The sequence below is a fragment of the Camelina sativa genome, chromosome 11 (assembly GCF_030686135.1).
Source record: "Camelina sativa cultivar CO46 ecotype springtype chromosome 11, ASM3068613v1".
Taxonomy (NCBI): domain Eukaryota; kingdom Viridiplantae; phylum Streptophyta; class Magnoliopsida; order Brassicales; family Brassicaceae; genus Camelina; species Camelina sativa.
Window position 1 is genome coordinate 41,300,699 of NC_141890.1, and position 68,544 is coordinate 41,369,242.

The 68,544-nt window shown below is 36.2% G+C and overlaps 11 protein-coding genes and 1 long non-coding RNA gene across 50 annotated transcripts in view; 3 read left to right on the forward strand and 9 right to left on the reverse strand.

The window, feature by feature from the left end:
- Positions 1 to 4,058: 4,058 nt before the first annotated feature.
- Positions 4,059 to 7,238, reverse strand: SWI1 (SWITCH1). Its single transcript, XM_019232376.2, has 7 exons — positions 7,099 to 7,238; positions 6,899 to 6,999; positions 6,073 to 6,782; positions 5,594 to 5,977; positions 5,381 to 5,498; positions 5,211 to 5,294; positions 4,059 to 4,946 (listed from the first exon to the last, which is right to left on the reverse strand). The coding sequence occupies exons 1-7, from the start codon at positions 7,172 to 7,174 to the stop codon at positions 4,464 to 4,466; spliced, it is 1,956 nt and encodes a 651-aa protein (XP_019087921.1). The 5' UTR covers positions 7,175 to 7,238; the 3' UTR covers positions 4,059 to 4,463.
- A 2,870-nt stretch (positions 7,239 to 10,108) lies between these two features.
- On the forward strand, positions 10,109 to 15,152 carry LOC104725641 (Tetratricopeptide repeat (TPR)-like superfamily protein). Of its 3 annotated transcripts, XM_010444313.3 has the most exons (12): positions 10,109 to 10,497; positions 11,281 to 11,805; positions 11,887 to 12,003; positions 12,098 to 12,596; positions 12,876 to 12,914; positions 13,014 to 13,135; positions 13,333 to 13,479; positions 13,624 to 13,713; positions 13,799 to 13,923; positions 14,183 to 14,388; positions 14,481 to 14,605; positions 14,703 to 15,152. In XM_010444313.3, exons 2-12 carry the CDS (start codon positions 11,293 to 11,295, stop codon positions 14,895 to 14,897), a joined length of 2,178 nt encoding a protein of 725 aa, XP_010442615.1. In that variant the 5' UTR covers positions 10,109 to 10,497; positions 11,281 to 11,292; the 3' UTR covers positions 14,898 to 15,152. The 3 variants fall into 3 exon arrangements, with proteins under 3 accessions (XP_010442615.1, XP_087332298.1, XP_087332299.1); XM_087476172.1 differs by having other exon boundaries at positions 10,203 to 10,497; positions 11,281 to 12,003; XM_087476173.1 differs by lacking the exon at positions 10,109 to 10,497 and having other exon boundaries at positions 11,248 to 11,805.
- Positions 15,153 to 15,598: 446 nt separating this feature from the next.
- MOL1 (Leucine-rich repeat transmembrane protein kinase family protein) lies at positions 15,599 to 18,913 on the reverse strand. Of its 2 annotated transcripts, none has more exons than XM_010444315.3 (2): positions 16,172 to 18,913; positions 15,599 to 16,068 (listed from the first exon to the last, which is right to left on the reverse strand). In XM_010444315.3, the coding sequence occupies exons 1-2, from the start codon at positions 18,645 to 18,647 to the stop codon at positions 15,764 to 15,766; spliced, it is 2,781 nt and encodes a 926-aa protein (XP_010442617.1). In that variant the 5' UTR covers positions 18,648 to 18,913; the 3' UTR covers positions 15,599 to 15,763. The 2 variants fall into 2 exon arrangements, with proteins under 2 accessions (XP_010442617.1, XP_010442616.1); XM_010444314.3 differs by having other exon boundaries at positions 15,599 to 16,071; positions 16,172 to 18,856.
- A 1,314-nt stretch (positions 18,914 to 20,227) lies between these two features.
- On the forward strand, positions 20,228 to 22,001 carry LOC104725643 (F-box protein At5g51370). Its single transcript, XM_010444316.3, has 2 exons — positions 20,228 to 21,415; positions 21,519 to 22,001. The coding sequence occupies exons 1-2, from the start codon at positions 20,325 to 20,327 to the stop codon at positions 21,793 to 21,795; spliced, it is 1,368 nt and encodes a 455-aa protein (XP_010442618.1). The 5' UTR covers positions 20,228 to 20,324; the 3' UTR covers positions 21,796 to 22,001.
- LOC147935247 (putative F-box protein At1g32420) lies at positions 21,993 to 23,348 on the reverse strand. Its single transcript, XM_087471278.1, has one exon. The coding sequence runs from the start codon at positions 23,269 to 23,271 to the stop codon at positions 22,102 to 22,104; it is 1,170 nt and encodes a 389-aa protein (XP_087327404.1). The 5' UTR covers positions 23,272 to 23,348; the 3' UTR covers positions 21,993 to 22,101.
- A 4,035-nt stretch (positions 23,349 to 27,383) lies between these two features.
- On the forward strand, positions 27,384 to 29,762 carry LOC104725645 (F-box protein At5g51380). The gene is made up of 2 exons (XM_010444318.2): positions 27,384 to 28,730; positions 29,345 to 29,762. The coding sequence occupies exons 1-2, from the start codon at positions 27,559 to 27,561 to the stop codon at positions 29,610 to 29,612; spliced, it is 1,440 nt and encodes a 479-aa protein (XP_010442620.1). The 5' UTR covers positions 27,384 to 27,558; the 3' UTR covers positions 29,613 to 29,762.
- LOC104725644 (uncharacterized) lies at positions 29,761 to 30,259 on the reverse strand. The gene has a single exon (XM_010444317.3). It carries the CDS (start codon positions 30,161 to 30,163, stop codon positions 29,828 to 29,830), a length of 336 nt encoding a protein of 111 aa, XP_010442619.1. The 5' UTR covers positions 30,164 to 30,259; the 3' UTR covers positions 29,761 to 29,827.
- Positions 30,260 to 30,453: 194 nt separating this feature from the next.
- On the reverse strand, positions 30,454 to 32,029 carry LOC104725646 (cell number regulator 6). Its single transcript, XM_010444319.3, has 5 exons — positions 31,817 to 32,029; positions 31,631 to 31,738; positions 31,305 to 31,419; positions 30,932 to 31,200; positions 30,454 to 30,833 (listed from the first exon to the last, which is right to left on the reverse strand). The coding sequence occupies exons 1-5, from the start codon at positions 31,817 to 31,819 to the stop codon at positions 30,633 to 30,635; spliced, it is 696 nt and encodes a 231-aa protein (XP_010442621.1). The 5' UTR covers positions 31,820 to 32,029; the 3' UTR covers positions 30,454 to 30,632.
- Positions 32,030 to 35,857: 3,828 nt separating this feature from the next.
- Positions 35,858 to 37,699, reverse strand: LOC147935248 (uncharacterized). Its single transcript, XR_015573000.1, has 5 exons — positions 37,601 to 37,699; positions 37,347 to 37,457; positions 36,341 to 36,460; positions 36,138 to 36,269; positions 35,858 to 36,055 (listed from the first exon to the last, which is right to left on the reverse strand). It is a non-coding gene; the product is annotated as an uncharacterized LOC147935248 (long non-coding RNA).
- Positions 37,700 to 37,919: 220 nt separating this feature from the next.
- Positions 37,920 to 41,410, reverse strand: LOC104725649 (uncharacterized). Of its 36 annotated transcripts, none has more exons than XM_087476209.1 (11): positions 40,735 to 41,410; positions 40,462 to 40,590; positions 40,332 to 40,371; positions 39,988 to 40,063; positions 39,704 to 39,904; positions 39,309 to 39,518; positions 38,784 to 39,211; positions 38,615 to 38,679; positions 38,443 to 38,484; positions 38,235 to 38,285; positions 37,920 to 38,153 (listed from the first exon to the last, which is right to left on the reverse strand). In XM_087476209.1, the coding sequence occupies exons 1-7, from the start codon at positions 40,775 to 40,777 to the stop codon at positions 38,906 to 38,908; spliced, it is 1,005 nt and encodes a 334-aa protein (XP_087332335.1). In that variant the 5' UTR covers positions 40,778 to 41,410; the 3' UTR covers positions 37,920 to 38,153; positions 38,235 to 38,285; positions 38,443 to 38,484; positions 38,615 to 38,679; positions 38,784 to 38,905. The 36 variants fall into 36 exon arrangements, with proteins under 36 accessions (XP_087332335.1, XP_087332333.1, XP_087332326.1 ...); XM_087476207.1 differs by having other exon boundaries at positions 37,920 to 38,156; XM_087476200.1 differs by having other exon boundaries at positions 38,235 to 38,358.
- Positions 41,411 to 43,172: 1,762 nt separating this feature from the next.
- Positions 43,173 to 44,304, reverse strand: LOC104725650 (long-chain-alcohol O-fatty-acyltransferase family protein / wax synthase family protein). The gene has a single exon (XM_019232074.2). The coding sequence runs from the start codon at positions 44,298 to 44,300 to the stop codon at positions 43,173 to 43,175; it is 1,128 nt and encodes a 375-aa protein (XP_019087619.1). The 5' UTR covers positions 44,301 to 44,304.
- A 23,456-nt stretch (positions 44,305 to 67,760) lies between these two features.
- The window catches only part of LOC104725652 (conserved oligomeric Golgi complex subunit 7), a 4,291-nt gene continuing 3,507 nt past the window's right edge, over positions 67,761 to 68,544 (reverse strand). Inside the window, exons 9-10 of the mRNA XM_010444339.3 lie at positions 68,217 to 68,544; positions 67,761 to 68,132 (exon numbers count right to left, since the gene is read on the reverse strand). The exon at positions 68,217 to 68,544 is cut by the window's right edge and continues 8 nt beyond it. Of these exons, the coding sequence (XP_010442641.2) occupies positions 67,854 to 68,132; positions 68,217 to 68,544 (607 nt within the window). The 3' untranslated portion in view covers positions 67,761 to 67,853. The remainder of the gene's footprint in view (positions 68,133 to 68,216) is intronic.

Below are 68,544 nucleotides of genomic sequence, written 5' to 3' on the forward strand. Positions count from 1 at the left end.
ATTCCTCTCTCTGGTGTAATCATGCCTTGGGGTGAACCATTTATCAAAACCGAGTAGCTAACTTACTTCACTGTTGCCATTGTCCATGATATCCATTTATCATTAAAGCCGAATAACCGCATTGCAACCTCTAAGAAATTCCATTCGACTATGTCATAAGCCTTTGAGACATCCGTTTTGATAGCCATGTAATTCTGCAACACACGTTTCCTAGCTTTAAGCGAGTGCATTACCTCATGTGCTATCAAGACATTTTCAGTGACCAGTCGTCCTGGTATAAAAGTTGCTTGTGTGTCTGATACAATGTTATCTAGGTGTTTCTTGAGCCTATTAACCATGCACTTTGAGATTATTTTATATAAAACATTGCAGAGTGCTATAGGCCGATAGTTTGATTATGTTGGTGCATTATTTATCTTTGGTATCATGCAGATGTTTGTGTGATTCAAACCTGGTTTCATAAAAGAAGTCTCAAAGAAGTCCTTCACCTCTGCTACTACATCAGGGCCTATGATGTGCCAGTAGTGTTTGTAGAAACGAGCAGTGAGACCATCCGGTTTCGGTGCTCTATCATCTCCAATGGAAGAAAAGGCTGCTAAAATTTCGTCATTCGAAAACTCTGCTGTGAGTGCTGTGTTTATCTCCTCAGTGATTGTTGATGTGAAATCTCCAAAATCAATAGGTGACACCGGGATTTGACTGGAGGAATATACTTTTGAAAAATATTGTTGAGCATGTTCACCAATCTCCTTATCACCCTTGTGCACGTGTTGAAATTCATCTTGGATGGTCAAAATATGATTTCGAGAATATCTTGTTTTGGTACTTGCATGAAAGTAAGCTGTATTACGATCTCCCAAGGTTAGCCATTGATTTCGACTTTTATTTTTCCAATAGAATTCCCCATCTCTGTATGCAAGTATGAGTTCTCTCTGTAATAATGGAATCTGGCTCCTCTCATTGCGATTTAGGCTTTCCATAGCTTTATTTAAAGCAGTCTGGAAGTGATCAATTCTTCTTGCTGCATTTAAATTTGAGCTGTGTTTCTTCCTGGCCATTGCTTGACGACATCTAGTAATTTGGTCACTGATAGAATGACATAGATTTTTATTTGCAAGAGTTCCAACCTTGTTCCACTACTTGTTCAAAGTCCTCAATATGTGTCAAACATTTATCAAAGCGAAAGGGCTTGTGAGTACCCATTTTTAAAGGCTCGAAGTTGATTAATATTGGTTTATGATCAGAACCGTTAAACTCCAAAAACTCTGCCTCATCTGCAGGAAAGGTTGCAGACCATTGAGAGTTTATCAGAACTCTATCTAGACAACATTTTATTGTATAGTTTCTTCGTTCACCAACTGATGAAAACCGATCCCCTTTGTGTTTTAGATCAGACAAATTGCAAGATGAAAGCATATTCCTGAATCTCCTAAACGTCCAATCTTCCCTTAATGGTCCTCCTATCTTTTCATGATTACCTAAGATTTCATTGAAATCACCAGCAAGAATCCAAGGACCTTGTCTTGTTTCACTTAAACTTTCCAACTGATCCCAAAAGAAATGTCTCCGATTTGAAACCGGATCACCATACACACCAGAAAAATAGAAACTAGTATTATTAAAAACTCAATGTGTACATCGATGATTCTTTCATCGTGATACAAAGAGGATAAAGAAACATCATCTGCCCACATGATTGCTAAACCACCACTCCTTCCTTGAGGGGGTTCAATTATTACCTTATTAAGTTCTAATACAGAAGCAAAATCACACACAACTGAACAACTATTTAGAGTTTCACATAAAAACAACAAATGTGGTCTTAAAATACGACATAGTACTTACGTCGAGATTGTGTCAGCGGCGCACAGATGCCCTGACAGTTCCAGGAGACGACTCTCATGGAGGATATGGGGGTATCGAGCCCCCGCGCCTCTGTCCAAAGCTGTACCAATGCAGGATCCTACAGACTCTACCCTTCCCTTCTTTTTGATCTGTATCAGGACCATCAGATCTTCTGCTTCCTCACGTTGTTGATAGTAGTACTCCATTTCATTGCGAGATCTTTTGGTATTATACTGACTTATGTTTTCTGCAGAGTTGATATCGAATGAATGTTGCGTCTCCTTGCCCTTGTCCCTTGCATATTTGGTAAACAGGTAACAAAGTCTCTCTGCGGTTAATTCACTGTCTTCAAAAACGCTTGGGACTAAAGAATCATCTGATTCTGTGATGATGAATTCACGATTTTTTGTTGGTTTCCCCACACCTGGTATCTCACCATCCGGTTCAATTGTTTGTAGAGTGTTTGTGTCAGAGTCTTGATTGCCAGGGTTGTCATTATCTGGATTCTCGTCGTCATTTGGATCATAGCCATCATCACCATCATGTGCATCTTCATCTGGATTGAGAGGACACTCTTTGGCGTCATGTTGTATAGACCCGCATTGTGAACAGAAATTACGTAGTATCTCGTACTTGAACTTCATAATGGTATTTTCATCCCCACCAAAAAGATAGTTCCTTTGGAACCGTAGTGGCATATCAATGTTCCAATTGACGCAAATCCTTACGAACTCAACCAAATTAGCATTTTCATCAAAATCAACATTAGCCACATTTCCAATTTGACTGCCAATGGAGTTGACCATGGCAGAGTTAAGATACTGAATCGGGATTCCCCGCACTTGTATCCAAAACGGTATGATCTTCATAGCAGCCTCGAGATGTTTGGATACCAGCGGTGTGTAGTGAGCATCCAATCATTGAAAACCCATAGACCACGTCGGAGAACCAAGTTGAGAGCCTCCTCTGTCTTAAAGATGAACATGGCCTTCCCATTCCCCAATATTCTTCCGCGGCAAGCATCAGGTAGACCCCATATACGGGGCATTTGGCCAACCACCGCTCGGAGATTTTGTTTCTTTGGATTGACAACAGACACAATTAAAGAGAATCGGTTGTCATTGATTGCCCTCCCACATAATTCAGACGGTAGTGGCGACTGGGGCATCATTAATCCATAAATCAAGATTTTGGAGAGAATTACGAATGTAGTCACTCATTGTGGAACCAGAGGATAGTGTTTGTGAAAGACAGACAAGGAAGATAGTTTGATGATGGTTATTGGTTGTGAATTTGTGATTATGTCGGATTTATATTGTTTTTGCCATAGCGGTTTCTGGAGACAGTTATCCCCTGTCAAATTCGAGGAAACCAAACTGCCAACAGAAAATTGTCGTAGAAAGCAACCGCCAAAAACTGCCCGAAAACAGGTTAGTTTGATCGGAAAAACACTCTAAAAAGGAGAAAGAAGTAGAAGAACAAGTCGACGGTTACAAAACCGGTAATCGCCTTCAAAATCACCCCTAGAGAGAAAAGTGGCCATTCATTATTCCCAAATCCCAAGTTGTTTCAAAAATCAAACTAACATGTATAAAGGATCGGGACTTATATATTACTAATATAGAATAAAAAGTAAAGGAGATGTATTATTAATTCACCAAGTAAAACGAATGAAGCAAATTTAAACGTTGAGATCAGAGACAGATATGTCCTCCTCTTCGGCGGGGAAATCAAGACGAAGTAGTCCATGGAAAAGAAGGTTATTGAGAGAGAACAAAGCAACGTATTTGTCCCAAAAAAAAAAAAAAAGAGAACAAAGCAACTAGGAAAACAAATGCAGGCCAAACCAAACACAAAACAAAATCGGTGTAGACAACATGTTGGATACAGATATCTTTTGACGGCGAATAGAGAAACGAGTCAGCCAATCCTCCAGCCAGTAGCGAAAATGTTAAGATAGCGTATTCCATGATATATGAGAACGTGACATAGCCCACATAACTATCATCATAATCATGACTAAGCCAGGCCAATATTATTTCGAAAAACACATCACAGCTAATCGAAGAGGCCCGTATTATTTTAGTACCGGATCGGCTAATTACCACAACATTCTATCATCTACTTTCATATTTTATAGTTTGCGCCTGATGTAATCGCTAAGTTTCTCAATATTGTTTTTTTACAGATCAAATGGGACATAATGATACAAGTTTCTCTCAAATTCAGTACGTTTTGCAAATAAAACTGGAATTAACTAAAAGCGCCACATATGAATAATTTAAGTATAATATATAATAGAAATCGTTCTGTAATACAAAATATGATCCCAGCAAGTCTTGAAAATAATATATTCCTATGATAAGCCTCTCTATTCAAATCATCTCTCTCTATATATACTCAATAGTAATCAGAGACATCAAACCCCTAAATTAAAGAGGAAGAATTTCAAAATTTTGCCAAATTATTCCATTAAGAATGATAGTTTATTAGATAATAAGTGAACTTTGTAAATACCTGCTTCCTTGTAAGTTATTGAATCTTTCGTGGAAAGAGACCATACCAATTCACATCATCTTACTTGCATGAGAAGTAAGTAAGACCTGATGCATCAGTTTTCAAATGTCGAAGAGCTTTGTGGGAGCTTCTTCGGGAGTGGCGGTGAAGGGAAAAGGCCACCCGAGAGGACGCTTAGCTGCAAGTGGCTTGACTGGACAAAGAGATGGGTAAAGAGATGGGTAAGTTGGTTGGTGACTTGTCGTTGAAGCAAGCGCAGCATTACTGTTTGACGACACAATATCAGTAGCAGAAGCAAGAGCAGGCAACTTAGGCCATGCGATAATCCCCACAGGCCTACAGACTCTGAAACCAGTGTTGCTTATAAGTGAGAGTGGTGCTCGTTCTTGTTTATCATGCTTCTTGCCTTTTTCTCTGTTTCTAGGCGACTGTGTGATTTGGTTTCCCTTGTTCACCTCCTTTACTTCTCCTTCTAGTACTGTCTCCATTGTTGGCGAATTCTCTAGTAGCAAAGGTGTCTCTGATGAGTCTGGCTTTCTAGGAAAGTTCTCGTCCACTGTTTTCTTAAGCCATCCCATGCCTTCCTGCAATATTTGCATTCATAAAAACACAAATGTTTCATCATTCATTACCAGCAAAGTTGCATCTCATAGAGACAGAGGAAATCTTTGATCACAGACGCTAAATGGACTCAGTGGGTTTCTCCAAGGGAGTTTCCTAGTAAAACTACCTGATACTTACTAAATCATAGCAAATTTATAAGATTTTACATTTTAAGTAATGGTTCTGCTATAACTAGTAAGAGAGTGTTAATTAGTGTTTATAAACTCAATCTGGGATATGTATACCTCCATTTCACGCAAGGTTTCTCCAATTATCACTAGCTGGTCCTCAATTTTGTATTTCTTCTTCAGCAGATCAGCATAGATTTCCTGAGACGAAGTAACAGAGATGTTATAAAAACAGCCAAAAACAGTATCACAAGATACATAAAATTATTACTCTTTCAAGCTCTTACCTTTGCTGGAGTCATCAGATTATCATGGTCCACGTTCTGACTAGTAACACAAGAATTAGGTGTAGTCACGATAACAAACTCATCCTCTTCCTTCTTTGACGCCAGTTTCTCCAAATCCCTTCTCACGACCACGACAAACATGAGTTACACAATTGCTATAAGATAACAAAAGAGATGAACATATAACCAATTCAATGTAGGTCAGTCTTGTACCTTTTCAGGCTACCTAATTCTTCTCTGATCTCACGGATTTCACCGGCGCAGACAGGATCTTGAGTAGGGTTGTCACCAAGTTTCCAACCAGGTGGAGGCGTCCAGTAAGGATCTTGAACTCCTACTTCTTTCCTTATGTGATTCAAATCAGAACTTTCCAACCAATACTCCATTGCTCCATCTGCATTGTGCTTTCTCATAAACCTATCTTGACCTCCAGGAGCCACCTTACCTGCCATGTGCTTAAGCATATGATCTAAAAGACCCGTGTCACCGATCAGCTTCCTTGCTTCTGACCTCAACTCTGGCCTGAGTATGGAGTTGCCAAACACTGCATTTTTCTCCTTCATCACTTTTAACATGTTCCTCTCAGCTAGTTTGTACCTTCAAATTCCAAAATGAACCACAATCAGTCAATAGAACCAAGGCAAATCCAATTCCAGAGATCATCAAAATCGTTAAATCAATATTCACTTTACCTATCAAGAGACCATCTGTCAATGAACTTCTTCTCTGCTCTCCTCTTATAGACCACAATTTGATTGTCCTTCTTCTGATCATAAACCTTAGCCCTCTGAGCGACTCTCTGGTCAGTGCTTGACTCAATCAGCTTTCTCTTACGATTCCCATCAGTTACCTCCTTTGCAATCTGTCTAGCCTCTTCAGTTTCATTCCCATCATCATCATCTTCTTCCTCAGTCTCTTCTTTGCGAACCCCTTCCTCCTTCACTCTAGAACCCTCCTCACCTTCCGTATTCTTCTTAGAATCAATATGACGACTCTTGTACTGCACACGCAATCTCCTCCCCCATTTGATCATCCCTCCCGATTTAAGCTCAGACCAACACTTTCCCTCCGGTGAAGCCGCAGCGCGACAGAGCCTAGTATTGTACGCCGGTTGAGAAATCATCTTGTTCCTGCGAGAAGAAACCCAGAAACTCCACAAATTTCTATTCAGAGAAACTTCATGAGGAGCGATTCTTCTGTAAAGCAAATCTCCAGCTAGCTCAGAAGCCATCACATGGCTCTCGTCGAAGACAGGAATAAGACCTTCACCACCACCACCACCGCCGCCGCTCCTCTTCTTCAACGGTTTATTCCGGTTCATCCTGGTGAAATCGAAATGCGATCGGAGTGAGTACATGCTTGGGTATCGGAGAGACACGTCGCTCGCCGTGATTTTGCTCACCTGCAAGGCAAAAAAAAACGCCAAAATCACTCAAAAAACCCAGACGAACAACAACGAGATCCGTCTCTAATGGTGAAACGAAAAAAAAAAAAAAAGGAGAGAATCCATTAAAATACCATGACGACTCTAATCGATTTGAGATTTTCCGGCGATCTCTGAGGAAGAATCGAAGCATCGATTTCGTAATACGATCCAACTCTTATATGCGCGATTGCAACTATAAGGAACAAAACCAAACAGAAAAAAAAAAAAAGCGAGAAAAATCAACAAAAAAAAAAAAATGAAGAAACGAAAGCTTCAGCAGAACTGTGTTTACCATTCAAAGTCGGTGACGACGGCGAAGAGTTTTTTCCGGCGGTGGCTTCTCTAATCGGATTCCGTTTCACAAACATCGTTCCCTTTAGAAGAAGAAAACAAGTATAAGTTACTCAGAGAGAGAGAGAGAGAGGTTTTCACTTTCTTTCTACTTTTTAATGATGAATCAAAAAGTGGAAATGGTTAAGGACTGAGAAGGTGAAGACTATATATTTGAAAACAAGCCGACTCTGTGAGAGCGAGAGTATAACAAGAAAACACACGCGCTTTTTGGTACGCGCGTGGGAGACACAGAGGAAACAGATAATCAAACGGTGATGATTTTATTTTCCTCTACCGTTCATGAAAGAGTGTGATAGAGAACTCAGCAAAAAGAGAAAAAAAAAAATCACAGAGAAAGAGAGAGAGATCTTTACGCTCATGATTTTTCGTTTTCTCTTCGATGCTCCTCTCCACTCTCGCCGATCTTCGAAAAAAAAAAACTGAATCAGTGCGCATGAACGGATATATAAACTGTAAAACACATAAACCCAGAAAATATCTGAAGTTTTCTTTTTTTTTGTTTCTAACCAGAAGTTTTTTAAAATCTGCAGAGAGAGCTGCTCAGAGAGAGAGGTATGGAGGGAGGAAGGGAGCAAAAAAGTGGAAAAAGCAAAGGTTTTGAAAAAATGTCGCATTTAATGATATCTGCAGGTGTCTTTATACATTAATGAAGTGAGAGAGAGAGAGAGAGTAGTGTGACGTCTTGTGTGAGTGTGTGAGTGTGTGATTACGTGTGTGTGCATTGTCACGTGATGATTAGTTTCCTTTCGCAGCAAGTTGGACAGATTTGCCCTCAAACTGTCTCATAAGTCATAACTGTGTGTTCGTTCTCTTTCGTTCGGCGGTTGTAAGCAATAATCGTCTACAAAGAAAGAACACCTAGTGATACAACAAATTTACGCCACGTGGAATGTTTTCAAACTGTAGAGTTTTTTCTAACGGTGGTAAGATACTGTTACGTGGGGACCGACTACGCACGTGAGGAAATCGACTTATTTTTTGTTAAACAGTTTGATTAATTTACTCCGTTAACGACATTTTGTAGTAATGAAATATGAATTCACATGTTCTTTTATTCACATTTAATTCGTTTTTTTTTTACTTATCATTTAAGCGTTAGTGTCTGTAATGTGCATGTATCGACCAATTATACATTAATTAAGACTGAATGTGTAGCTTTCTTTGTTGAGCTGAATCTGTATTTTTTTTTAATAAGCTAACAATATGTAAATGACAGTAGATTATAATGTATTTAACGCAATAATAACAAGTACTAATAAGATTGATGTTTTTGATTGGTTGGCAGTTTAACAATATCCACTAGCTAAAGAACTCGTCTGAGAGATGTGCATGTACTAATTAGTGATTTCTACTTACAAATCTTAGATAGACAACTATTGTAAAAGTAAAACCATCTTTTGTTATAATTTTTGGTAAACAAAAAAAGAAAAGTAATAATAAGAATAATGATAATTTAGAGCTTTAGTCTCGTCTTTATTTGTTATTATTCACTTTAGAATATAGTCTTTTATGACGTCCGGATAACGTATATAGCATAACACTTGCCTAATATTATTTTAGAACCTGGTTATACGATTAAAGTTCTTGTGTTTGTAAATGACTAATTTCAACAAATGGAGCATATACTATGTATATAGAATATTGTTTTTGATTTATGGACATTTTGTTATCAGACCAGGTTCGACGCCTCCTTTTCAGATCCGGTTTAATCTTGCATCCTGAGTCCTGATCCTTTAATGGTGTGGCTATGGGAAGTTAAGATGTGGATCACAAAGATCAGTCGCCCGGTTTATTTAATGACTAGTCGTTTGTCGTTATGTGGATGTAGAGAAAGAAACATTCAATAATGATAAACCAGCCAAAGGAAACGATGCATAAGTTCCTTTTTTATGTGTTCGAAAAAGATGGATTTACACTCAAAATTCATAATTCCATGCATATCAGCTGAATTGTCAAAACTGTTAACACCAACTAAAAAAAAGTTCAAACATTTACTATATATGTATGTCAGATTAATTATTATATTTAACTAGAAAAATGAGCATTTTCTACTTGTTTGAAATTCTGACTAAAAATAGTTTTAAGAAAAATCAAATTTAATGTAAAAAGATGTTGAAATATATATAACTAAGAATTTCATAGTGACTCCTCCGTTTATCCTAGAATTTCATAAACAGAGGAGTCACTATAATCGATTCTCCCTTCTTCCGTTTTGGATCCTTTGGAAAATCTAGACAAGTCGTAACAAGCTCATTTTTCAAAAGTTGAATCATAGTTGGCAGAGATCGTTTAAGGAAGCTAAGCAAGAAACGGATGAATGGCTAGCAATCATTCCTCAACCCTCAAGGCATGATCATTAGGATCCAAGTTCTACCATCAACTGCAAAAGGAATAGTTCTAACTGGCAAAAACCACTCTATGGATGGGTTAAATGTAATTATGATGGCAGTTTCCTCAATGGTGACAAACAAGTTACAACATGTTGGATAATTCGTGATGATCAAGAACATTTTAGAGAAGCAGGTCAAACAACAAGGTCTAATGTCAAGTCAGCTATTAAAGTTGAATGTCAAAGCTTAATCATTGCTATGCAATAATCAAGGAGGAGTAGATTCACAAATGTAATCTTTGAAGGAAATTGCCAATCTTTGATAACAACAATCAATAGGTCCTGTCTACGTTTTGATATTTACAACTGGTTACAAGATATAAAAGGATGGGCAACAAGATTTGACAATGTCATTTTTTGATGGACCTCAAGGCAATCGAATCACTTAGCGGATAAACTAGCCAAACTTCAGCGAGACAGGAACACATAATTTACTATGTATTTTTCAATTCCTCCCTGTATCTTAGCTGATTACAACTCCGTATCTTCTATTTAATAGTCAATGCAGTTCAAGGGTTAAAAAAATATATATATAACTAAGAAAAACGTAAACAGGCCTAAATGGGCCAAATCCTAAAGCTTGGGAAATTTGGGGTCCGAGTATGAGATGAATCAATAGAAACGGGTCTGGATACCTTAAAAACGGGTCGGATAGTGAGTTTTGGATCGCCGAGAGCAGAAACAGAAAGGTCAGTGCTTTGTCGTCTTCCACCGTCTCCGGACCAAAAGAGCTCAAGTCACGCAGCAACCAAAGTACAGATTTTTCGCCGTGTTTCGATTGCAGAAAGCGCCTTAGGCTTTTGTACTTGGCCAATCTGAAGTCAAACCAAAAAAATGTTGATGCGCCCAAGATTCCGATAGCAAAAGCCGGTCGAACCCGGGATTTCGACGACGAGCCACACTGGTCAACTTCGTACCCAATTCACGACCTAGGTCACCGAGAACGTGGTATGTGTTTTCTAATGCTTTCGATTGGGTTTAAGGGTCGGATCAGTTTGAGTTATGATGCACAATTTTATAGCTCTAGCTGAAAAATTGGGTCTTTTTTGGTACCTATTGTTCGATGAAACCCCTGAAAGGAGTTTTGGGCAATTTATAATGAACAAAGTAGGAAACTGTTTGGGTTTCAATAGGTGTGTATACCTATTGTTCGATGAAAGGAGTTTTGGGCAATTTATAATGAACAAAGTAGGAAACTGTTTGGGTTTCAAGAGTGAGCAATTTGCAGTTTAGCTCTCTTGTGGTTGGGGCTCTGCTAATTTAGTGTTTGGCTTTTCGAAACACCGTTTCAACCCCCACTCAAGCACTGCTAACGACTGCTACTCTCTCTGCAGGTGTATATACATTTTTCTTATTGAATTACAAACAACATCCAACTTTATGAATACTATGAAAATAGCACAGTTGACTTCCTTTTTCTTTGATTTTGTTCTACTCTGCTTCTAAGACTGTGTTAAAGGAGCTTTTTTTTAGGTGTCTGTTGGAATTTTTAATTGATCTGTGGTCTTTGTGGTTTTTTTTATTATCTCAAGTGTGTGTTGTGTTGGTTACTCACTATATACTTTGCCATAATTATTTTGGTACAATCTCACATTGCCAAATTCTTTGTACGTTTCCTAGTGTTCATGATTTCTGATCATTGTTATGTAGTTTTTTCTTTTACAGACCTCTTGGCATGTTTTTTATTTATTGTTTCTTATGAGTTTTATCTTTGATTTCTCTCTCGATCAGTGGCAGAAAGCTATGGAAGGTTCTGCAGTGGCGGAAGGGCTGTGGGGACTAGCGGATCACCACCAGAAGCTTGGTGAGATTGGAAAAACCATAAAGTGCTTGGAAGCCATCTGCCAGAGTCAGATCTCTTTCCTTCCTCTTGTTGAAGTCAAGTCTCGCCTCCGTGTCTCTTCTCTTCTACTCCGTTACTCTCACAATGTCAACCATGCCAAGTCTCATCTCGAGCGCTCTCTTCTTCTCCTTAAGTCTATTCCTTCCTCCTACGATCTCAAATTCCAGACTTATAGCTTGCTCAGCCACTGTTATCACCTCCTTGGTTCGTTCCCTCCTCAACGCAACCTTCTCCTCAAGGCTCTCGAACTCGCATCTTCTGCCCCTCAAGATGTTTCTGCCTGCCTTTGGTCTTGCAATTTCAACTCTCAGCTCGCTAACACGTTCATTAACGAAAGCGATTTCTCTTCTTCTCTCTCTGCTCTCGAGTCTGGTTTTTTCTCTGCTTCGCAAATATGTTTTACTGAGCTCCAGGTAGATTGTCTCTTGTTTATTTTTGCGTTTGAGGTTCAGGTGATCGTTGTTGTTAATTATTTGAGTCTGTACTGCAATCAGATGTTCTTCACAGCTTCCATGCTTCACGTTCATATCATACAATGGACCGATGATTATTCAGTAGAAAAGGCTGTTCAGCGATGCGATGAGATCTGGCAGACCATTTCTTCAGACAAGGTATGTTACTGTATATCCAAAATCTATTCTTTGCTCATTTCACTTCTGCTTGCTTGGTTTGTCCTGCATCAGCTAATTTCCGTTTCATTTGTAGACTGATCGCTGCCCTGGTTTGTTCTTCTACAATGAGATGTTGCATGTTTTCTATCGCCTCAGGCTCTGTGATTATAAGAACGCTCAGCACCATGTCGACCGCTTAGACCAGGCCATGAATGCTCATTCTCATAAAATGCAGGAGATCCAGCAACATCTGGATGAGCTGAGTTCAGTAAATCATAGTCTCTCCCGCTACGATCTTCCTTCCAGAGAAAGGTCGGCTCTCTCTGCAAGACAATCTCAGCTTCAAGAACGTGTAAACGCATTATCTCCATCTTCGACCACTGATAAGTCTCTGGAGTCTGCATACTTTGGCAACACAGATCGTGGATGGACAGAGAGGCTACTTCTTTCACCATCTCCAATTGATGGAGAGTGGCTGCCAAAAAGTGCCATCTATGCTTTGGTCCATCTTATGGTTGTCATATCGGGACGTCCAAAGGGACTCTTTAAAGAGTGTTCAAAACGTATCGAGTCTGGATTGCAGATCATTCAAGGTTGTCCTGTTATCCTTGTCCCTTGAAGTTCCCGTTATCTATTAATTTACTTCCTACCATTGCATTTTATCAGCATCAGATACATTCTTTCTCTTGTTGCACTGAACTCACCAGAAAACTTTGCCTCATAATTGAATCGGTGTAATTAGTGTTCCATTTTCTTAGTTCATGTGGCTTCTGTGAGGAAATTAGCCATCTGCTTCTTAGGATGCAAGTAAGAAGATTAGGGGATTCCATCTCACGGCATGACATGTTGTGTGTTTGCTATGTTTTATGCAGATGAACTGATCAAGCTTGGAATTACTGACGAAGTTAGAGGTTCAATCTACTTCTCTATTTTACCTACACTTAGTTGAAGCAACAATTCTTAATGTTGAAGCTCACATTTTCTTTTTCGTGTTTCCTCTCTCTCGGCAGAAACTGATTTACGGCGCACAGCTATCTGGATGTCTACGATTTTTCTTATTCTACAGATGCAGTTCCTTGAGAATAGAGTGGCTTTGGAACTTACAAGGTCTGATTATGTCGAAGCAGAAGAGGTAGATCATCGGTTTTTTTTTCTATATTTCTTGTTGCCTCCCTTCACCACGCCTCTGTGATGTAATTATTTACCTGAGTTAACCAGCTCTGTATGCATAATCGATCAAGTTCCCCTCACATTAGGCCCTATTAGCGGTCTTCTCTAGCATCATGCTTTCTTGAAGGAAAATTTTACTCTTAAGTATCGTTTGTGCAGGCTTTAGTTGAGATGAAAAATTTGTTTACTCGATTTCCAACGATTTTGCATGCTTCTGAGTGTGTGATTGAGATGCTCAGGGGGCAATATTCTCATTCTGTTGGTTGCTACGATGAAGCTGCTTTCCATTGTATTGAAGCGACCAAGGTAAAATTTATAACCTCATGTATATGATAGATAATCTCATGTATAGTTTTTGGAATGAGGTGTTCTATGTGCCTATTTGATATTAGTCAAACTATTTTCCTTTTTGCTGCCCATGATGATTTCACATATAAACTGTTATTTCAGCTGACAGGAAGTACGTCAATGCAAGCGTCATGTCAAGCTTTTGCAGCTGTTTCTTACCTCACTATTGGGGATGCTGAATCATCATCTAAGGTTTGACATTTTCATGGATGTTTATATACTCTATATTGCCAGTGAGCTTAAGAAGGCTGCTTTAAAACCTCTGATTTGTCTTTAGGCACTTGATTTAATTGGACCACTCAATGGAATGACGAATTCACTATCTGGTGTTCGAGAGGAAGCTAGTATTCTCTTCGCATACGGTCTCCTCCTGATGAAGCAACAAGATCTACAGGAAGCAAGGTATGTGCTCACTTCTCAGTTTGTCAAAGGTGGTTTGCTTTGTGAATACATTTGCGCATTGGTTTTTGTCTTAGCTGTTGAGGCCCCTACCCTTTTTTGTCTCCAATGATAATGATCGTGCAAAACCAAATTAGAGTGGATGATGCGCCTTATCTGTGTTCATAGATAAGAGAAAGAACTATGTCAAGATATGTCACTAAATTCATAGTATGTGAAGATATGATTTAATGCTCCAATGTAATGTATGATATCAATGCAGAAATCGTCTTGCCAAGGGTTTGCAGATCGCACATAATCATATGGGTAACCTGCAGCTCGTTGCACAGTATTTGACACTCCTGGGAAATTTAGCTCTTTCCTTGCATGACACCGTACAAGCCAGAGAGATCCTGCGATCCTCTCTTACACTTGCAAAGAAACTCTATGATCTCCCAACTCAGCTATGGATTCTATCCATCTTCACAGGTTATTATTAGACTCTTTTCGAAAAAAGATTTGTGTTTTTTTTTAAAGTATGACCTAGGCTCTGAGGACAACATCTGATTTGGTGATTACAGCTCTTTATCAGCAGTTGGGTGAGAAAGGGAACGAAATGGAGAACGAAGAATTCCAGAAAAAGAGATGGGATGAGTTGCAGACTAGACTTGCTGAAGCGCGTGGATCCATTCATCACATTGAACTGGTGAAGACCATATGCTCTCTCTTCTGTGTGTTATTGCAATAAGATATATCTCAAGCTAGGATTTATATAACCCAGTCTGCTTGTTTACTGCTTACAGATCGCGAAAGCTAGGATACAATTGCTTCAGGTCGACGATGCACAGGGACAGTCACTAGCAGCTTCTGGGCAATCAATGCAAGCGAATCTGGACATTCCAGAGTCTGTTGGTGTAGAAGGTCCATCACCTGCTCAATCATCTTCAAGGCTGGTTGGTTTAGACACCGGAAAAAGATGGGGAAAACGAAGGGTGTAACTTATAAAGACAGAGAGAGTACCTACGGTTTATATATTAAGTGTGAGTTGTGTAGATGTGTTTATTAAAATGGAACTGTTGTAGTTGTAGGACCTTCTAAGTTAGTCAGTGTTTCTATTCTAGTCTAGTAAGTTTGGTTTAGGGGCCGTTAAATTATAAGATATGGAATGTTAATACGCAGAAAGAGCAAAATGCTTTTTATTAAGTGTGTGTTTTTATCCGACATATATCTGAATGGATAAATCAAATTCAAAAGAATTCCTCAAGTAATAGCTGTTCTATCCCAACAAGTATGGACTATGGAACACAGGTCCAACGTTTATTGTGGCGAAAAAAGGATATCAAACTAGATGGATCACACTCATGCTTGATCTATGCATATGGTGGGTTTAACGTAAGCATAAGACCGCCTTTCAGTAGAAGCTGCAGTGTGCTTAGCAAGCATGTGGGTGTTGTTCTCTGCTTTGCAAACACTCGTGGTGGTGGGGAGTATGGTTAGGAATGACGCAAAGCATATTCACTTCAAAAAGCAGAACTGCTTCGATGTCCACTAGCTAGGCTATACACAAAGCAAGCAAGCTGTGTATTCTAAATCGGTGCTTGCATAAAACCAGTTAAGTCTTATATAATAAAGCTATGAGTTTGCAATCTTCATTTCATTTAGATGGCACACATAACATTAAAACTGCAGAGACCATACCTTTTTGAATGTATTATTAAACAAGAACAACATCATAACACAAAGATCCAGAAAAGAAAGAAAGAAAGAGAACGTTTTGGTACAATACTATATATATGAGGATTCCCTTTTTACTATATCTATAGGGGAAGAGGAACTATGTGCATATTAACATGGTTCTTATTACCTATTTAAACCTATTATCTGCTTCAGACAAGAACTTGAGTACATTTTCCATGCAGGGACGGTCAGACTGATTACTTCTTATGCAGAGAAGTGCGACCTCAACAACTCTTTTAACTTCTCCTTGTTTAAAATCACTAGAACTCACTTCGTTTTCTGTGTATACTTCTCGTAGAAGAACATCCTTTGGCTTGTTCTGTATCATTCCACCGGCATTCATCAGCTTACCATTTGTTAAGATTTCCAAAATAAGTTGTCCAAAGTTGTAAATATCCTTTTGCTGTTCCTCTCTTATTACGTTCATCTGATCTGCTTTAGAGAGTCTAAATGTTAGAAACAACAAAAGAGGATGTGCACATGACCTACATCTATTTATATACACTAGTGCTAAGAGAATTTTGTGTTTCATTACCTGTGTTTGCAGTTGAAGACACCAAGCCTTTGTTCAAATGTTGCATGTATTTGAACCCAAATTCACCCAAGCAGGGCTCCATCTTATCATCATCGAATAATATATTAGTCGACCTCAAATCTCCATGAGGAATTGTAGGGTAGCATTCATGGTGAAGGAAGCAAAGTCCCTTTGCAACTCCATTGATGATCCTCTTCTTAGTTGCCCAGTCTTTCTTCTTTGTCCTCATTTTCTCAGCTAGAGTCTCGGTATGCAGGTTATTATCATACAACACATACACAAGATGATTGTTGTAACAAAACCCTAGCAACCTGACCAGGTTTACGTGTCTTGCATTCCCCATCTGCGTTAAAACGTTCAAAACAACACTCTTCTTCTTGTCTAGCAATTCGATTTTTCTCACTATGACTGTTATTCCCGTTGGCAGAACTGCTTTGCTCACTGAAGCTGGAACTGCTTCAGTAGGTTCAGGTGAACCAAAGCTCCTCAAAACATCATCTGCTGTGAATTGAGGGAGTCCCGCGAAAGACACCATCTTCCATTGACCTTGACTTCTTTGACGAATATAGTACAACGCCAAAGTTGCAGCTAACATTAGCAGAATAGAGACTAGACAAGCTACCACAACAGACACAAGCTTCCTTGAGCTGTAAGCTGAACATGATTTCAAAGGAATCCCACATAGGTTTGCATTGCCTTCATATGCATGTTTCCCCATTGATTGAAACACTTTGTCTGATGGGATGGAACCACTCAAGTTATTGTATGAAAAATCCAAGACTGTCAAATGTGGAAGCTTTGCAAATCTCTCAGGAATCCCACCTGTAATGCTGTTTCCAGCTAAATCAATCTTCTGAAGAGAGCCACAAGTGGAAACAGTTGGTGTTAACATCCCTGATATATCGTTATTTCTCAACTCAATAACAGTGATCGATTTGCATGATGCAAACTCAGGGAGAGGACCAGAGATACTGCAGGATGATGCAGAGAAGTTCTGAAGACGAGGAGCAGACCAAATCTGCGGTGGAAGCTTGCCTCCTAGCTCAGGGTTATTGGAGATATTGAAGTAGTCAAGTTTTGTTGCTTTGGATATATCTAAAGGAATGCCTCCTGCGAGTTTGTTTCTAGAGAGGTCTATGTATGAGATATCAGGAAGCTGGCTAAAGCTAAAAGGGATCACACCTGAGAATGAATTATCTTCAAGCCTGATACGAACTAGCGTGGAACAGTTGGAGAGAGATTGAGGTAGAGCTCCAGTAAAGTTATTGGAGAAAAGCATGAGCTTGTAAAGAACACCTCTTGAGCAAATACCTTGTGGGATTTCACCTTGGAAACTGTTGGTTGAAACGTCGACCCATCTAAGCTTTGAGTTCATCCCCAAGCTTTTGGGAAGTGAACCAGAAAAGTAATTGTTCCATATGAAGAGAGTATCCAAAGAAGGTAGCTGAGCAATTACTTCAGGGAGAGTCCCACTCATTTCATTGTACATAAGATTCAATAGCCTGAGATTCTTGAAACCTGCAAAACTCTCTGGTATGGTACCAGAGAGGTGGTTGTCTGAGAGGTCTAAGTTAACAAGAGAAGTGATTTGTCCAAGCTCCCATGGTATTTCCTTAGATAGATGGTTCTTGAAGAGGAACAAAGATTCAAGCTTTGTGAGATTGCTGAAATGTTTTGGTATGAAGCCAGAGAGATTAGCTCCAGCGATGTCGAGGTACTTGAGCTCACTCATGTAACCTATTTGCCAAGGGATCACTCCTTGGTATGAGTTATACCCAATCTCCATGTGAGTCAGAGTTGTGAGATTCCCAAGCTCTTGTGGTATGTGCCCACTTAGCAAATTCCCACCAAGGTGAAGAAACTCAAGACTCTTGAACGAACCGTACTGACTCGGGATCGAGCCAGTGAAGTAACTCCCCGCAAGATTCAGTACCTTGAGATTCTCTAACTGAGAGAGATGGATCGGTAATGGACCGGAGAAGCTATTGCTCAAGGCGTCGAGAAAGATCAGATTCTTGAGACTTGAGCCACCACCGTTACCGTCGGGGAAACGTCCGGAGAAGTTGTTCCGGCTGATGTCAAGGCTTCTGAGATTAGTCAAGTTGAAGAAGATCTCAGCCGGAAACTCACCGGAAAACGAGTTGTCGCTGATGTTGAGTTCAAGGAGGTCAGTGAAGACGAGTAACTCGTTTCCTGGCAAATCCCCTGCGAGATTCTTGGAAGAGAGGTCGAGGGAGACAACAGAGGTCGAGTCTTGGTTACATCGGACACCAGACCAAGAACAACATGCGAGAGCTTTGTCGGAAACTCCGGGAGTGATGATAAACCAGTCTTTTAAGCTGTTGGAATTGTCGGTGAGGTGGGATTTTAAGGAGAGAAGAGATTCTGTTTGAGGGTCAGCTGCAACAGAAGTCAAGAAGAAGAAGAGGAACAGATAAAAGCAAGAACAGAGTTTATACTTCTTAGAAGACTCCATTAGAGTTGGAAGAAGAAGAAAAGAAGAAGAAGAAGAAGAAGAAGAGGGTGTGAGAGATCTGTAAGAGGAAGCATAAAAGCTGATAAAAGAAACACAAAAGATGATTAGCAAATCAAAATCAAAATCTCTATAAACAGTGGAAAGAGACGAAAAGTGAGAAACACTTTGATGGGGGAGTGTGCTTTTGCTTTTGAGTGAGATAAAGCTGAATGCATTGATTGCTCTCAAATATTTATACTATACGATACAATATTTTTAGTTCTTTTGTTTTCTTGGATTCTCTCTTTTTCTCATTATAAATTTGATCTTACTTGAATTAATAAATAAATGTTACATTACAATTTACAACCTGTAAAATCATCATCATCATTCATCATTCATGTTTTTGTCTATTGTGTGTGTTCACAGTTTATATTACTAAATTCAGTTTTGTTTTTTTCCTAAATTTAGTAGGAGTATGCTTTCAAGTAAATATAAAAACTTTCAATCAATATACAATACTAAAAATTATGTAAATAGAATAAGTAGATGATTTTTTCTTCCAAAATACTATTATTAGTTTTAATTTCAGAAATATTATTAGAATATTTTTTTTCTAAAAATATCATCAAACTAAAACTAAATTTTCAACATTCAAAACTAAACTGTAAATCATAAACACTTAACCATACCCCGTAAACGGTTTACCATAAATCTAAAATAGTTAACTCAATTACTCAAGTCTCAAACCAAAAAAATGTATTTTACGTTTATTAATTTTTGTGTTGTTTTAGTACTTTAGGAAAAATAAAACTTTTGCGGCATTTAAAAAAAAAACAAATAATGATATTTTTGAAAGAAAAAAAAATAATCTTACAATGTAGTATTTTGAGTTACTCTTTAATTTATATAAGTTAGAAAGATGCAATAAGCTAACAATTGAATTACACTCTACAATTTAGTTTATTGTTTTATTTTTAAAACTAATTTACATATATTAATATTTAAAACTATAATGTAAAAATTCAATTTAGCATATGATAAAAATACGTATATAACAACTAGGTTAGGAGGGAGGATGAGAGGATCCGTCGTTAATAACCTTATAAAAAATGTTTATTAATTTATTCATCTGTTGCCGTAGATCTTGATCTCCATCAATGTTTCAAACTTTGACCAAATTAACCAAATCTATATCAAAATGTTTTGAACTTTGACCAAATTAGATGTTTAATACTTGACCAAATTAACCAAATCTATTATCAAAATGTTTTGAACTTTGACCAAATTAGATTTTTAATACTTGACCAAATTAACCAAATCTATATCAAAATTAAACCAAATTTTAGTAACATTGTAACCGTTAAAACAACCAAAATAAACCAAACTGAAATAGCATAAAAACCGAACATTTTGAGAGTTTTGTCTTTTTGGTTACATGTATATCAAAAAAAATATCTTTCTACACGAAAAAGTCCTAATCCAAACCGAATCAAATTTTGTTTTCCCGTTTAAATCAGAACTACTTTCTTCCATAACCGTATAAACCGAAAACCGGAGCTACCCGAACCGAGAAACTCGAAGACTCAAAATCAAAAGTCGTTGTCCAAAAAGACTCACTATTTCTGGGTTAAGACAGAAGTAATAAAGACGCGCAAAATCAGTTAAAAGAAGAGATATAGCCTGAAGCAACAAGAAATGTCTGAATTTGGTGAGCATCTCCAAAACCAAAACCAAAACCACATCAAACCCTCAAAAAATGTCAAGCCTTTCAATAATCCAATCGTCGACGTCGACCCAACTCTCTCTTTATCCGATTCTCTTCTCCTCAAGATCCTCGGGAAGCTTCCTGATTCACAACAGAGCAACAACGACGTCTCACTCGTCTGCAAACGCTGGCTGAGTCTCCAGGGTCGTCGTCTCCATACTCTAAAGGTTCTTGATTTCGATTTCGTCTTGTCCGGGAGGCTCGTCTCTAGGTTCCCAAAGCTCACGCATGTCGATTTAGCTAACGCCGCGTGTATGAATCCGCCGGTCAATTCGGGTATCTTGCTCTGTCACAAGTCGATTACTTTACATTTACCTTCAGATTCGTCGAATTGGGATTTTCTTGATGAGAATCTATTGCAAAGCGACGTAATTGATAGAGGGCTTAGCGTTTTAGGAAGAGGGAGTTGTGATTTGCTTAAACTTGTAGTGATTAACGCTACTGAATTGGGATTAGTGAGTTTAGCTGAGGACTGTTCTGATTTGCAAGAGTTAGAGTTGCACAAGTGTAATGATAATCTCTTGCATGGCATTGCTTCGTGTAAGAATCTTAGAGGTTTGAGATTGGTTGGAAGCGTAGACGGATTGTATAGTTCATCAGTGTCTGATATAGGTTTGACGTTTTTAGCACAAGGGTGTAAGAGTTTGGTGAAGCTAGAGCTTAGTGGTTGTGAAGGTAGCTTTGATGGGATTAAAGCAATTGGGCAATGTTGTGAATTGCTTGATGAGCTGACCATTGCTGACCATAGAATGGACGATGGTTGGATAGCTGCGCTTTCGTATTTTGAGAGTTTGAAGACACTTAGGATTTTTTCGTGTAGAAAGATAGATTCTAGTCCTGGACCGGAAAAGTTGTTGCGGTCTTGTCCAGCTATGGAGAGTTTGCAACTCAAGAGGTGTTGTTTGAATGACAAGGATGGGATGAAAGCGTTGTTTAAAGTGTGTGATGGAGCAACAGAGGTTAGTATTCAGGATTGTTGGGGATTGAGTGATGATTCTTTCAGTTTGGCTAAAGCTTTCAGGTAAACACTTTGCTTTAGATCACTTCCTTGTATATATGTTTACTCTTCAGTGGTCGAGTGTTTCTTCTTTGCGGGCTTTTGATAATCTCCTTTCTCTTTGCAGGAGGGTTAGGTTTCTGTCTTTGGAAGGATGCTCAGTCTTAACTTCTGGCGGCTTAGAGTCAGTGATTTTACACTGGGAAGAGCTTGAGAGCATGAGAGTAGTGTCATGTAAGAACATAAAAGACAGCGAAATTTCACCCGCGCTCTCGTCTTTGTTCTCACTTCTCAAAGAACTAACGTGGAGACCAGACACAAGGTCTCATCTCTCATCGAGTCTTGAAGGTGCGGGGATTGGAAAGAGAGGCAGCAAATTCTTCAAGAAGAGTGTTCTGCATTGAACATATGTTGTTGTATAAGTGCTCGCATACTCATGTACCTTGAGAACTCTTGATATAGACAAACTCTTAGTTATCTTTTTTTTCCTTGGGGCATTACTCTGTTATAAAATAATACGTCCCAAACTCTTATGTATGGCAAGGCAATGTTCTGTTGTTATGTATAGTAATAAACCTCTTGCCGTTCACAATATACTAAATTTCAACTTTAGCATTTGATTTCATAAAACATAACCACAATAATAAAGAAATAGCATGCATATAAGTTATATATTGGAAAAACTCTCTCAACTAATATAATGCAACGAATTACAAAGACGTGATATTTTCAACATGATCCGTCACAGGCCACATTGTAAAGTGATTACTAGGGATTCTTAATCTTTCTGACGAAATTGTAGTTTGGATTTCGACTCTTCCAGGAATATTTCGTTTCGGATCATAGTAATAAACATATGATGCATGCTTACTCCAATTCGCCTTATGGACTACAACGACTTCACCACCAGGAGGAGTGACCTTCGCAAATCTGATCCGACTTTTTAAACCCTGAAGCATGCCTAAAAATGTAAGTTTGGACCATTCTTGTTTCTCGGCATTCTCCATAACCCACATATCCACATCCTCGTTGATGATGGTGTTATTGCGACATATGCATGCTAACTTCCCTTGGTAGTTTATAAGAGTGGGTTTTGTAAGGTGAATCAGCCTGTTATCGGGAGGCTTAACATGATTAAATCTCTGGGACCTAACATCAAAACTCAACAAAACATTATTAAGGTTCGGATTCCATGTCACTGCTTTGTAATAGATTACCCCGTTGATGCAAACTGGAGTTCCAAATGGATAGTGACTTCCAATGCCGCATTGTATATCCATCCACTTCTTATTGGGATCTCCCAATGTGAAAACTTGACAAGGCATAGAAGACAACATTTCCGGTAGATATGATTTTTGTTTAGCTAGGCACAATACTTTGTATTGATTCTCCAAAGGGTCGTACCCGAATAAGTAGAATGACAACCTTTGGGGTGAACAGGGTAAGGAAATAGTTTTCCTCGTTGTAGTGTTGTATATTGTGAAATCAATATTATAAGGTGATGATCTCAGAATCCCGACCAAGCCGCGTACGTATTGAAATTGAAACCTTGTTTTTTTGCCGAAGGTTCTTCCACTGATTTCCTCGTGGTAGAGTTGTTGTTCTTGGTTTGTGATTTGATGAGGTTCATGAACATACGAGAAGTCGGATGTAGTATTATATTTATATTCATGATGCCGGTTGAAGATGAAGTAGGGATCACGCGATGGTTGTTGAGTCACGATCGTGTCTATGACTATGAAGTCTTTGATAATACTTTTCCATGGCTTCGAGACGCATTGGAACCTCATGAGATACTTTGTCGGAAGTTTCATGAGTATCTCCACCTTTAGATCTAGAGGGAGAGTGTTGATATTATTGCAAGATCTTTTCCCGGCCATGATCACCTCGGAGAAGTTGTGATGTATAGGAGGAGATTGTGACTTGAGTTCCTCTATGCGTCTTCTCTCTTCTTCTTCTTTTGTTTTATTTTTTTCCTATTTGTTAACCCTAATTAACAATAACATGTAATGATGTAAGACTTCTAACCTATATAATGTACACTTTTTGAAAAAGTTTTGTATGCTAATATCATAATTTCCTTTTCTAAATGTAGATATGATGATGATTTGCTTTCCTATTTAGTCGTAATAAAAGAAAGAAACAAATTATTTCCTGGTCAGAATGACTAAAACTTATTTAAAAGAGAATATAAGGATTTCTAACAAACTTTACAAATTCCAAGTCTGAAAAAGTGAAAATTGGCTAAATTCATCTATCTTATTGTATAAAGTAAATTATGATAATAACTCATTTTAAGAAACCAAATTTATATAATATTATATTATTATGTTAATAACTGACTTTAAGAAACCAAATTTACATAATATTCCATATGTTTCATAAAAGAGTGTCATTTTTACAAATTTCACACAAATTAATAAAACATTAAATTATACATATCTTATTATATAAACTTTGGTTCTCAAAGTTAGTAACTCACCGGATCGTGACACGTGTTAGTTTTAACGATTAGAGATCAAAATAAAAAATTCATTAGATCATGACACGTGTCAATTTTAACGATTAAATATCAAAGTTAGTAACTCATCAAATCGTGACACGTGTCAATTTTAACGATCAGAAATTACACTTTGAAAGTTTGGTAAAAGAAAGCGTAAGATAATTGTAATCTTATTATATTAAAAAAAACTAAGATAAATATAATATGTGTGATCCATATCAAAGTTTCACTGTTACAAAAGATTCTCAACCACTACATGGTAAAATAAATATACTATGTGCCATCCATATTTGGTTGTATAATTACACTATATAGCCTAACACATTAAATTTTATATCTTTGTTTGCACAAAAAAATAAATAAATAAATTTTATGTCTCTATGGTTAGCCAATTTTGGACACTGAGTACTGCAACAAGTTTTGTGAAGGCACATGCGAAGAAAACGAAGAAAATAAAAATCATGAAGAACCGATTGACAGTCTTGGGAAAAAGCTTAAATTATAGTCTGAACTATTTTTTTTATTATATTAAAACTTTTACTATATAAAGTAGGGTTTTCAAATTAGCTATTAACTTGATTATGACACGTGTCAAGTACACTGATGAGATGTTGACACATGTCAAAAAATATTATTTTTCAAAACAGATAATTAAGAAAATAACATCAAATCTAAATAAAATCTACATATTTATATCTAAAAAAAATTCTAAATCAAAAAAAGAATATTAACAAAACTAATCTATTTTCCATTGTACGTTACTTATATTATACATGTTTTCTCAATAACATTTTGACATGTATAAACAAAAAAGTAATTCACTAAGAATGTATATTATTAGTTTATTAATAAATAAATAATGAATAACAAATTAATAAAGAAAAACATAAGTTATGTCAAAAAAAATTATTATTTTTGAAACATAATAGGACAACTAATTAAGAAAATAACATTATATCTACATAACATTACATGTTTTTATCGAAAGCTTTGATTTTTGATTTTTATTTCTTATATAATTTTTTCGATCTATTTCGTGGGTCTTTGATTTGTGCGGGTTTTTCAATGGAAGCTATCAGATGCAATAAAATCGAAGTATATAAGCCCGCTAATTTAATCGAGGATAGAGACATTGATGGAGGTTCCAAAAGTGATTCTACAGTTAGAAGCATTATATGTTTGGAAGATAAGTCGGTGGTTGATGTTTTTGGTCAAAATTTAGAGTTGTCTTTTCTTAATAATGTTGATGATTCTGGTATTGACAAGAGCTGCTTGATCGAGTAATTGAGAAGCGGTTTCAAATTTGGGAAGTTGGAACGGTATACCATTTTAAAATTGATTTCAAACCAGATTTATGTGGTTTTCTATCTGATTAGGTTCGCAAAACCGTTTAAACCAGATATATAGAAATATATGTGAATTTTTGATTCAGGTATAAATAAGTTGAGAATTTATGATTCGATAATATTTGAGACGAGGTCATAGCTTTAAATTGTTTTGGTACAATTGGATATTTCAGAAGAGTAAATAGGTCGTTGATCCTTAACGTGATTATGACATATGTTTTGTTTTGGATTGTATATAAAGTTTCTATTTTGTATATCTGAATCATCTAAGACTTATATATACCATCCTGATTATAATTTTCAAATTTTTATTTTTATTATATTATATTAACTTTTTTTCAATTTTTCAACTTGTATTGGGTTAGTCATAAAATTATTGTAAGTAGATAATTTTCACCAGTTGTTCATCCAAAATATCTTTGGAGTAAAAAAACTTCATGGTTAAAAGAATTATGTCACAAAACAATTTTAGTAATTATAAGAACTATAATTATGCCAAAATAAAAGTAAAGCAACATAAAATTTGTTTAAAAGACATTTTAGGTGGTGATAAAGAGCATACTTTAACAGTAAAATAATTTTGGGTGTAAGTGCATATTTTTAATGGTAAAACATACAGTAAAATTGTACTCGGTTATTAATTATATGTTTTTTTGATGAATTCTTTGTATGTAAAATAATTTGTAATAAGTTGTGGAATGTTCTTAAAATTTGACAATAACAATATTTGTAATGATGAGTATTTGGCAAAAGTTTTGGTGGGATATATATTAGCTTTAGATTATTGTAATAATTGTTATAATATATTTAAAGTATAAAAATATAAAAAAATGTATGAAGGTAAATACAAATATGATTTTTTTCTCTAACTAAAATTATTAAAATATTTACTTTAAGAAATATTTTTTGTTTCTATTTTCTAAAAATTGTTTAGGGTTTAGAATTTATTTTCTTCCAACAATTTTAAAACCGGCATATTAATGGTATATATATATGTCTAGTATATATAGATATATGTCTCTCTATCTATTTAAGAAGTGATTAATGGTTTAATTAGATTTCAATTAAGGATAAAATTAGAAAATTTGTGTTAGTTCATGTGAACATTAGATTTCTAAACCCGCATATTAAGCTAATCATAATCTAAATAATCAACAAACACAATTCAATGTTTACATGCTCCCTAGTAAAAAAGTTATGTGGACCAAAATACACACAATTTGAGTAGACATGTGCAAACATGTTGTCGTTGTTGTCTTGAGAAGACATCTACAAAGCATTAAGTACAACCATTAGCTATATTTCACAAAAAAAAACTCCAAGAACAGAGAAAATAATAGCAACAAACACGTATCAGTTGATAAAGACGAAAGACAAAAAATATCAACACACATGTATAGAACAAGAAAAAAAAGTGTATCTAGTTTTTTGTTCAAACTTCATACATAATTATATATCTTTATCTTACGCAAATGGCTCCAATTGCTGTTGTTTAATTCACAGCAAAATCATCACCAGTAAAGATTCATAGTTTTATCTTACTCATAAATCAAAATCACTAAACCTCAACCAATAATAGAAAAAAACAATCCAACTAATATAATATAACAACAAGACAACAACAACTAATATTCTAAATTTCTAATACTCTATGACATTTGATTAAGAGAATTAGAGAACTAAAGAAGATCAAAGTCAAAACTGTATCTGTAATGAAGTAGAGAAAAAAAAAAGATGAAAAATCAAATAAATGAATCTCACCAAACAGAAGTTAAGCTGAGACTGAGATGATGCAGAGACTAAGCTAAGAGCCTGAGAATGCAGAGATGAAATTAAATTGAAGCAGACAGGAAGTACCGAAGTAGAATCACGTTGTTTGTGTCGCGTAAACGAGGCGGAGAGAAGCTTGAAGAAGGTGAAGTGCAGAGACTCTATTTCAATTAGGTTTAATTAAGTTCGGTTAACCGATCGGTTATGTGGAACCGAACCGAAATAACCGAAAACCGATTGTAGTTTAAGAAGCTTGCCGATCGGTTTAGCCCTAATAACCGAAACCGAACCGAATACCCAAAATTTCGGTTCGGTTCGGTTCGGTTGCTTCGGTTCGGTTTTTTGTCCCAGGGCTACTGATTCCCATTACCCCCAATTTTTTTAATTTAATTTTCACTCCCCAAAAAATAAATATATTTTCAAAACTCTCTCTCTCTCTCTCTTTCTCCCAAAACATCTCTTTCATTGTATCCGTTAGAACAGTTCGTAATCCGCCGCTAAATCAAAAACCCAGAGAGATTGAGAGATCCACCGTGAATTTGAAAACGATGTCGTTTAGGGAGAAGATGCCGACGAGTCCTAAATCGCCTCTGAGAAGGAGACGCTCGAGCTGGACCGGTCCATGGCTAAACCACCCGACGACGTCGTTCAAGCAAGCAGTCTCCGCCGTGATTCAAGCCCAATCACCGAGATCCAGGTTCAAATCCGCTGCTTCCGAATTCTCCGACGTCGATCGAACACTTTCCTTGTCAGATTCCATCATCCTCAGGATCCTCGAGAAGCTTCCTGAGTCTCAGAGCGAAGATGTCTCGCTCGTGTGCAAACGGTGGTTGTATCTTCAGGGACGGCGTTTAAAGACTATGAAGGTTTCAAATTGGGATTTTCTCATGTCTGGGAGGCTTACCTCGAGGTTTCCAAAGCTTACGAGTGTTGATTTGGTTAACGCGTGTTTGAATCCCTCGAGGAGTTCGGGGATTTTGCTTTGTCACAAGTCGATTTTGTTTCATGTATCTACGGATTCGTCGTTGGATTTGGATTTTGTTGAGGAGAATTTGTTGGACTGTGAAATGGTTGATAGAGGGGTTAGGGTATTAGGAAGAGGGAGCTGTGATTTGCTTAAACTTGTTGTGATCAATGCTACTGAAATGGGATTGCTGAGTTTAGCTGAGGATTGTTCGGATTTGCAGGAGTTAGAGTTGCATAAGTGTAGTGATAATCTCTTGCGTGGTATTGCTGCTTGTGAGAATCTGAGAGCGTTGAGATTGGTTGGGATTGTAGATGGACTGTATAGTTCTTCGGTTTCTGATATAGGTTTGACGATTTTAGCACAAGGGTGTAAGAGGTTGGTGAAGCTGGAGCTTAGTGGTTGTGAAGGTAGCTTTGATGGGGTTAAAGCGATTGGGCAATGTTGTGAAGTGCTTGAGGAATTGAGTATTTGTGATCATAGAATGGATGATGGTTGGATAGCTGCGCTTTCGTATTTCGAGAGTTTGAAGAGGTTGAGGATTTCGTCTTGTAGAAAGATAGATTCTAGTCCTGGACCGGAAATGTTGCTGGGATCTTGTCCAGCTTTGGAGAGTTTGCAACTCACAAGGTGTTGTTTGAATGATAAGGAGGGGATGAGAGCCTTGTTTAAAGTGTGTGATGGAGTAACTAAGGTTAATATTCAGGATTGTTGGGGATTGGATGATGATTCTTTCAGCTTGGCTAAAGCTTTCAGGTAACTTGGCTTTTGATTATTTCCCTATACATGTGTTTTACCTTCAATTATTGAGTTTATGTATTGTTATTCAAATGGTCACTTCATAAGAGCAGAGGCCATGGTTTTCTGTTGTTTTTCTTAGGTCTTTTCACATCAAGATCCCATAAATTTAACTGCCAAAAACTGAAATGCAGCTTCTCTGAGATAGTAATGTGTTGTTTGGCTGACCTGTGTTATAAAAAACTTAAACTTGGTGTTGGTGTTGGTGTTTTACATGATATGGTTAGCATAAGACATAATTCCATGCTACGTTGACTGAAGTTTTTAATATGGATGATGACAGGCATTGACTATTTTTGCTTTGATTTGTGTGTGTTTGATACATAAATTATGGTTACTTCAAAGAGCAGCAGAAGCCATAGTTTTCTGTTGTTCCTCGTAGGTCTTTTCCACATCAATGATCTTTAACTGATGTGTTCTTAAACTAGGTGTTAATGTTGTCTACGATGATATGGTTAATATGAATGGTGAAGAAACATTCCACAAAACCCGGAAATAATGAATTCTTCTGCTAGTTTAACTCTTAAGCTAAGTGTAAAAGTTAGGGTTCTGATCATCTTTGTATCTTGCAGGAGGGTGAGGTTTCTGTCTTTGGAAGGATGCTCAGTCCTAACAACAAGCGGTTTAGAGTCAGTAATTCTACACTGGGAAGAGCTTGAGAGCATGAGAGTAGTGTCATGCAAGAACATAAAAGACAGCGAAATATCAGCCGCACTCTCGTCTTTGTTCTCCCTACTCAAAGAACTAACGTGGAGACCAGACACAAGGTCTCATCTCTCATCTAGTCTCGAAGGTGCCGGAATTGGAAAGAGAGGCAGCAAATTCTTCAAGAAGAGATGATGCTATGTAATGTAAGTTCTCGCATCTCATGTACCCTGAAAACTCTTTGATATATAAACCTTGGGGCATCAAAAATCATTACTCTGTTGTAAAATCCTATGTATTACAATGTTCTGTTGTTATGTATAATAAAACTCTTTGTTGTCCATAGTATCAAATTTCAATTTTATAATGACATGAAAAAAAAAATTTACAAGTAAAAAAAAAAATTGTTTTTAGGTTCTTCGATATCTAGAGAAAAAAAGTTTGAGAAAGTCAAAACATTCAAAGCAAAAGAACCTTGTTCGAGTTCGTCTCAGATCTTGTATAGTTTTCATAGCTTCGTTGCTTCTGTAAGCTCTCATGACCATGTCCTGTTCCACTTCCTCTTCTCTAAACATCAAATCCGCCACGTCATCTTCTCCGTAGAAGACATCTCTCCTTCCTGCTTCAACTAAACTCTTCCGTTTACGTAACCCTTCAACACTCGCCTGAAAACATGGCAGCGATGCAGAAACTCGTGTTTCCGCCGGCGGAGTTGACACAGGTAAGTCAGAATCTTTTCCGATCATCTTCTTCTGTTGGATTGATGTGGTCCTTTGTAATATCCTAAAGAGAATAAACGTAGGGCAGAGACTTGCGTACCTAATTTCGTAGTTATCGTTACTTATAAGAAAAAAAGTTTTGTTATTTTAATAAGACTAGGTATTTTTTTTAATAAAAATATAAAACGTGTTACGATCTTGTAAAGATTCTTTATTGTTTTTCATATTTATCCAAAAGAAAGATAAATTTAGCAAGCTACCTATAGGAAAAATTCATAACTAGTAGAATAATTCAAATTACATAAATAAATTACTCATTAAAGAAAAAATCTTAATTTTAAGATAAGGATAAATCATTGATTATAATACATTATGAAAAAAAAAAACAGAATCCATCTATGTGAGTTTGAAACAAACCAAATCAGTTTTACATAAAAAGAAGATTTAGAGATGATGAGGTTGACACAAAACAAAACCTTGAATCTGGTTGAAACAACTACAATGGCCTCATCTCAAGATCAGAGCTATGGTGTGAGACCGGGACAGAGGCACTCATCTCTTGAACCGGTGGCGGGTTAATAACAGTCATGGGCATCACAAAGTTATCCGAAAGACGGTTCTTCATCTCACGGTGCTCTTGACAAATCGCACAAAAGTGAAGGCAACAATGCACCATACATGGATCACATGGAGAGTTCTGTTTCCATCAATCAAACAAACACACACATTTTTTTTTCAGATTCTTTATCGATTACTAGATGTTACGGAAGAAGGTTTTGATTTTATTATACATACCTTGAGATGATATTTCCTCTGAAGATTTTGACGGACGTTTCCAGTGTAGATACCACACATCCACCAAATAAACAACAAGCCTTCACATATAAGAAAAGAGGTATGGGGATCTATACCGGGAACACAAGCAACAATGGACGCAGCAGTAAGACCTCCTTCAACTACAATGGAATGGCAAATACATGCTTTGGTACACGAGGTTTCCTCGTCACTCAGAGTCTCATAGACACGTCCAAATAGAACACTTGGGCAGATAAGTCCCTGCCAAACTGTAAAAAGAGTGTGTTCAAAGACATGGGAAGTGGACCTAAACTAAGCTCCTAGTTGTAAGTAAAGATGAATAAAAAAATGACAGATATGTGAAAACTCTTACAACTAGTCATGTCCTCAGTACAGCCGAAGATTCCGGTAGTCCAAGGCTCATCAGCAGGAGCTTCAAAATTCTCAGGTAAAGGTTGGCCACACTCGTTACATTTGTGAACAGCTAGCTACGGACATGTTTCACACACACACACACACAGAATCAGAGCACAGATCCATAGAGATCGAATTGTTAAAATCTAGAAATTGACACTAATCGAGCCTGCCTTAGTCAAAACTGACACAACACATAGAATCAAAATGATCATACGAAGAACACAAGTCAAGGATCTCTTGCGCAAATCGGTTAAAAAGCAGAATCAGTAGTGGGCATATTACATGAGAAACCTCAATGGGTTGATTGAGTTCGCCGGGATTAATCTCATCGACGGGAGCTTGCTCCTTTGTTAACTTAACGTACCTCGACGGTGCTCCTCCGTCCGACATCTAGATCAAAAATTTAAGATCAACCCAAAATCGAATTGAAAAAAAAGAGAGATAAGAAAAAAAGGGATCTTGACGAACCATATGAAGGATTTGGAGAAGAAACCGAAGAGTGATGATGATCTCAAAGGTTCCGTCTTCTTGTTCCTCTGTAATTAAAAGAGAAGAGGGATGTTTTATGTTTCTGAGGCTTTTTTTAACCAAACTGTTACCAAAACCGAGAGAGAGAGAATTAATTTATGGGCAAATGTAAGGAAAACCCATTTTCTCCTAAAGTATTGTCACAAAAACCCACTTTCCACTTATGATATACTTTCCCAAGTTTTTTGCTTATGTGTCCACTTTTCTTTTACATTTTTGTCCTTATTAACAACTTACATCTCTTTCTCTCATTCTTTTCTTTCTTTTTTTTTTTTTTTGTTGTTAACACTTTAACAAAGTAAAATATATTTATTTGTTATCATAAAACAAATTTTCTATTTATTTATATAAAATATGTTATGATTATATATTTTCTACATTTTAAGATACATATTGCTATATTTTTTATGAATTTTTAGATTATACAGTATCCATCAGTCGTTGAACATTTGTTCAATTATAAGTGGATAATCAATTGCAGTATTGTTAATAGATAGTTACTTGTGTTTATTCATACAAAATATACATACATAAATTTGGTTAGATCTTTATCCATAGCATATTATCCATAACACAACATAGACCAAATAAGTACAAAACCCTTTAAATCTAAATTTTAAATCCTAGAACATAAACCCTTGAACCTAAAACCAAAACTATTCACTTTAAAAAAAAAAAAAACAAAGTTTAGTGGATAGAAAAACTGTGGATAGGTCTCCATGGATTTACAAAGCATATCTAGACATTAAGCTGAAGAATAACAGTGGAATGGTGGCTATGAATGTGATCATGTAGATATTTTTTTGTGGATACCAATGTAGACAGACCAAATAATCATCATACAACATCCACACAATTAAATCCATAGACACCATGATCTCCTTGCTTCATATTTTGTGTTGGTCCAGAAACATATACACTCATAAGTGGTTAATAAACAAAATAAAAATTAACAACATTGATTTATTTAGAACATTGAATATCAATCATGTGGATTAGTAGTTATGGATACTTATCTTATAATATCTTGCTCATTCTTTACATGAGCAGAAATTTGTCCAAAATAAATTAGCCACATAGATTTCTTTTAGCTAAATGTTTTTGTACTATTTTTCAGCTAGAAGGATTTCTTTTAGGGTTTAGGGTTTAGGGTTTAGGGTTTAGGGTTTAGGGTTCAGGGTTTAGGGTTTAGGGTTCAGGGTTCAGGGTTTAGGGTTTAGGGTTTAGGGTTTAGGGTTTAGGGTTTATACCCTAAATATTAAATCCTAACACCACATAGACACTAAATCCATATAAGCCCGAAAACGTAAACCTTATTCCCTAAATCTTAAATCCTAAACCCTAAACCATACACCTTGAACCCTAAATCCTAAACCATGAATTAAAAATATAGACACATCATCCACATACCTAAACCTAAACTTTTAACTTTAACCCCTAAATCCTACACCTTGAACCTTAGACAATACAACTTGAACTCAAAACATAGACATTGAATCTATATACCATCTAAAGTCTAAACCCTAAACTATGGTGATGTCTGAACATGCAACAAACTTGTCAATAAATTTCATCTGGATTGCTTGTCCACGTGGTCAGAGTTTGGTGGATAGGCTTAGAGATTAATAATGACCATGTTTGTTGTGTAGTATGCTTCTAGTGACACTTCTAAGTTCTAATATCTCTAATTCTAGCTTAAAAATAGTACAAAAACATTTGGCTAAAAGACATCTAAGTGGCTAAACTATAGTGATGTTTGAACATGCAACAAACTTGTCAATAAATTTCATCTGGATTGCTTGTCCACGTGGTCAGAATTTGGTGGATAGGCTTTGAGATTAATAATGACCATGTTTATTGTGTAGTATGCTTCTAGTGACACTTCTAAGTTCTAATATACCTACTTCTAGCTGAAAAATAGTACAAAAACATTTAGCTAAAAGAAATCTATGTGGCTAATTTATCTTGGACAAATTTCTGCTCATGTAAAGAATGAGCAAGATATTATAAGATAAGTATCCATAACTACTAATCCACATGATTGATATTCAATGTTCTAAATAAATCAATGTTGTTAATTTTTATTTTGTTTATTAACCACTTATGAGTGTATATGTTTCTGGACCAACACAAAATATGAAGCAAGGAGCTCATGGTGTCTATGGATTTAATTGTGTGGATGTTGTATGATGATTCTTTGGTCTGTCTACATTGGTATCCACAAAAAAAGATCCACATGATCACATCCATAGCCACCATTCAACTGCTATTCTTCAGCTTAATGTCTAGATATGCTTTGTAAATCCATGGAGACCTATCCACAGTTTTTCTATCCACTAAACTTTGTTTTTTTTTTTAAAGTGAATAGTTTTGGTTTTAGGTTCAAGGGTTTATGTTCTAGGATTTAAAATTTAGAATTAAAGGGTTTTGTACTTATTTGGTCTATGTTGTTTTATGGATAATATGCTATGGATAAAAATCTAATCAAATTTATGTATGTATATTTTGTATGAATAAACACAAGTAACTATCTATTAACAATACTGCAATTGATTATCCACTTATAATTGAACAAATGTTCAACGACTGATGGATACTGTATAATCTAAAAATTCATAAAAAATATAGCAATATGTATCTTAAAATGTAGAAAATATATAATCATAACATATTTTACATAAATAAATAGAAAATTTGTTTTATGATAACAAATAAATATATTTTACTTTGTTAAAGTGTTAACAACAAAAAAGAAGAGAAAAAGAGAGAAAAGAAGGAGAGAAAGAAAGGTAAGTTGTTAGTAAGGGCAAAAATGTAAAAAGAAAGTGGACACATAAGCAAAAAACTTGGGAAAGTATACCATGAGTGGAAAGTGGGTTTTTGTGACAGAACTCAACCCAAAGTGGGTTTTCATGACATTCACCCTTAATTTATTCAAAAGACTAATTTGGTCTTCTTCTCTTCCGTTGACTCACCCTAAACTAGTAAAGCATTCAAACAGTACATTTTAGAATAAAAACTGTAAAAATTAGGAAATTAGATTTTTTTAGATTAAATATAAAAAATTAGGAAATTATTAAGGGTAAACATTGAATATGAATTATATATATATATAGATCTAAATAATCTCTATAATTAATTCTCTACTATCTATATAAATCAAACACAATTAAATAATAATTATAAAATCTAAGATGTCCAGATAGTGTTTCATAATTAATATTACAGATATTTAGAAATCTTTTGTTAAAGTTTAAATATTATGATTCTTCTATCATTTTTGTTTAACATTTTTCTTTTATTAATTGTATTGGATCAATATAAAATACATAAAATTAATATAATTATAGATTTTTTTTTCTCTCCATGATCTGAAATTTGAAAACCAGATATGTATTACTCAATCAGTGACGAAATTTTGTTTGTTCAACGTCCCACATCATTTAAAATTAGTAGACAATTGTTCAAAGTGATGTTATAAATAAAACCAAAATAAATCTAAATAAGCATGAAACTTAATTTAGCAAGCATCCAAATTTAAAAGTTAAAAGTTGGTATCCAGTTTAAGTTGGATCTTGAGTCGAACCGTTTAACTATATCAAATAAAAATAAAAATTCTGAACATTTATAATATACTTAAGCAGTAAGCAAGGCTTAATTGGCTTAGACAACTAGTTTGAAAGTGATAGCTTGGGGTAGTTACTAGCTAAGGGCATCCACAATGGGAGGATATATTTTTGGGGTTCTAAATTTTTTTAATTAATATAATTTGTATTTTTGGTTGAATAAAAACTTTAGGTATTCAAATTAAAATGTATCCCTCCAATGGTGGGTTCTAATATTGAGTCTCTTAATTTGATTTTTTTTTTTTGAAAAGAAATAAATTGAAGTACAATATGAAATTATTGCATATTAAGATTGATGTTTATAAATTATTGCATTTGATAAAATATTAAACATATAAAACATTAAAACATCATAAAATAGAAGTACAAATCATAAAAAGTGAAAATGATTAACTGTATCCTCCAAAAGTGAAAATGATCAACAAGAATGAATTAGAGAAAAGAAAAGCAGTGGATGTAATATCAATGAATACTTCTCCATCAACCCTCACTCTTTAAACCCTACACCCAACTGAACGAGAGACCCAAAAGCATGTAATAATACTGCATGCAGCTGAGACACAGAAATCTGTCAAACACATCACCAAGTAAAAGTAACGAATAAGAAAAGATTCATGCATGAAAGACAGGACAACCACAAATCTTGGTGCTGCTCAGAACTGCTCTGCCACTTTTAAAGGGCAGCCACAAACTCACTGAAGCAGCTCTTCCGGAATCGATAAGTGCAAGACCTCTCAAATCTTGCTGCACTGAACCATCATCTTTTCCTGTTTTCAGCTTTAACTACTTTAGTACATGTCTATTGCAGAAGATCCAAGAAGGAAAGAGGAATGAAAACCTGAATAACAATACATGTCTAGATTTCTGCATAAGAGAAGCTCAGATTTAAAGATGGTCAATGCAAAAACAACTTTAGTGGACACATCCATCATAATATGACTGTTCCAGCGGATATAGTCTGCAACAAAACACAGATTTGCATAACAGAGAGCATTGAACAATCTGAAGGTAAGTACACAAAGAAAAGCCCTTAGACCATAATATTTCACAAAGGGTTTAAGCACATTCCTCTCAAGTCAGTCTCAACATATAAGTCACAGAACCTAAAAAGCATACTGGATATATATATATATGGTATGTCACAACACAAACTAATCGAAAACTGTACCTAGAGATTGAATAAGAAAACATCACAGGCTATATAAGTTAAGCTATCGCAGCACATTCTACAGAGCAAGTGTTATAAGTAATAATCTCAAAATTGAAATAAGGTTGTACAAAAAGACGCAGGAAACAAACAAACAAAAAAAAAGCTCAGATCCAAGCTACCGTGAGTTAATATCTTTGGACAGATTATGAAAATGAACAATCAAACAAGGCTGCTTAAATCGTTTAAGTGGACAAATCGGCAAAATAAAAACGAAATCCAGAGTATTCACTCTCTGCTTATATCTCACCATCATCCCACAAAGCAGCTCAGAAACATTGAGCATGCAAATGTGATGGATCTCTCTGCCAGCAGCAGAAACCGAAGAGAGAAGGGATGGTAAAAAAGTATCCCAATTGATATAACTAATCCTACACAATGTACGCAATGCAAAGAGAAGAAACTCAGCACGAGGCGCATGGTTGCTACATTGCACAACTAAAGATATCAAAACTGACTCCAAAACTCTTTGTTTCTCCAAGTCATACAGGAATCTCATAACTAACGCATATTAGAAGGTGGAGCTTGGTTGGTTACACAGGCAGACACAATCAACAAGAGATGAACAAAACTCAGAGAATCGAAAGCAATAATCAGAAGAAGATAACAATCAATGAGAGATTAAAGTCAGAGATACCATGGTTAAACCCAATGGAGAATTTGCAGGGAATCGAAGCCCTCTCCTCGAACCATCACCCTCTTTCTCTGCTTCTTTATCCTCCAAAATCGCAAGGTGCGATGCCTAGTGCTAAACAAGAAAAACAAACCATCAAGCCTATACCTTTCTACATATTAACTCATCTGAAGCCGAAACCATCAGTAATTTGAACTAAACAATGGTTTACAAAACTCCTTAAATCTTCTAAATTTATTTGATTTCAGGTTGCCTACCTAAAAAGTTATTAAAGTGAGACCATATGAATGACGGAAGCGGCGGATAGGCTGTTTCTATGCATAACAAAATTTGGGCTATAAAAACGTGATTTTTAAAAAATCTGGTCCCGACTGAATCGTCTAATATTACATAGATTTTGATGCTCTTCAACTTTACCAACAATAATATATTATCACGTTCTGTTATTTTCTTTCACTGTTGGATTTAATCTAAGATTTGGTAGTAGACAAAAGTCGTTCATCACACATTTCCATTTACAGTCTTACGAGTTTGCTGACCAAATATGAGAAAGCTTTGTGGAGCTGCAAAACCAAGAAGCCCCAAAACAAGGTATTCATTCACAAACAAGCTGAGGTTTTCATTTGAATCAAAGACAGAAATCAGAAAAGGAAAAAGACATTTGTAATGTTTATATGAAAGGTTTATCCAGGTTTTACACAAAGGCCAACTAGCTTTGAGATAGGCCAAAACCATCAACACAGACCTTGTTCTTGGGACCTCAACACAAACCATCGAAACTGTTCTTGCTCCCACCAGAGAATTCCTTACCTACTGTTTTTATTATAATCATCCACCACTTGAATTTGGAAAAGATTTATCAGAAGTTCATAAACAGCTGTGGGAGTTTACCCGATAACCGATACAAATCAAAATATCAAGCCGACCCATCCAATGTGTTTCCTGGGTTCGCAGAGATTCCTTTATTGAAAGCTTTTTTTGCAACCAAATGTTCCAAGAAATGTAACAATTATACCTAACCCCAAAGCCAAAGATTATTCAAACTCAAAACTGAAACCAACTTCTAGTAAAGGATGACTTCTAGTCATATATTTGTTACCTCAAATTGTATCTGTGTCATTCAAGCCCAATATTCCCGATTCTGTAGTCTTTTCAATCAGAAAAGTATATCAAACTAGAAATAGGTACCAACCGACGAAATCAAAGAGGCTATAGCATCCCAAACGTTGTGAAATACAATGAAAATGTAAAGGTTATATGGTTATACCTACCTCAACGCTTTTGACCTCTTAACAAATAACCGATGAAGGGGTAAGGTCTCAAACTCTTAGAATAGCTGTGAACCGGTAGAAAGACAATTTTTATCCATAAATTTTAAACAAGGAAGTTCCAAAACAAAACACATGCTCATGAAACTAAGGGGGATGTCACAATGTCTACCTCATTAATTTGCAAAGTTCCTTGGCCCCAAGACACAGCGACAACACATTATCACAAACTAGTGGTGGCAAATGGGATTTTCTACACCCTTCTGTGGCTAGACCTTCCATGAGGGTCTCCAACTAGTACTGGCGAATGGGGCTTCTTGACACTCTTCTGTGACCAGACCTTCCATGAGGAGATCGTGACCTGCTTCGATCACGACCCTCTCTCCCACTTCTCGATCTCCTGTCATAAGGCTTTCTATGATCCCTACCACGGTCCCTGTGTCTATCACCATCTCTGTCCCGATCCCGATCACGGTATCTATCTCTATCACTAGACCCACTCCTCTTACCCTCGCTTTCCTTTTCCCTTGGTTTCCTCTTATCATCTGTTTCTTTTCCTCTGACTAGCTTTTCTTCTTCCTTTCCTTTATCTTTAGCAGCCTGGAAAAGAAAAGAAAGAAACAATAGTAACACTATCTCCATCTTCCAAAAAGACAGCTTGAATGAAACAAACTCAAGTACTAATTTAGAGACTTACTTTTTGTTCAGCAAGAAACTCCCGGACCAAGCCATAGCCAACATGTTGTTTTCCAGTGACATGAGACTGCGTCCTTTCTACAGCATCATTAGCCACAAGGAATGATCCACAAACCTCACACAGTGCCATCTTCTTCTCTTGTGCCATAGCAAGTACCTTATCAGTTGGTCGTTGTAACAAGACTGTCTTCTCAGCATTAAGCGCTTCCACCTACAAAGACATAGTTATTGAAAGTTAAGCACTCAGTACTAAATCATATTTAGTTGTCACTAAGGGTGTAACTGAAACAGGGAGGAATCAAGTCATATTCCACGATCTAGTATGACTTGTCAAAACTTGGAAACTCATTTTCTAGAGCTTCTTTAGAACTCAACAGCATGGTAAACAAATAGTACCTTTCTCATTAGCGCTTCAGCTTCATCCACTTTGCCCTCTTCACCAAGTGCTTCCACTTGTTCCAAAAGGTTCTTAACTTTTTCCTCCAAAACAGACAATTGTTCAGCTTTTTCTGCAGATAGAGAAGGTGGTGGAGGCGGCTCAACCTCTTGTGCAAGGCGTTCACGTCCACGCCTGACCTTCCTATCAAGATCATTCACCTGTAACCAATTCCAATCTTAGTGTACAGAAGACTCGATTCTCACGAAAAAAAAAACTAATAGAAATGACAAGCATTACATACCAACTTCTCACAAAACTGTGCAAGCTCAGCCTCGAATTTAGGCACATAGGAATCATGCCTTGGAGAGTTTTCGAAACTGAAACAAACAAACAAACAAAAACTCAAAACTCCTTGATATCAATGCGCTCTCAGGTAGGCCTAATTGTAACCTCTACGTATAACACTGATGGACATAAACATGCAAGATAGCCACAAAATCCTTTGAAGAGTAGAGCACTACAGTAAATGGTCTATTTGAGCAATTGCTTATTCAAATGTAGGCATATTAATAATCTCACACGAACCGATACAGATTTGTAATACATAAAGAATAAACATAAATAAAAATCTCAATGGAGCCTCACCTCTCTTTCAGCTTTGGATCATGAATTCTCGAGCACGCTCCTGAAAGAAGAACCAGAGACAACAATGAAGCTAAGAATCTAACACGAAGAAAAAAGCATATCATACAAATTTACAAATAGTGTGACTAACCAAGATCGCTTCGAGTGTTAACGAAGAGGTCATGAGGACAAAATCGAACCATATAGAATGCACAGACCTCTCTATCGTCCCACTTAACCTCCTTGAACCCTCTTCTTTCTTCGTCTGTCAGATTACGAGCTGCAAGCAAAATCGTTTCCTCTGTTAGCTAAATTAAACAAAAAAATCACCAAATTATTCACATAGAAACCATAGATTAAAAAGCTTTGGAGAGCTCAATTCCGGGGATAAAAAACTCAAACTGCTCTTGGATTATTCATTCACCTGCTCCCATAAGTTCGTCTAACAGAGCTCGCTGAGCATCCATGGTGGGCTACGAAGAAATCGAACTGAATCAAATTGAAGAGAGAAGAGGCAATTGCAGAATCAAATTTGGGGGATGATAGGATTGGAGAAGGAGGAGTGATGATTAGGGTTTCGTTCGCCACGAAGAAAAGGGCGTCTATCGTCGTCGTATACTGTATTATATAATAATTAGTGCATATATATTTTTGCATCAATCAATCTTATTCTATAAAGCTTTGGGTTTTTTTTTTTTTTTTTTTTGACCTCATAAAAGCTTGGTTTTCATAGTGTGTCAATTTTATTGATTTAAAATTTTGATATGTGTAAAAAAAAATTTAATTATTAGAAATTAAAATATAAAAATAATTCTACCACGTATCTAAAACATTAAGTTACTAATTCTGTCATTTAGAATCAATAATTGATTTTCTAATTTTTTTAAATATGATGTTATATTAATTAATTGTATAAACATTCACTTCTATATAAACAACTAAATTGTGTCATAGGATAGTAGTTTTTTCATATATACCATCATTAATTAAATAATGTTCTATTGTTAAAAGTTTTTTTTTTTTTTTTTGTAAAATATAAACTTCTTATAAGGTGTTCATTTTTATGAAGATGTTATTCATATTATAAAGTAAAGATACATATCAATTCTGTAAATTATCCCACATATATATATTATTTTTTGGGGCCAAAATTTTAATTATGAGGCAAAGCTTTTTTTTTCAAAAAGTTAATGTTTATGTAATTTAAAGCATATGTTTATGTATTATGCATATATTCTTCTTTTCATTTTCTTTAGATTATTAATTTACCTTTTATTTCATTTTTCTGATTTTTAGGATAATACAAAAAATTTAGGAAAAAAGAATGAACTTATATGGATTTTTGCTTAATTTATAATAATGTTAATATAGTTTTATTTAAAATTAGTTGGACAAGTATTAAAATTATTCTATATGAGATTACAACATATAAAACAAATATATTTAAAATAATGTTAGTTTAATATGAGATAATATTACTTTTTCATTTTTTTTCTTTGAGAATTATTTTGTATTAATTTTAATATCGATATAATGCACAAATTATTTTGATATGAAAATTATAAGTCTTACCCACCAGGGTTAGTGCATAAAAATAAATTTAATTTATAATAGTCATATACATTTAAATTGTATTTAAATTGTATTGTGAGATGCAATATCTGAACTCTAAATACGTTTTCACATATATTTTTATACATGCGTAATTTATGCGGATCTAATATAGTTATAGAATGCATAGAAATTGAAAAGATAACTTCTCTACAATTGGGGTTCTTTGTGCAGCATGACAACCTTTTAGACATATGCCTTACAACAAGATCAAATTTATGTAAGCCTCGTTGAAAAATACTAGTATCTCGTTCATATTTGCCACATATAGTAACCATTGCTGTTATCTCGTTATATTGGTCTAGCATTTCCATCAATCTGTTAAAAAGACCTAGTATTAGTTGTGTTGTAATATTAGTTTTTACGAATTTATATTATTGTTTTAATTTCTAGTTTCTTTGCTTCCAATAAAATATAAACTTAAGATATAGATAAAAATAATATAAAACTATATACCAGATAAATAAAATATTAAATCAAAAACAAAAATTAAACGAAAAAAAATCTTCAAATTATATCAACCAACATATGAACGTTTATAAGCATATTTATGGAGGTAAACTTATAAATTTAAATCTATGTAATTAAAATTATAAAATAGATTGAGATAAATGCATTGGCTATCCTGGTAACGGATAAGTAATAAGTTTACCAAAAGGGGTTAGGTTTTTGGCATTTGGAGAAGGTCAATCTAGCACTCATAAGAAAACAAGTGTGGCAAAATTCTACAATCACCCAATAGTTTCGTATCAAAACTACTTTGAGGAATATATTTTCCCCTTTCAAATTTCCTAAATGGAGAGCAAAATAAGAAAGGATCCTTTGAGCAAATTTCCTATAACATATAATTTGATCACATATCATTCGAGCCGGTATAAACTTTAAAGAATCTCTTTGCTATATTCTTTTACTCAAAATTTATATTACTTAGACATTGATATATCTTCATAAGACATCATATCATTACCAGTGTTTGATGAACTGTGAAGAAAAATTAAAATGAACTATTTTTCTGATTTTTCTAAATTTAAACTGAACATGGTGGATTAATTACAAACTATTTTGAATCAGTTTTGAAGAATATTATATCCGATGAAATGAAAATATAGAAGAAATTTTGTAAGAAAATTATACATTCAAAAAAAATATATATTGTTTGAAAAATCACACAGTGGAAATGTAAAGCTATACTGTATATATTTTTAAAATAAAACAAAACTCCAAAACGAGAACTTTTTAGAAAGGGTGGGACTATGATTTGATAATCGAGCTACATAAATACATAAATCCCTTACTCATGATATTGCAAGAATGATTCATAATCGAGCCAAAAGTAAAAAACTTGCGCTTGACGAAACCAATGAAGAACAAGGCTTCGTTAGCGAATCTCTGAGTCTCGCCGGTCCTGACAAGAGGTGGGAAAAACAACCAACCAGCAGTCACAACGACAAACCCCATAACCACCACTTGTAACATCAAACACGGTCCAAATTCAAACCCCGTCCACCGTATAATCTTCTTCTTCAACCTCGCGTCGTACGCCACAATGCAAACCCCATGTAACACGAAGAAGAGAGTAACTTTTCCTGTAGGCGGCTCACGGGTAATATAGAAGAAGAGCAACTCGTGAAGTACACCGGAGATGAGGAATGCGACAATAACTCCCAAGTACAGAGATTGATCGGGGTTCATTTTCCCTTGGGTGGTTCGCTGCAGACGAGCGTAGACGACAGGCCGGAGGATCGTCGGGAGCATGAGTGTCCACAAGTGACCCCAGAAGTCTCGAAGAGAACAGGATAAGTATGGTTCATTAAGCTGTGGCTCGAGTTCGCAATCAAGAGCTACAGAAAAGAAAGCGTTGACGAGCTTTAAGAGAATCTCAAGTACCAAGTATAGATGGAGAGGATACAGAAACAATAGCACAACGGGATATAGATGCTGTATGAGATTATACAAATGTAACACTACACCCAAGATTACAACTTTAGTGACGAATTGGTTACTAAATAAAACTTCAATGGGGTTTTCCCATCTGAACAAAAAGGTTCGATGCTTAGGGTTTTGTTGAAGCTTGATGGGGAAGCAAGCGAAGCAGATGAATCGAGGGAGATTTGAGGGAAGTGGGAAAAGAGGGCCTTTATCGAAGCAGAATAGTATGAGTTTGACATTGGCGAGCCATGAGAGGAAAAACGCTGTGGAACCAGAGAAGTGAACAGAGGAGAAAAACAGAGGAAGAACAAGAAACAGAGCACAAACCGGACGAACAGAAAGAAATCTAAAGATACCAGATTTGATTCTGGTTGGTACGTAGTAACAGTAAGATGCGGAGATTATTACCGAAACCCAAACCTTGATGAAGTTCTTGAGTTCTTCATCCATCTCTCAGATCTTTCTTTTTTTCTCCACATACAAATTTGGTTGTTCTATACTTTAAAACAATCTCTTAAAACAACCGGATTATATGTCAGCTACAGACATTGTTACAAGATTCGTATCCCAAGGAACCAGTTTTGGCTCTTCCTCTCACGCAATGTTTAGTGGAAGCCATTTCCACTATGATTTGGTCTAACTGAAACGGCTTGTCAAGTGTATCTTTTATTGAATAACTAGCTCCCAAACCAATGGGATGAATTTTCTTAAGAGAGGAAAATAGCCAAGTTGAAGAAAAATAATACCTTTAATGTGAAATTTGCTTACAAAACGTGATGACAAATTTGAGGCTCTTTAGTCCCTTATATGTGAAATAACCAACTCAGCTCTTCCAAATTCTCTTTTCTAGATTTAAATAGAATTTTAATGACTTTAAATGTTACGTAGAATATGTTGTTATTCAATCAAAACTATTTAAAACTCTTTTAAAATTTGGTGTTATTAGTTGTGTATTTGTAAAAACTTATCTAAAATCTTCAGAAATCTAGTGTTATTGGATTAAGAGTTTTATAAAATCATTAAAAGTTTTATGTTATTCAACTAAAACAAAAAAAAATCATAGATGGTTAACAAATTCGATTATTATGTTATTGGTTAGGATTTTATATACTTTTCTTCATAGAAAAAGTCATGAAAACAATCTCACCAAATAGAGAGATTGTGAATCATCGAGTCCATGACTTTTTATGGTTCTTTTGTAGAAACAACATAATGAACGTAGGTCTTTCTACCCATGTGAATGCCAACATAAAGATTACACATAATGTATATATAATTTTTGAGATGTATGTGAAAACCCTGCAACATATAATAATGAAAAAAAACTTATAATAATAAAACAACGTTTATGATGAACGATTCTATAACATGCACGAACCAGAAATCTGGTTTGTGCATCGATCAACGCTAGGGAGTGGAGTGCATCGGTCGATGCAACAGGGTGGTTGGTGTTCGAATTAATCCTATTTTCTCTGATTTGACGCAGTTTAATTTGATGGAAACCTAGGACTCGAGTATTTAAAGGGAAAACTTGATGCCACTTAGTTTTCTTTAGCCACTTTTGTCGTTCCTAGAAGAAGAGAAAGAAGAGAAAATTTCTAAAAAGTTCTTGAGAGGTTTCTGAGGATTTCTAAAAAGTTTGTGGAGAAGAAGATCTGAGCGTAATTTTTTGTTTCCTACTCACCCGAACCCATATTCTTGTTTTTTTATCAATCTCTAATTCTAACCCGCCTCCCCAATCTGATATTATGGTGCCGGTATAGACCGAAATCACGTTATGATCCAATTCTGACTGGTAATAGATACCAAGACTTTGCAATATTTGATTGATCACAATTATGTATATTCCGTTTACTATAGAAGCTCCAAGGGAATTCATTAAAGGAATGTTTCCAATAAAAATTCTTTGTTCTTGCATATTCCTACTGGTTTTCCAAATTAATCCCGCGGATACATATAGTTCAGAAGAATATGTAAGTGACTCATAGACAGCATCTCGTTCTTTTATCAGAGGTTCTACCAATTGATATGTTTCCACAAATAAATGAAATTCAATATCGTGATCTATATCTTGAATTTTTGGAAACTTAGAAAGTTCTTCTATTAAACCCTGATCAATAACCGATAAAACCATTCAAATTGTATCTGATTAAATCCGGGTATTGTAGATGTTCCCTCTTTTCCATCCCCAAGCATCTTTTTTGAATTTCCCATTTATCCGTTTATTGAAAAATCCCATCCTATCTCTCATTCTTCACCGAATCATATCCATAGAATTCGATCTAACAATAATGGAATTTCTATTATGTTTACTGAATCACATGAAATTTTATCCAACTCCAAGATATATGGAATGTATGAAATACGTATGAACGGAGACTAGATTCAATTAGAATTTCTAATATAAAATAGATCCAAATGGAACAGAATTGAGAAATACCACTGGAAGTTACGGAGTTTTGTAAAGACTAGAAAAAATAGAAAAACAAGTAATTTCATTTTCACCTATGATATTACATATTCCAATTCGATTGCATACCATTAAAAATGTATTCATCATTGGATCTGTTCGAGCAGATAAACATATAATAAATAGAAATTTTTTTTTTAACCACTTTACTTTTTCCAGTATTTGTATTTCATTGTTCAAAAAAAGATTTGCAGAAAAGAGATTTATTTTTCCCTATTTTGAATAGAATAGTTAGAATATCAAAAAATTGAAGTAGATAAGAAAACTTGTGTTTTTTATTTATTAATTTTTTCTTATTAAAATAAAAAAGAATGCACATATATATATATATATATATGTCTATATGTCTCTTTTTCTTCTTTTATTGTGGTACAGTTCTATTTGGGACAGCACATGTTGTGCTCTATTAACTCTTCAAGGGAAAAATTGAAACATAAAAATTTATTGAGAATTACTCCTCAAAAGCATCCCTAGAGAGATAAAATACCCCATTATATAGCTATAGCTCTATAACACAGGGTAATGTATGTTATGATTCTGGGGTTTACATTTACTCATAATTACTGTTATAATTGAAATTGAAGAAGATTTATTTTTAATTACAAAAAACTCAATATAGATGAGTTATAAATGTATTTCTAATGATTTTCTTAATATTATTAGAAATAAAAAAGTAGATTTTAATTTTAATTCAAAAAAGGTAATGAATTTACAGTCAATAGTTAATGGTTCTGGTTTGTACTAGATTCTATATTTTGTGACTGAACCTATATTTTTTTCGGAGTTGAAAAAAAAAAGAAAATTAGAATCTAATTTCTATCGTTTTGGCGGCATGGGCGAGTGGTAAGGCGGGGGACTGCAAATCCTTTTTCCCCAGTTCAAATCCGGGTGCCGCCTCGACAACAGAATTTAAATATCAAACGTAGGAAAAGACTCTTGATACTTTCTTTTCGTTATTCTAAGCCCCCGACTCTCGAGGTTCTATTATCTAACCTAAAGTTTTGCCTATCAGATTCAAGGAAAACTTCAAGTAGTGGAGGGAAATATGTAAATCTTTACTTGCCACTACTAATTTAGTTCCATTTACTGAGTTTTCAATTAGATTGGATAGCCAAAGAGGGAATTAAATTAATAGTTTTTGAAAGGAACTAAGATACTTTGGATATAGACTCATGAAAGTCTCAGAATGCTCAGACATTCAATCAATATTAGATTAGATTAGATTAAGAATTACCTTTCATTTTACTTCCAAAAATAAAAGATCATAAAAGAAAGAAAAAGTTTTCTTCTTTCTACATGTGAGTCAGATTCCTTGGATATTTCGAAAAATGTTCGTTTGCTTGTGTTTACATCTTGTCGATTCTACTAGAAATTCTATAATTATGAATAACTCATTATAAGATAAGTAGATTTTTGGAGTAGTTCGTCAATGGTGACCAAATACCTCTCCCGTTTTTTGACTCTGAACCAGTGATTTCACAATTATTAGTGAACAATAATGGAATAGTTTTTTCATATTCATAGAAATAGGGGGCAGAATTCACATGGATATAGTAAGTCTCGCATGGGCTGCTTTAATGGTAGTTTTTACATTTTCCCTCTCTCTCGTAGTGTGGGGAAGAAGTGGACTCTAGAAATACTTCTAATTGCGGTAATAATCAAACTCTATCAACATGTATCAATTGTTTTCATTTTCTAGACCGTTCAGCAATTTTTTTTAATATTTTTTTTTTAGAAATTGGATGTATGTTTTATTGACTCATTTTCTATTTTTATATCAGGGTTTACACGGTTAAACATTCATGGGGTAACCCCTTTCGAAATCTGAAGAAGCTTCAATCGAATTGGGATTATCTGTATTAAATGGATCAAACAAACAAATGAAATTGAGAAAGTATGTACATACATTTCATATTTTATTTCATTTATATTGACGTTTATAAAGAAAAAGAGAGATATAGGTGGATTTCTTTATATTAAGATATTTCACTTGTATCTTTATACATTAAAATAACCCTAATGGCTAGTATGGTAGAAAGAGAAATTGAAATCTTTTTTTTCATTGTCATTGATAGTCAAATTTGATTCAAATTAATCATTTTGACTAACTGTTTTTACGTAAATTATAAGCAAAAAAGCAGTAGGAACGAGAATGAAGAGTGAAGTAGCAATAAATGCAAGAATATTGACTTCCATAATTTAATCGTTTATTATTTTTTTTTCTTTGGAATATCTCGGGATTTAATCCCATAGAGATGAGAAATCTTTCGCTTGTAAACTCACTCAGATGAATTAGATTTCGATGATATCAAATGAAAGAAATATCATGAATAACAATATCAGAGCTATAAAATTGATTCATCGTCAATAATTTAATAGTATAACATAGGACGATCTTTTATCCACACCCAATACATAATGAGATTCCTGATCCAATCAAAATAAAATTATTTATGATTCTTTTTCCTGGCTTTCCTTTCTAAAACCTAGTTGTTTATTTTCCTTGTACAATCATCTGATGAAGTATCATTAAAAACCTTTTCGACTTCAAACAAAAAGAGTTTCTAAAGAACCTTAAATAATCAATAGAAAGCAATATAGAGAAAACAAGTACGAAGTTCAATTTGAAAAAGAAAAAAAATTGAAAGGGTTTATCATATTTTTGGAAAAAAGGGAATGTGACAAAGATGAGTCCCAATAAAAAAAATGAAAATATTCAAAAAAAATTAACGAGTTAATTTGTCTTACGAGTTTTTTATTCGACATCGCCTCTAATTTTTTAAAAGAGCATATTCATTAGGGAAGACGCGTTTTATCTTTATTAAAAAAAACCCTCTTTCCTTGGTTGGATTCGAACTATTTAAAATTCCTTGACTTCACAAAAAGAAAAGTATATATAGGTTGTAACATCCGCGAACCGAAATCCCGGTTTAAGGGATTGCATCGGTCGATGCATATAGTGCATCGGTCGATGCAAGTTCAGTTTTCTGCGGACGAGTTAAGTTAAATGCTGCGTTTTGGGTTAGGAAAAACCCTTAACACGAGTTTTGTCTCATTAGTCGGGTTTTGGCCGCTTTTGAGAGAAAAAGAAAGAGAGAAAAGTTCCCTAAGTGTTCTTGAGTGTTCTTGGTGATTTCGGGAGATTGGAAGCTGTTCCTGTAGAGATCTGTAGCTGGGATCGTTGTAGGAGCTTCCTGGAAGTGTTTTCTTGTTGGTTTAAGGTTCAGATTCGTCTTGGCAAATGTAAGTGCAGGACCATGGCTTATCTAAGCTAGAGAACTCTCTAATTTGCTTGCTATGTGTTACTAGACTTGTTAGATTGTTATTCTGGACGTTAGGAAGCTTTCTTGTGGCTTTGGATCGAGTTTTGTGGTTGCAGGAATGAAGATCCGGCGAGAAGCTTCGGGGAAAAATATGATGCTTGGCATTGCATCAGTCGATGCATATCTTGCGTCGGTCGATGCAGAGCGAGTGTCGGTCGATGCAAGTGCATCGAGCATCGATCGATGCAACCCTGTGTCTGTCGATGCATCCCCATGTGGTGTCGGTCGATGCAGAGTCCTGGTTTGTTATTTGTTGTGTGTTGATTGTTGTTTGATGGTTAGAGATGACTCTATTGCTTGTGTGTATAGCCCAGTAGATGGGAGGATTGCCTTACTGAGTGTTTATTAAAATACTCATGCATTACAATTTGTGTTTGTGGTGCAGGTAAAGGCAAACATTGCTATTGTGTGCTTGTGTGTATAGCCCAGTAGGGACTCGACTGGATGTTGTCTGGCATTGCTAGGTTGCTAGAGTTGGGTCATTAGAAACATTGCTAGGTTGCTAGTTCCATGTTTTCTGATGATTTGGATATTGGTTTATGGTTATATTTGATTATTGGATATTTTATTATTGAAATATTATTGGTTATTGATATTGGTTATTTCCGCTGTTTGATTGTGGTTGTGGTTAGGTGGCTAGTTGGTATGAGACCACTAGTTGTAGTGTATTATTATTATTATTATTATTATTATTATTATTATTATTATTATTATTATTATTATTATTATTATTATTATTATTATTATTATTATTATTATTATTATTATTATTATTATTATTATTATTATTATTATTATTATTATTATTATTATTATTATTATTATTATTATTATTTATTATATATTATTTATTATTAAAAAAAAATGGGTCGGGTCGTTTCAGTTTGGTATCAGAGCCCTTACGGTTCTAGGTTTGGGTTCACTAGGTTTCTGTTGTGATGTTTGGGATTGCATGTCTTGACTGATTATGTGAGTTAGTCAATTGTGTGTGGCATGAAGTCCTAGAACATCCTCTTCGAGCCTACAGTGTGATTCCACGGTGAGTATATGTTTTTGTGTTATGTATAATTGCGTGCTTAGCCTTCTGTTCATGGTAGTGCAGATGGTTAGAGAGGATGTTGTTGCTGGTCATGGTCGTGGTCGTGGACGCGGACGTGATCTGGTAGGGGCAGAGCCCCAGTGGTTAGTGAGACCGAGGACCAGAGTGTGACAGCTGAGAGTGTTGGCGAGTCGCAGGGTGACCAGGAGCATTCCATGAGTGTGGCCGGAGGGGGCGGTGTTGATGCTCCAGTGGTCGGTGATGCTAGGGTCCGGGTGTGGGAGTCCCAGCGGGTAGAGTCCCTGGTGCTGACTTTTCGGCTTTGCTAGAACAGTTGTTGGAGCGGTTGCCAGCAGTGGTACCAGCTCAGGCTCAGGTTGTGCCACCAGTTGTTGGAGCGTTATCTGTCATGCTCAAGGAGATGAAGGGTCTCGTGACCGCGCAGTTTTTGGGTGGTACAGATCCTATTGCTGCAGATGCGTGGAGAACGAGCGTGGAACGTAACTTCCATACTCTGAGATGTTCTGAGGAGTTCTGGGTGGACATAGGGGTCCACCATTTGATTGGAGTTGCTGAGTTGTGGTGGAGATCAGTGGCTGCTAGGAGAGTGCATCGGGAGATGACTTGGGTTGACTTCATGAGGGAGTTCAACCGCAAGTACTTTCCGAGAGAGGCATTGGACCGGTTGGAGGTGCAGTTCCTTCAGTTGTCTTAGGGGACGCGGTCAGTACGGGAGCTGGACTTGGAGTTCAGTCGACTTCTATGTTATGGGGGTCGGGCTATGGAGTCTGAGGAGGCTCAGATCAGGAGGTTTTTGAGGGCCCTACGTGATGATTTGAGGGTTCACTGTAGAGGGCGGAGTTATGCTACGCGTGCAGAGCTGGTTGACACTGTAGCAAGTATTGAAGAGGATATCCGAGCACAGTCAATGGCGGTTAGTCCAACAGTTCAGCCTAGTAGGGCTCAGCAGCAGGGAGGTTCTAGCAGGGGCGGTAAGCCCGCGGAGGGAACCAAGAGAAGATGGGAGGCTACACAGAGGCCGGGTGGTCCGAGTTGCTTCGGGTGTGGGGGTAAGGATCACAAGATTGCTAGCTGTCCCAAGAGGAGTGCTCCGAAGACAGCGGCTCGTGTATGCTATCATTGCAGGGAGCCAGGGCATATCAGGCCCTTGTGTCCCAAGTTGCAGCCGGTGGCAGTGGCAGCATTACAGCAGGTGCAGCCGGGAGGGCAGCAGGTTGCTCAGATTGAGCAGGCGCCACAGGTTTACACGACTGCAGAGACTGGTGGAACCAGTGCCGGGGCGATCACAGGTATAATTTCTGGTACTTTGTTTTTGTGAATTCTTAGTAAGTTCAGATTTAATGTTTTCCTGTGACAAAGTGTTAGGTTCTCAACACATGAGGTTTGTGTAGGGACCTTGTTGGTGGGTGGGTTTAAGTCCCATGTTATGTTTGATTCTGGAGCTTCTTATAGCTTCATTACTCCAGAGTGTGCAGAGAGCGCGAGAATCAGAGGGGATCCCGGGGTGCGTACAGGAGTTGTCAGAGTTGCGGAAGGCAAGTTCCTGAGGGTTATTGGACGGGCCGGAGGAATTGATATTCTGATCGCAGGGGAGTCGAGGCCAGCGGATTTGCTTATCAATCTAGTGGAGCTGTATGATGTTATTCTCGGTATGGATTAGTTGCATCGGCACATGGTGCATTTGGATTGCTATCGAGGTAGAGTGGAGTTTGAGCGTCCAGGAGGAAGCTGGTCTTTCAGGGTATTATACTGACTTCGGGGAGTCTCGTGATCTCGACCATTCAGGCTGGGAAGATGATCGAGAAGGACCGTGAGGCTTATTTGGTCACCATCTCTATGCTAGAGTCAGTGGGGAAGTCTACGGTTAGCGGTATTCCGGTTGTAGAGGAATTTGAGGACGTGTTTTAGTCATTGCAGGGATTACCACCATCTCGGTCTGATCCTTTTACGTTTGAACTGGAACCATGGACGATGCCGTTATCCAAGGCTCCTTACAGAATGGCTCCAGCAGAGATGGCAAAGCTGAAGAAGCAGCTAGAGGATTTGTTGAGTAAGGGATTCATCCGTCCTAGTGTATCACCGTGGGGAGCACCAGTGTTGTTTGTCAAGAAGAAATATGGGAGTTTCCGGTTGTGTATTGATTACAGGGGTTTGAACCGGGTCACTGTGAAGAACAAGTACCCTCTTCCGAGGATCGATGAGTTGTTGGATCAGTTGAGGGGTGCTACTTGGTTCTCCATGGTAGATCTGGCGTCGGGTTATCATCAAATACCGATAGATGAGGTAGAAGTGAGGAAGACTGCATTCAGGACGAGGTATGTGCATTATGAGTTTGTGGTGATGCCTTTCGGGTTAAATGAGATTGATGAACAGTGTATTTCAGGAGTTTCTGGATGTATCTGTCATCATTTTCATCGACGATATCCTGGTTTATTCCAAGAGTCCTAAAGAACATACAATGCATTTGAGGGCAGTTCTGGAGAAGCTGCGGGAGCAGATGTTGTTTGCTAAGTTGAGCAAGTGCAGTTTTTGGCAGCGTGAGGTGGGTTTTCTGGGTCATATTGTGTCTGCAGATGGGGTTTCTGTAGATCCGGAGAAGATTCAAGCTATCAAGGATTAGCCTAGACCGCAGAATGCCACAGAGATCAGGAGTTTTCTTGGATTGGCAGGATACTACAGGAGATTTATGCAGGGGTTTGCGAGCAGAGCACGTCCTATGACTAAGTTGACAGGGAAGGATGTTCCTTTTGTTTGGTCAGAGGAGTGCGAGGAAGGCTTTGCAAGCCGGAAGGAGATGTTGACTACTGAGCTAGTGTTGGCTTTGCCTGAGCAAGGAGAACCCTATATGGTTTATACAAATGCATCTAGAGTTGGTTTGGGATGTGTGTTGATGCAGCATGGGAAGGTGATTGCCTATGCTTCGCGGCAGTTGCAGAAGCATGAGGACAACTATCCTACTCATGACTTGGAGATGGGTGCTGTAGTTTTTGCCCTGAAGATTTGGATATCTTATCTTTATGGTGCAAAGGTGCAGGTGTTTACAGATCATAAGAGCGTGAAGTATATATTCACTCAGCCCGAGCTGAATTTGAGGCAGAAGCGGTGGATAGAGCTTTTGGCAGACTATGATTTGGAGAAAGCCTATCATCCTGGTAAGGCTAACTTGGTTGCAGATGCTCTGAGTCGGAAGAGGGTAGCTTCGACTCAGGAGCAGGAGATGGAGTCTCTGGTGGGGGAGATCGGTGCTTTGAGTTTGTGTGTTGTTTCTCAGGAACCGTTGGGTTTGGAGGCGGTTGATAGAGCAGATCTTCTGAGCAGGGTGCGGTTGGCTTAGGAGAAGGATTTGGGGCTGGTGAATGCCTCAAAGAATGTTGATTCAGAGTATCAGGTCTCAGATAATGGTACTATCTTGGTGCACGGTCGGATTTGTGTGCCCAAGGATGAGGAGTTGAGACAGGAGATCCTGAGAGAGGCTCATGGTAGCAAGTTTTCTATTCATCCAGGAGCGACTAAGATGTACCGTGATCTCAAAAGGTACTATCACTGGGTCGAGATGAAGAAGGATGTAGCTAGAGTGGTCGCGAGGTGCAATGTGTGCCAGCTAGTGAAGGCGGAGCATCAGGTTCCAGGAGGGTTACTGAAGAGTCTTCCCATTCCAGAGTGGAAGTGGGATATGATTACTATGGACTTCGTGGTAGGTTTGCCAGTGTCCAGGACGTTTGATGCTATTTGGGTCATTGTTGACCGGTTGACTAAGTCAGTACATTTTCTGGCTATTAAGAAAAATGATGGAGCAGAGGTCTTGGCTAAGAAGTATGTGAAGGAGATAGTCAGGTTGCATTGGGTGCCAGCGAGCATTGTGTCTGATCGGGATTCTAAGTTCACGTTGGTGTTCTGGAGAGCGTTTCAGGCAGAGATGGGCACTAAGGTGCATATAAGTACAACTTATCATCCCCAGACAGATGGACAGTCAGAGAGGACGATCCAGACGCTGGAGGATTTGCTGAGGATGTGTGTGTTGGATTGGGGAGGCCATTGGGCAGATCATTTGAGCTTGGTAGAGTTTGCTTACAAAAACAGTTATCAGGCGAGTATTAAAATGGCTCCTTATGAGGCTTTGTATGGGAGGCCGTATCGTACACCGTTATGCTGGACTCAGGTGGGGGAGAGGAGCAACTACGGGGTAAATTTTGTTCAGGAGACCTCAGAGAAGGTTCGGGTTCTCATGCTGAACATGAAGGAAGCTCAGGATCGGTAGAGGAGTTATGCCGATAGGAGGAGGAGAGATCTTGAGTTTCAAGTAGGAGACAGAGTGTACCTCAAGATGGCCATGTTGTGGAGTCCGAACAGGTCATTGACTGAGACTAAGTTGAGTTAGAGGTATATGGGTCCATTCAGAGTGATTGAGCGTGTTGGACCAGTGGCTTATAGACTGGAGTTATCTGAGGTTATGCGTGCATTCCATAAGGTTTTCCATGTTTCTATGTTGAGGAAGTGTCTCCGTGAGGATGATCAGTTGTTAGCTAAGATTCCTGAGGATCTTCAGCCTAACATGACTTTGGAGGCAAGACCAGTGAGGGTTCTCGAGAGGAGGATCAAGGAACTTCGGAAGAAGAAGATTCCTTTGCTGAGAGTCCTTTGGGACCTTGATGGTGTTGAGGAGCAGACTTGGGAGCCTGAGGCGAGGATGAAGGCAAGGTTTAAGAAGTGGTATGAGAAACAAGCCGCGACTTGAGCTTGTCTAGCCTGGTCCCACCGGAAATCCGTGGCTGGAGCGGGAATGGAGTATTCCAGTCCATCTCTCTTGTTTACTTGGTCGCTTGGGGTGGTTGGTTGTGCGACAAAATAACAAGATGAGGTGGTGCTCGGGGTACAAAGTTTCCAAGAGGCAGAGTTTTTTTTGGAGGAAAGTTTCCTGAATTAAAATTTTCCAAAAGTGGAAAGTGGTAAAAGTGGAAAGTTTTATGTGAGTTAAAATTTATCCATTTTAGTGGAAGAAGCCGTGGAGGGGCTTGTGTGGTCTTGGTGGCGGAATTTTTAGTCATTGTGTGGCCTTAGTGGCAATCTTTTGAGACACTGTGTGGCCGTTGTGGCAGGCTGTTTAGCCAGATGTGTGACCTTTGTGGCAGGCTGTTTAGCCAAATGTGTGGCCTTTGTGGCAGGCTGTTTAGCCAGATGTGTGGCCTTTGTGGCAGACTGTTTAGCCATATGTGTGGCCTTTGTGGCGGGCTGTTTAGCCAGATGTGTGGCCTTTTTGGCGGGTTGTTTAGCTAGAGTGCCTGTTTAGGCGGTCCTTCGGGACAGATGGTCTTTGTGACGGTCCTGTTTAGGACATTTGTTTGGCCTTGGTGGTGGTCATGTTTTGGACATTTGTTTGGCCTTGGTGGCGGTCCTGTTTAGGACATTTGTTTGTCCTTTGTGGCGGCTCTTGTGGTAGTGAGGTATCCCAGTGAGGGGATATGTTGTTGGTAGGACATAGTGATGTCTTACGTGAGCCACGGGAAGGAAACCTGGTTAGGGATAGGACTCAGACGTGTTCAGAATTGTTTGCTTGCGACTCTTGGAGAACCTAGGTCCTCCTAGTACTGCCATATTCTGAGACTTTGTGGCTTGGGAGTATGGTTTGTATATCGACTTCGGATGACGATCCGGGGGCGCGCTGTAGAGTGGCAACCCAAGAGACGAATATTAGACTTCCTTATATATTATGGCATGCGGGTTTAGGCCCGATGAGGAGCCAACATTATGGCATGCAGACTTAGGTCTGATGAGGAGCCAATAAAAACTCAAGGTTTAGGCCTATAAGTAAAAAGAAAGTCCAAAAGTCGAGAGCAAATAATGCATGGAGCGTGAGTCTATCGCATAGAGGTGATCTTTCGTAGATCGGTCGGAGGAGTGCCGGCCGTGGAGACGGTTGCACGGGAGTCTTTGGCTGATGGTTGTTCGAGATTCGAAGACGAATTTAGTTTGGTGGGGGAGAATTGTAGCATCCGCGAACCGAAATCCCGGTTTAAGGCATTGCATCGGTCGATACATATAGTGCATCGGTCGATGCATGTTCAGTTTTCTGCGGACGAGTTAAGTTAAACGCTGCGTTTTGGGTTAGGGAAAACCCTTAACACGAGTTTTGTCTCATTAGTCGGGTTTTGGCCGCTTTTGAGAGAAAAAGAAAGAGAGAAAAGTTCCCTAAGTGTTCTTGAGTATTCTTGGTGATTTCTGGAGATTGGAAGCTGTTCCTGTAGAGATTTGTAGCTGGGATTGTTGTAGGAGCTTTCTGGAAGTGTTTTCTTGTTGGTTTAAGGTACATATTCGTCTTGGCAAAGGTAAGTGCAGGACCATGGCTTATCTAAGCTAGAGAACTCTCTAATTTGCTTACTATGTGTTACTAGACTTGTTAGATCGTTATTCTGGACGTTAGGAAGCTTTCTTGTGGCTTGGGATCGAGTTTTGTGGTTGTAGGAGCGAAGATCCGGCGAGAAGCTTCGGGGAAAAACACGATGCTCGACATTGCATCGGTCGATGCATAACTTGCGTCGGTCGATGCAAGTGCGAGGACGACGCATAAAACCCCTAGGGTTTTCGTGTTATGTCGAGCATGCGTCGGTCGATGCAAAGCGAGTGTCGATCGATGCAAGTGCATCGAGCATCGAGCATCGATCGATGCAACCCTGTGTCGGTCGATGCATCCCCATGTGGTGTCGGTCGATGCATGTTGGTGTCGGTCGATGGAGAGTCATGGTTTGTTATTTGTTGTGTGTTGATTGTTGTTTGATGGTTAGAGATGACTCTATTGCTTGTGTGTATAGCCCAGTAGATGAGAGGATTGCCTTACTGAGTGTTTATTAAAATATTCATGCAATACAATTTGTGTTTGTGGTGCAGGTAAAGGCAAAGTATGATCGTGGAATCAAGGCAATGAAGAGGAGGATGTTCTAGGGACTTGATTGGATGTTGTCTGGCATTGCTAGATTGCTTGAGTTGGGTCATTAGAAACATTGCTAGGTTGCTGGTTCCATGTTTTCTGATGATTTGGATATTGGTTTATGGTTATATTTGATTATTGGATATTTTATTATTGGAATATTATTGGTTATTGATATTGGTTATTATATAATATTTATTATTAAAAAAAAACGGGTCGGGTCGTTTTATAGATACTCTTGACAAATGTATTATATGCTATCCTATTCCATTTTCCTACACGAATTAATGGGGGAGCGGTTGATAAAAAGCGGAAACTCCATACAATATCTCTTTTTTGAAGTGTTGAATGCTCTCAATAATTATAATTAATTTACATATGTCTCTCTACCCTAGTTAAAATAATCTACGCTTTCTTTTGCTTTATGAAAAAAGAAATGAAAACAAAAAGATAAATGAAACCATTTTCATCCCCTTGCCCAGAAACAAAAGGGGGGGGGGGGGTTGATGTATTGAATCCGCCGGGACTGACGGTGCTCGAACCCGCAGCTTCCGCCTTGACAAGGCGGTGCTCTGACCAATTGAACTACAATCCCATGGAAATCATGCGGGTAGCTTACATACTCCCTATGATTTCATTTTAATCATTTCAATTTGAAATTCAAATTTTTGTTTTGTAACAACGAAAGTAACAAGTGATATATTGATATCTATATGGATATCACTTTAGTGAGAGCAAGACGGATTACTGGGTAATCCTTGCATTATTATCAAATCAATTGATAATCTATTTATTACAAAAAAGAATAGATTATTTTCCTGACTCTGTTCATTTCGGAATTTTTTATGAAAAAAAAGTAACTAAACACTAGAAATAAAGAAAAAGTAAAGTCGAACTATACCCTGAAATTTGTCCATTTTTTTCTTACCCTTCTCTGTCACTTATGCAAAACAAAAAGAGTTATGTAGACAGCAAATTATTGGGCCAAGCTGGATTTGAACCTGAAACGACCCATCCCGTTTTTTTTTAAATAGTAAATAATAAATAGTAATAATAATAATAAATTAACTACAACTAGTGGTCCCATACCCACTAGACACCTAACCACAACCACAACCAACAGCGGAAATTATCAAAACCAATAAATATCCAAATTATAACCAATATCATAACATAAACAATATCAAATAACCAAACAACAATAATCATAGAACCAACAACCTAGTAATGTTCTAATGACCTAACTCTAGCAACCTAGCAATGTCAGACAACATCCAATCGAGTCCCTAGAACATCGTCCTCTTCATTGTCTAGATTCCACGATCACACTTTGCCTTTACCTGCACCACACACACAAATTGCAATGCATGAGTATTTTATAAACACTCAGTAAGGCAATCCTCTCATCTACTGGGCTATACACACAAGCAATAGGGACATCGCTAACCATCAACCAACAATCAACAATCAACGATAACAAACCAGGGCCAAGCATCGACCGACACCAACATGCATCGATCAACACCAGTACGAGGTTGCATCGACCGACGCATGATATGCATCGACCGATGCAGGGTTCACTTGCATCGAACGATACTCCCATTACATCGACCGATGCATGCTCGACATAGCACAAAAATCCTAGAGTTTATGCGCCGTCCTCGCACTTGCATCGACCGATGCACATGGCGAGCATCGTTTTTCCCCGAATCTTCTCGCCGGAGCTTTGTTCCTGCAACCACAAAACTCGATCCCAAGCCACAAGAAAGCTTCCTAACGTCTCCAATAACACTCTAACAAGTCTAACAACACATAACAAGCAGATCAGAGAAAACTCTAGCTTAGATAAGCCATGGTCCTGCACTTACCTTTGCCAAGACGATTCTGAACCTTACACAAGCAAACAAACACTTCCAGGAAGCTCCTACAACGATCCCAGCTACAGATCTCTACAGAAACCTCCTCAAATCACCCAAAATCCTCAAGAACGCTCAAGAACTCTTAGGAACCTTTTCTCTCTTTTATTTTCTCTCAAAAACGACCAAACTCGCCGAATGAGACAAAACTCGTGTTAAGGGTTTTTCCCTAAACCAAAAACGCAACGTTTAACTTAACTCATCCGCACATAACCGGCCTTGCATCGACCGATGCACATAGTGCATCGAATGATGCAATCCCTAAACCGGGATTTCGGTTCGCAGATGTTACAGAACCAACGTAGGCATATTGCCAACGAATTTACAGTCGGTCCCCATTAACCGATCGGGCATCGACCCAGGAAGAATCTATTCTAACTTTATGGATAATCCATAATCAACTTCCTTTGGTAGTACCCTACCCCCAGGGGAAGTCGAATACCCGCTGCCTCCTTGAAAGAGAGATGTCCTGAACCACTAGACGATGGGGGCATACTTGTTCAACCGCCATCATACTATGATCATAGTATTATCAGTTTTTTTAAATTGTCAATATAACCAAATGGTATGACCAGCTTATAAGGTTTTTTCTTTTTTTCTATAGAATTCTATATCATTTTTTTTATTTTACATTTGTATTCATATTCTAATCATAATTCTAGAAAAAATCGATATATTTTTTTTATTTTTTTATTTAAAGTGGAATATTAAATATTAAAGAAAAAAAATCTAAAAATCGTCTAGTACGGAATCTTTTCAATAAGTGATTGATCTAACATAAAAAAGAAAAAATAAAAAAAGAGGGTTAAGTTTCATTTTTGTCGAGAGGTCGTTGGAAGGTTTGGATCTCACTGTTCTTCGTCAGATCTGCTGGTTTTAGATTTGACTGTGTGACCATGACTTATCTAAGTATTTGGGTGTGTTTTGGGTGTTTTTAGATGATTGATTGCTTGTGTTCTTGTTTGTGCTTGGTTGTCATGGTGGTTTTGGCTTGTTGAGGTTGGATTCGGCTTCATGGAGCCGAGAAGAAATGGAGGAGATCGCATTCGGTGATGCTTCTCGCGACTGCATCGATTGATGCACTCCTTGCATCGATCGACACAGATAGGGATTTTGATGGAGACGCGAGGCTGTATTGATCGATGCAAGGAGTGCATAGGTTGACACTGCTAGGGATTTGATGAAGACACGAGGTTGCATCAGTCGATTACGGTCATTACACCGCACCCGAATCGGGTTGCCATTCGAGGCCTAAGGGTTATGTTGGAAAGTGCTCAAACATGGTTCCAATTTTTTTAAAAAATCTAAGTAAAAAAGAAATAATCATTGCCAATTCTAGACTACTACATATTGTAATGGATATTGGATACTCTGACCTATATTAGTCGGTTTGGTTTGCTTTTGGAAATGGTTATTTTGGTTTCTTTAATTTATGCTGAATGAAATTGTATATTTTGGTATTAAGTTTAATCTTCTCCAAACAATGTGCTAAATTGGGCAAAAACCTATAAGTTAAACACTTCCCAAAACGCTAAACTCACTTTTAAAAATAAAATTTAAGACGATAATTACGAATAAACCACAATTTAAGTTTGAGTCATCATTAATTAGATATATTATAAATCTCGAATAACTTATCATTAAATTGGGGAATTGTCATTAGTCAACTGATTACAACATCACATTTGCAATTGGTCCCACTGGAGTTAGATTCCACTAAGTCGCGTTACCCCGCATAATAGGAATTGACTATTGATCGAATTCTTTTTAATCATATATTAAAATAACATTTGTAGCTAATCTACTACTATTCAATTTTAGAAAACTTTAGTAACTTTGTAGCTAATATATCGCTAATCAACATGTGGATGTTGTTGATTTTTCTTTTAGGTTATTCTAAATCTAAGAAAAGATAAAAAAAATGTTAATATAAAATAAAATATAAACCATCGATATTCGAGGAAATAAAGAAAATAAGATTAACCAAACAAATCCAACTACAGTATTTTCGGATTACCTTAAAAAACTAATTTACCACTTTTAGAAATTGTATAATTTTGAATGATTTATTTTGGAAATTGTATAAATCATTGGAATATTCTCTTTATGAGGATTCTTTGCGATATTCTTAAATTTATTTATATAAAAATAATCTATAACTTTTCTATAACCTAATTTGTAACCAACTTATAAAAATTATATAGTATACAAAAAATGTTGTATACTTCCGTTTTATTATATAGGGGATTTGAGTGGCATTTCATTGTAATAATCTCAAACTTTATGTCTACTTATTAAAAATGCTTCCCTTTTAACAATATAGACTAGATTTTAACCCGCGGTACACCAGACCTATACTTCAGTTATATTTTTTTAAATTTATAATTAAATGTTGTATGTTGTAGACTCTTTTTACATTTCTTCTATTTTTATATAGAACTCAGTTATTTTTAACTATGGGCGTATATGCGGGTAACTATGAATATTGAATCTAAATTTGGTTAATATGTAAATTATTTTAATATGAAAAAGTATATTGTCTGTTAAGTCTATCCAATTATACAAACTTAAGGTGGACTGTACTAAAATTTAGTGTATATATTTTTTTTTTACAAAATTAGAAAAATTTGTATATATAGAAACCAAAATTTAAACTTAGTGTATTATGCATATTATAATTATTGAAAGTAATTTACTGTTATCTAAGATTAAAAAGTGTTCATTTTGTTTTTTGATTTGGTTTTTTTACAGTTATTTAAGGTTAAAAGGTTTAAATTTAGTGTATACATAAAGAAACAAAAACATAAGTTTGATTTTTTTTGTTTGGAAAAATGTTTAAGGACTTTTAAACAAAAAAATATACACCAGGATACTTATTTTGAGGCCCATTAGTATGATTTAAGAAATGTCTATCAAAAATTTAACAAAATAGGGAAAGGATTAAAAAAAAAAAGAAAATTTGGTCGTTTTGTCTTTGTCGTTTCTTTCTGAAACGCCTGAAGTATCTACTGAGGTGTTGACTGGTTCTCCCGCTACCTCCCGCAAACGCCGCGTTTGCGGGTGGTAGCGGTTGCTAGCGATTGGAACCAATCACACAAACCGCTTCCAATCGCTCCTAATCGCTCCAAACCACTGAATTCCAAAAGCTGTTTCCCGCAAGCGTTTGCGGTTGTGGGCGATTGCGGTTGGATTTTTTTTTTTGTAAAAAAACTTAAAAGAAATCAATGATAATGAATTTTTTTTTTGTTATATTTTCTATCTAACCATTTTACTCATTAAGGATGGGAGAAAATGAAGTACGAACACAATTGCAAAGATTATAAAATAAACAATTAGAAGAAAATAATATTCCAATTAACAATAACCTGGAAAACTCGATGTAAATTTAATGGCACATCGCACATAAGTTCAAAAAATCTAAATAAATATAATATTTCATCAGAAATTTAAGAAAATAAGATTATTTGTGAAAAATATTAAAACAAATCACCAGTGACTCTTCTCAAATCTCACTTGACCATTCCTACCGATGCAACTATTGATCCACGATCTAAGAGAAAAGAGAAAGATCTACGATCTAACGCATATGTTTTGTCATTTATCAAATTACTTGATTAAATTTTTGGTGAAAAGCCAAATGCATAAAGGAATAAGTATTTCAATATGAAATTTTTTTTTGAATAATTATTATTTTAATAAATTTTAATTATAAATCAAGTTTAATAAAAATTTTGGTGTTTTTAAACATTTATATATTAGATATCACATTTATTATGTTCCAACCGCTATTGCACCTGCTGGTCAACCAGTCGTAAACCTCCCGCAAACGCACCAATTTGAAACCCTAAACCAGTCGTTCAAAATGCTTAATAACGCTTGAAACTGCAATCGCCCGCTTCCGCAATCTCCCGCAACCGCAGCGTTTGAACCAGTCAGGCCCTGATTCGGACATGTCTCGTTTCGATTAAGATTTGTGATACAAAATAACGATCAAAAATAATATTCAAGGCATTTCGGATTTCAATAACTTAATTCTCCTTCTTTGATCCTATTATTCTCGATTTAGGAATATTTTTAAACCCGACCCGGAATGCGAACCAGACAACCATCTGGGTCACTAGGTCACTGGGTCGACTCGGTCCGACCGTGGATCATTAATTTACTGAATTTTATTATATTATATATATATATATATATGTTTATACTTTGGTTTTATGAATATCCAAACAATATTTTTCCATATTTATCAGTTATTAATTAGTATATATTTTTGAGCAATAATTATAAAATTTTATTTCTTATGATTTAAATCCAAACAAGAACAGCAACTCAGCAAGATATAATAGGAGAATATCATAATACTAATAAAAACTTCATTTCTACCTTCCACATGAATTAATATTAAAAAAATGTGACTGAACGAAAAAAAAAAAAAAAAGAAGGAAACGAGGTACACTCAAATTCTGTCCCACATCGGAGGATAATAAAGATTTCGTCTTTATATATGCTCGTTTAAGTGTAAAAGTTAAGTGTTGAAATTGACCCAAATTGACCCGAACCGCCGGTTAAACCATCGGTTAGCAGGTTTTATCCGGGTTTTTTTGGTTTTATCCGAGTTTTTTAGTATCTGATTATTAAGTAATATCTGGACCGGGATACCTTCTGGTTCGCGGTTTAACCAGTTCGACCGGCTGGTCCGGTCCGGGTTTCAAAACATTGCGAATTAGTTTTCTGAATTTTTTTTCTGAGCTTCGGCTTCCATCTAATTGCTTATGAATATGGATTAATTCATGTATAGGTGCAATCGAGATTCCCACTTTCTACAGTCGTTTCTATTGAGTGATTTGTAGTCTTCGTCTGATTGCTTGTAATTCATATAAATCATATCCCTAATTGACTCGTCTTTGTTTGGTTTGTATCGGAGTTATTTGCACACCCTATAGGAATCTTTTCCGGCAAGTTTTCAGGATCTGTAATTTGTGGATAATATATTAATATTGCAATAATGATTTCTTGTCCTATAATAACTGGATGATATAGTGAAATACTTAAATAATAGAGAGATTATCAGATTACCACATCAAATGATCTCCGAGCATAGAAGTTCCAAACTCTTCAAAGATTTCTAAGGCAATATAGTATAACCTCTATAAATTAATACTCGTTATAAATTAATAATTTTTTCTGATCCCGAGTTAGGCCGGTGTAAAAAATGACACAATTCGATAAAATAATAAGATAATACTTTTTTTTGAAATCATATGTAAAAATATAGTCTCATCAATATCATAAATTAATAATGATATAAACTAAATATATATATATATATATAAGAAAATTTAGTGAAATATGGCTCTATTGTTGTTTGCCTATTCTTGAATTTGCATTCTTGTTGGAGCTCTTCTATAATCTTTCTCATTGCATCAAAAACTTTTTGTGTTGTTTTCTAAAATTGTATCTAAAAATTGTAGAGCGTCTTACACGCGATAGTTGCTTCTTTACGTGTAATTGGTTATAAAGATATCGTAATATCTTCTTTGGCTTCATCATGAAGAATAGTAACAACAGTTTCTTCTAAACTATGAACTTTTTAACATTTATCATTTTCACTTTGATAATCTAGTAAACTATTAACATCAATGATATTACAATAACGAAAATTATAAATTAAAAAAATATAAAAATGTGAATTATAACAAAAATATTTTTTTTTAATCGAAAATATTCAAAACGAAAATCTCTTCATAAATTAATATTTTATTAATTTATCGATAAATTAATAGTTATTAATTTATCGATAAATTAAAACCTCTATAAATTAATGAAATATCGTGGTCCCGACCTTATTAATTTATAGAGGTTTTACTGTACTATCAAACAAAAGAAACTTTGTTTCACCAATATTGTCCATGACTTTGATATAAAGCATGGAGAATTCATCTCAAAAATCCATATAAATTTTTTACAAATCTCCTATCTCCCTCTCTATTCTCCATATCCCTTTCCCATTTAATGAAATATGTTAAGACTAAAATACCCTTCCTTTCTTTCTCAATTCTTTTGTTTTTTTTTTTAAAACAAAAAAATAATCAGCACCGATCTCTTCTCTTCTTCAGTCACCGTCGTTCTTCGCCGGAGTTCTCCACCGCCGGCGATTTTTCATCGGAACTCTTCATTGCCACCGTTTCTTCACTTTTTTCGAGTTGTATCAAGCTTTTCTTCAACATACAGATGCGTTCTTCAACATAAGAATAAAATTCTCGATTGAATAGGGTTAGGTTTTGATTTTGGAAATTTAGATTGGATTTTGCTTGAGATGCTTAGCAAATTGTGTGTTTTACCATGGGTTATGGGTCGATTGAGCTATTTAGTTGATAAGAAATGAATTTTACTGTTGAATGTAGTGAATTGTAGAGATTGGAACCCCAAACCATTCGATTCGATTTTCAGCTATCGCGACTGGGTAAAACTGGTAAAACTGGTAATATTAATAAATGTTGTATAACTAGTAAAACTAGTAATACTGATTAATGTAGTACAACCAGTAAAACTAGTAGTATTACTAATTGAGTTTTTTTAGAAATTTTTTTGGCAGGATACAATGGAAGAGAACGTCAGCATACATTTTAAGTGTGAATGTCGCATATATAGTATAATGTTCAAGACAAATGTCACGAATATAAATTTGTTGATGTTAAAAGTAAGGATATACAAGAAGTTTGAGTTTGTTGAAAGTCACGTTAAATTGCAGTTGAGCAATATTCAAAAGATGATGAACTTGAACCTAACACCATTGTTTGATTCATATTTAATCTTTTGTTTTGTACTACTACTTTCTTGGTTATGTCACAACTATTGTAAAACTTATTTTAAGATTTAGTAATGTCTGGTTTTTCTTTCCCTTGATGTGTATATTTGTTCTTTCGTAACAGAGTAAAACATCCATAACAAAGATAAAACTAGTAAAATTGGTAAAACTGGTAAAATTGGTAAAACTGAATTGAACATCCATAAAATGATTTTAAAGATAACATAAGAATGTATTTACTAGTAAACATCAAAAGTAATGTTTAAATGTTTACTAAGAATGAATTTTTTAAAAATATATGAATTTTGGGTTGTCATGTAAAAACCTATATAAGTGTTTCCTTATACTTTTAAGGTCATTTTGTAAATAATAATCAAATTAGGATGACAAAGTTATAGAATTGTAGGTTTTAAACATATGAATGCATAAAAAGCTCATAATTATATTTTAATAGACATTAATCAACTGTAAAACTAACAAATATAATCTTAAGAATGGGTAAAACTAATTAAATGAAAAAACCTCAAAATAAAACTATTTGCAATTTTGGTAAACTGTTATACTTGGTATAACTATGTGTGATGTGTGAACACTACAATCCATATAACATTCGCTTAGATTGTTTAGCTTTGTTATTTTATAATATTATCTTACCAAAGAAGAGATCCATAATTTAATGTATTTCCTTTTTTATATTATAATACAATATTTTGAGAATATTACTTGCATTCTTGACGTGAAAGACTCAAAAATAGTATCGTATTGTTTTAATTTGGTCGAGAGCTGTGAGAGAGATTTTAGGAACCTTAATGATTGCATACAATTGTTTGATTTTGTTTAAGGAAATGGTTTTAATTAAAATCTGTTTCTTTGGGTAAGAATTAATTAAAAATCTGTTTAAATATATATATATATACATATATATATATATAATATAATTTGTTGATTTTAAAAACAACATTTATTTTGTATATAGATGGTAGAAAGTTTTTAGTAACTATATTGATTGTGTTTTTTAACTTTTTTTAAAGAAGAGGATAGAGATAATTTAGGAAGTATTTTGATAATGTCGATTTTGGAGATTTAATTTAGAAATTTTTTTGTTTAAAAGATTTCCCATAAACTGATTATGGATTTTTTTTGTAAATATGTAGAGATCAATTTTGTAAATAAAATTTAATATAAGCAAAATTAAAAGGGTAAAACCCAAAATGTACTTAAAAAAATGTATATATAGATAAAACTATTTTCTAAACAATACTAGAAAACACGAAAACGTAACCATGAATATTTCAGCGGTGAATTCTGAGTATTCTACTAGACACCAACTACTCTGAACATAGATCTACAAGTGGCTCTTGAATCTTGGTCTAGTGGTTTTTGATGCAATTAAGAAAGCATTTACTACAAATTTTGAAACTTGTCTTTTTATATTGCATCAAAAGTTCACCAACAATACAATATGACAATGGACAAAACCGATTTGTTAGCAAAGTCTCGTAGGCTAATCGAAACTGATACGACGCATCTTACAAACAAGATTAGCTGTATGGAAATCGAGTTCACTACCAGCTTCTGATTTCATCACATCTTTGAGCTCATCTCTCGGTGTAGCCAAACACGTCTGGAAAGTTGCAAGAACTGGCGGAACTGGCATGGACAGAGCCGAAAGCACATTGCTCAAGTACTCTATATCTACAGAGAGCTGTTGTGCTCCGCGGTCTGAAATGTATTGGATTCCTCTCAGTTGGTCCATGTACAGTGCGGTTGCGCCTTCTGCTACCTGTTTTTTTTTTAAAAAAAAATTAGTGGTTAAGGTCTTAGCTTATTGCAATCTGAGTTTGACTAACGCTTAAATTAGACTTACCTTGAACATCCACTCCGTTGCAAAGAATTGGGCATCCTCGTTGTTTGAGTCACCATTGGTTGAGATTCCTTCAGCTAGAGGCTCAAGCTGCTGAGGCAAAGTAAGAAGATATTCTCCTACACTTGTAACATAAGACTGAGGGTATGAGCTGAAGTTTGGTAGAGAAAATGCAGTTTGTTCCTCGACAGAAGACCAGATTGGTAGACGAGATACTTCCCCCAGGCGTTGCCTGACTTTTGATATAAGGACATCATACACAAGTTCGTTGACTGTGTCGGCAAATGCAGCAACTCTCTGAGATGCCAAAGGCAGGGCGTGGAACCGTGGA

Bases quoted from the DNA above. Each gene is read 5' to 3' on its own strand.
- SWI1 (XM_019232376.2), bottom strand. From the start codon at position 7,174: ATGTTTGTGAAACGGAATCCGATTAGAGAAGCCACCGCCGGAAAAAAC. The intron at 7,000-7,098 runs GTAAACACAGTT...TGTTCCTTATAG, and splicing joins GTCGTCACCGACTTTGAATG to TTGCAATCGCGCATATAAGA. The intron at 5,295-5,380 runs GTAAGAGCTTGA...ACTTCGTCTCAG, and splicing joins ATCTGATGACTCCAGCAAAG to GAAATCTATGCTGATCTGCT.
- LOC104725641 (XM_087476172.1), top strand. From the start codon at position 11,293: ATGGAAGGTTCTGCAGTGGCGGAAGGGCTGTGGGGACTAGCGGATCAC. The intron at 14,389-14,480 runs GTTATTATTAGA...TGGTGATTACAG, and splicing joins GATTCTATCCATCTTCACAG to CTCTTTATCAGCAGTTGGGT. The intron at 14,606-14,702 runs GTGAAGACCATA...TACTGCTTACAG, and splicing joins CCATTCATCACATTGAACTG to ATCGCGAAAGCTAGGATACA.
- MOL1 (XM_010444314.3), bottom strand. From the start codon at position 18,647: ATGGAGTCTTCTAAGAAGTATAAACTCTGTTCTTGCTTTTATCTGTTC. The intron at 16,072-16,171 runs GTAATGAAACAC...GACTCTCTAAAG, and splicing joins GTCTTCAACTGCAAACACAG to CAGATCAGATGAACGTAATA.
- LOC104725643 (XM_010444316.3), top strand. From the start codon at position 20,325: ATGTCTGAATTTGGTGAGCATCTCCAAAACCAAAACCAAAACCACATC. The intron at 21,416-21,518 runs GTAAACACTTTG...TTCTCTTTGCAG, and splicing joins AGTTTGGCTAAAGCTTTCAG to GAGGGTTAGGTTTCTGTCTT.
- LOC147935247 (XM_087471278.1), bottom strand. From the start codon at position 23,271: ATGGCCGGGAAAAGATCTTGCAATAATATCAACACTCTCCCTCTAGAT.
- LOC104725645 (XM_010444318.2), top strand. From the start codon at position 27,559: ATGTCGTTTAGGGAGAAGATGCCGACGAGTCCTAAATCGCCTCTGAGA. The intron at 28,731-29,344 runs GTAACTTGGCTT...TGTATCTTGCAG, and splicing joins AGCTTGGCTAAAGCTTTCAG to GAGGGTGAGGTTTCTGTCTT.
- LOC104725644 (XM_010444317.3), bottom strand. From the start codon at position 30,163: ATGATCGGAAAAGATTCTGACTTACCTGTGTCAACTCCGCCGGCGGAA.
- LOC104725646 (XM_010444319.3), bottom strand. The intron at 31,201-31,304 runs GTAAGAGTTTTC...CTCTTTTTACAG, and splicing joins TACTGAGGACATGACTAGTT to TTTGGCAGGGACTTATCTGC. The intron at 30,834-30,931 runs GTATGTATAATA...TGATGGAAACAG, and splicing joins AGAGGAAATATCATCTCAAG to AACTCTCCATGTGATCCATG.
- LOC104725649 (XM_087476211.1), bottom strand. From the start codon at position 40,777: ATGGATGCTCAGCGAGCTCTGTTAGACGAACTTATGGGAGCAG. The intron at 40,064-40,331 runs GTGAGGCTCCAT...TGTTTGTTTCAG, and splicing joins GATCCAAAGCTGAAAGAGAG to TTTCGAAAACTCTCCAAGGC. The intron at 39,905-39,987 runs GTATGTAATGCT...AATTGGTTACAG, and splicing joins CACAGTTTTGTGAGAAGTTG to GTGAATGATCTTGATAGGAA.
- LOC104725650 (XM_019232074.2), bottom strand. From the start codon at position 44,300: ATGGATGAAGAACTCAAGAACTTCATCAAGGTTTGGGTTTCGGTAATA.